We start from the raw sequence: 72,089 nt of genomic DNA, 5'->3' as shown, positions 1-72,089 counted from the left end.
GGCATTTTTTTTCGGGTCCTAAACTTCCAGAGTTGTTTTGATGCCCTAAACGACGTTTTTTTGGGAAAATTGGGGCAAACATGGGCCTTCAATCAATGTTTTCCACTCAAAAGTTGTATTCCTCAGATAGATCTTTAAACGAGGTATTTTGGGTGTCAAATGGAAATTGTATGCCAAAGTTATGACCCCGAGAAGTTGATGTACCAATTTACCTAAACGCGGCCCATAGTTTTGGCGCTTCATCACCTAAGATTAGGTTTTTGGATGTTTATGGTTTTCCATTATTTCTCAATAATAAATAGGCCTTCAAGCCTCATTTTAACACAGTTCAGAGGCATGTAGCTGCCACATCTCTTCTCAAAGATAAGCTACCATCACCCAAGCTAGTCTTATTTCCATTCTGTTTTTAAGCATATTTCAGTATTTGATATTAATGAAATGAAGTGTTATTTTTGTTGCATCTCTGTATTTATGGTTATATCTGTAATTTGTTGCGTTCTTGTTTAAGTTCGGATCAAAAGGTGCATGAACAATATTTTGCAGGTTTGAAGATCAAAGCATTGGAAACTGCTAGGAGCTTTGATTTGCATATCAAAATATTGGAGAATTGTCACAACTTCCGAAAGGTAAAAGAGTGGAGTTTCCATCTTCAACTATTTGCACTTCATACCAGGTGCTAGTGGTTGGAAAACAAGTTCCCAATTTCCACCTCCAAGATGCATTATTATGCTACCTGGGCCACCTTCGTGTTCCTTCAAGCGAGAGTGCCAAGATGATTTGGGAGGCGCACTTCATTCGAGTCACAGGACACTTCAGTGTGGAGAAAATTTTGATCATACTATAGAAGTACTTTTATTGGCCAAAACTCTAACAGGATGTTGGAAATTATATCAAATCTTGCACTGTTTGTGCCATCGCCAAGCCAACCATCGAGAAGTAAGGCATATACACTCCTCTACCTACTCCCAACCTGCCCTGGGAATCCATCTCTATGGACTATCTGTTTGGCCTCCCTTCTACCAAGCATGGTAATGATTGTGTATTTGTGGTCTCGGACAAATTTTCTAAGATGACTATATTTGCGGCATGCAATAAGAGTATCAAAACAAAGGACACTACCAAGCTCTTCTTTGAATGCGTGTGGGTACATTTTGGGATCCCGCAGACCATTATATCAGATCGGGATAACAGGTTCCTGAGCACATTTTGGTCGAGCCTCTGGACACTATTGGACACCAAGCTCACCAAGATGACTACATTCCATCCCTAGACTAATGGCCAAACACAGGTCATCAACAAGATGATAGTACACATGATCTGCATGTACAACTCCAAGCCACCACGAACCTAGGATGAGAGTTTTCCCTATATGTAACACAACTATAACAAAGCTCTCCATGTCTCAATTGGTCATAGTCCCTTTCAAGTGGGTCTGGGATTTCAACCATTGTGTTTTATTGATGTCTGCATGCCTCATGTGACTACACAGAAAAAATCCACACATGTATAGTTCGAGGCTGATAAAGAAACCATGTTTATTGAACTCATCCAACACATCCTCCAGTAAGTTCATGACATCTTGGATAAGTCTAATGCCAAGTACAAGTAGTGACATGATCAACATTAGGTGCCACACAAGTTTCAGGTGGGTGACAAAGTTTGGTTGCATTTGCAGAAAGAACCCCTTACCGGAGCCCATCGGAAGCTCAGGCCACTCTAATATGGGCCTTACACCATCACCAAGATTGTGGGAGACAATTATTTTGAGCTCAACATTCCCCCTCCTTGGCCTACACCTAATGTTCAATGTGGACCGCCTTCGACCATACTTTCCACCATTATTAGACACATTAGACATTGCAAAACAACTCACACCAACAAAGATAAACCCAGATTGTATAAAATAGGACACAAAATATTGGATCATGGACACGTAGGTCAAGAACACTCATCGACTAAAAATCCAACTGTATTGGGTTGTCAAAGTTGACCAACTCCTGCACCAATGCAAGTGGCTCATCAAGGACCAAGTTCAGCAAAAGTTTCCCCATCTCATGGAGACACTCAACGCAATGGGGACCATTGCTTCCTAAGGGGGCGGGGGGGACTGATCCAAGTGGATATTGGCGACCACCCATCTATTCCACTTGATTGTTTCTTTCAGTTTCCCTTATTGTAGCATAATTTACTATTTTTGGCAGTTTTTTGGGTCCTGAATTTCTGAAGTCGTTTTTTGGAAAACAGTCAAATTTCTTAACCTATAGCAAGGGTGTTTTAGTCAAAAGTTGTATTCCTTGGATATTTATTTCTAATGAGGTATCATATGCATCAAACGGAGATCGTATACCAAAGTTACGACCCCGGGAAGTTGATGCACCAATTTACCCCAACGAGGCCCACTAACTTTTGGTGCTTCATCTCCTAGGGTTAGGTTTTTGGATGTTTAGGGTTTTCCATTGATCCTCAATAATAAATTAAGTCTTTGAACCTCATTGTAACATAGTTCAGAAGGCATGTATCTGCCACATTTATTCTCAGAGATAAGCTACCATCGCCTAAGCTAGTTTATTTCCATTGAGCATGTAAACAATTTTCAGTACTTTGTTACTAATGAATTGAAGTTTTGTTTTTGCTGTATATTTGTGTTTTTGTTCATATCTGTATGTCATTTCGTTCCTTCATAAATATGGATCATCCATATCCATGCATTTAAAACAACAATGTTCATTCTACCAGGGATGTCTCATTCCTCGACATGAGAGTCATAGGCATACACTTATCTTTGATAGATTGGTCCAAACAACTAAGATTGGGTCTTCAAATCTCTACCCAACCTTAGACACACTATGACCAAGTCCTTCTTGTATTAGTCACCCCTTCTAGAGCTTGAGGATAAATGCTTAAGGGATTAAACAATTTCTTCTAGCTGGAACAAGGAATCCACAGAACTATCCACCTCCACCCACCAACTACATCATTTTTTCAATATCTCATAGGGAATCTATAGGTCCACCACCTCCACCCTGTATCTACTCCAATAAGAATTGCGGCTCTACCAGTACAGGCTAGAAGAGGGAATCTAGAGGCTCACCACCTCCACCCTAAACTGAATGAGGGACTTTAGAGGCTTAACACCTCCACCCTCAAAAAGTCCTTAACACAGTGGTTCCACTCGATCCTGGGAATATAGAATCCACTATAAAAGATAGAAAACAAGCAAAGGAAGTCTAAGGAATTCTCCTTGCTAGAATCCAAGGAGAAAGCCTCCACCCAAGATGTCAAGGGAATCCAAAGAATACCATCTCCACCCTCTAGTCTTACAGGGAATCAAAAGACTATTTTCCTCACCTGGAAGATATTCTTCTACCTCCCAATGGTAATTGAATGGTTGATATACTCCTTGCCTTCTGGTAGTGACACAAAGCTATGTGCTCTTTTCCTCTTGTCATATGCTTTATTTCCTCCTCTACAGCACAACGAATGCTTCTATGAACCTCTCCCTAAGGATTTCTTTCCTTTTTTCGTGTTTCCCTGAGCTTCTTTCTCTATTGTCTTACATTCTCTCTATTGTTCTCCCCTCACTACATACTAATGCTCTCTTCACAAATGCCTCCTCCCCTTGCAGTGCCATTCTCGATACCCCTTCCAGTTCCTTCCTCGCGGGTCCTTTCTATCACGTTGCAATAGTTTTGATTACGTGGGCAAGCACTCTTATCGCCTCTGGCTTCTCCTCTCTGTCACGGTGGTTCTTATGTCCGAGTAGTGGTGAGGATGTTGTTGTGTTATCTCCCTACCCCACTCTCCCATTGGTTGACTTCAACTGTCCCTGTTTCCAATGCAACCCATCCTTCTTAATTTTTTTTCCTCTCTTCCTTGTGGAATTATCCAACGCAGACATGACATCTGTTGTCCTTATTTCATGCTTAATTAATTTATAAAACCAATACATTTAAGGCGCACCTGCTAGCCCTTCAATGGTTGTCACGAAACCAATCCAGGTTCCATCAAATCCCAAGCAATCTCCTTCCTTAAACTCTAGAATCCATGTCCCAATTCTCGTCCTTTTTAATTTATAATCAAAATACATGAATGTTTACAATTGTTTGTAAGAGGGGAATTTTCCCAAAGGGGTTGTTGTAGTATTAGTTAGTGAAATTGGATTAGTTTTATGAGATGTCTAGTTGGTCAAGGTATCTTCCAAATTCCCAAGGTTAATGTACCTTTTAAGATCCCTAGGGATGAGTGCCATATGAGATGATGGGGCCAACCTTTGCAGATGGATGATAGTCAATGCACCTCTTAAAATGAGCCTTAGGGCCACATATCTCGATAGGTTTCGAAGGTCATCGAAATGGAGGTAGTTATATTTACATTTCCCTAGAGATGGTCTTTTCATAACTACTTTAGTCACATCATGATGGATGAATCATATGCTAGTTAATTGTAGTTACAAAGGGACTTATGCCATAGTTGAAGGTTTATGTGTCATAATGTCAAGAGTGTGAATGGTGTGATTGTAGAAAAGTGTGGAAAACGAAGGAGAGAAGAAAACCATTATGAGCGACATGATTTGATACATGAATGTGTGTCCATGTTGCAAATTATGCATTTAAAAAAAATATAGTCAAGAGCACATGGAATGGTAGTGCCCTCTTATACATATTATTATGAATATAAAAATAACTACATATTGTGTAAATGTTAAACTTATTAAAATTGAATTTGTATATTGCATTAGAAAATCTTATAAAATAAGTTATTTATAAATATAAAATATTAATATTAGGTACACAATTCAATGAAAGATTAGTTAATCTAATAATGAGAATTAGTCACATGGGCATGCATACATGAGGGATGACATGGTAGAGGCTTTCATGTGAATTTTATATATATATATATATATTTGAAGTGTGTGCATGGAGTCAAGATCTTAGGGAGAACGTGAAGAACATTTAAGGTTCCATTCTATTGGTTTTCTCCATTTTCTTTGGCGTAGATCTCCTGTTGATTTAAGGCGAGAGGAGAGTGTTTTATTAACTTGGAGTTGTGATGGAAAACTTTGGTAGAGCGGGTATTGAGAAACATGGTTGGGTGAAGAATTGTCGTCAGTATTTTTTTTTGCCAGTGGTTATTGATTTATAATTAAATTAATTTTTTTTATAAGTTTTTCTTAATAAAATTAAGACTATAAATATAAATAAATTTACTATATGAAAGGTTAATAATTAAAAAAAATAAAATTACATGTGATAGAATATATTTTTTTTAAATTCTAAATTTTTAATTTATAAGTTAGTTTTGTAATAATAAATTGTTTTTTTGGTAGGTAAATACTCACGGGGGATTTGAATCAATGACCTATCGCAAAGAGTGCCTTAATAGTGCACCCATTCACCATCAATCCAAAGCCCTATGGGCTTTATAATAATAAATTGTTAATCATATTACTAAATTTAAATTTTATTTTTATTAGATAAATAACTAAGTTAATTAATTATTACAGTTTATATAAACAATTATTATTTTTGATATGTTGTATTTATTTTATTATTATTTATTAGTTAATAGTATTGTTGAATATTACATTTCTACATGGTATGAATAGAGATTTTACTTAAATTTAAAATTAAGATAATATTTTTATGGTATAGTCTAATTTATAGACGAAATATCTTTTTCAAGGGAATTCACTAAAATCTGACAATACAATTTCAATATTTTGTGTCCTTTAAAATATGTTTTTGAATGTATAAATGGATTCAACACCCTGAAAAATTCAATATTTTGTGTTGTTTAAAATATGTTTTTGAATGTATAAATGTATTCAACACCATGAAAAACCCTTGGGGTAGAGGAATTATGGAGATTAGACAATTTAAACTCAATTTTTTAAAAATCTCCATAAGATTTTGATTAAAATTAACCAGAAAAAATGTAGTGAAAAAAGTCATTTCCTCTATAAATTAGACTACGGACTATTTTTATTATCTTATTATTATTATTATTATTTATTTTGTATTTATTACTTTTCATATTTTGTATTTATGTTATTACAAATTATCCATTAATAATATTATTATTTATCTTATTATTATTATTATTTTCCCTAAATTTAAAATTAAAATAATATTTTGTTATATTATTATTGTTAATTTTGTACTTATTACTTTTTCTATTTTCTATTTATCTTATTATTATTTATCAAATAATAATATTGTTGAATATTACATTTCTACTTACTATGAATAGTGATGTTGCCTAAATTTCTTTTGTTTTAATTTCTCTTTATTCATCCCTTTTAGTCTTTTTCTCTATATTTATGATATTAGTAGAAGCAACTTATTTTCCCTCTTGGAGGTTGTGTTTATTTATCATTAAAGTGTTGAAATATTAAATGTGTGTTGGTTTTTTAAATAGAAAGTGCCATGTAATTTTATTCATCAAATAAGAATGAAATTACATTTTATATATGTGAAATCATATTCCACAGCTACATAATGTAAAAAAGAACTAATACTATTAAAAAATGAAACCCAAAAAGACCAGCCTGAAGACAACACCAAGAAACATTCTTGGAGGAAATATGCTACACATTTTAGACAATCATTTTTAAAACCCTAGGGTCCACATAAGAATGACAAACCTTAGGGCATAGAAAGGAAAACATTGCAAAAACAAAGGTAAGGAAAAGACCCCCACGAAACAAAAGGATTGTGAATACTCCCACATATTATGAACAAGGTTCAATGACCCATAGGAAAAATCCCAGGAAAAAATATAGTTGGGCACAAGTTGCCCTGAAAGCCAAAACAAGCAGCGCAAAACTAGACATCGAATGTATACCAGATAGGGAAACAAACCCAAGAAATAAACATGCGACATCATCCATGCAAACAAACACAAGCGCCAACCGAAGAGGGCACCAACAACGACAGAGAGAAGTTGAGCGACAACACTACAAAGCAGAACCCCGAGCATTTCCCAACTCGAACCAGAATATTCACAGTAATAGGAGAAAGACCCCGAAGAAAGTAGAGGGCTGCAACGAAACACCCATGCACGCAATAAAGAGTCCAATACATAAAACGACAATGACAACACATAAAGAAGATGAAGACTTGACAACTAGACAGACAAAGGCACAAAACAGAGGGATGGGGCGGTTAGGGATCAACCCCCCAAACTTCCGTTCCCTCAACTCCTTGAATAACAACTCATGTACATTATTTGTTTAAATGTTAAACTAGTTGTGTGTATAATTCTTTATTTCCTTGTATTGAGAGGTGCTTTACAATTTAGAATAGGGACAGAGGCACTTTACAGTCTAGAATAAGAAGCACAAAGGTGTTTTGCAATTTAGAATCAGTCTAGAATAAGAAGCACAAAGGTGTTTTGCAATTTAGAATAGGGAATTGAGCGACATTTTACAATTTAGTAAGGAGAGCATTTCAATACAAGAGAGATGTTGTAATGTCTATAAATACATATAAACATTTAAATATTAGCTCAATAATAAATAAATAAAACATAATAAAAAATATACTCAATCAATTAAAATTAAAAAATCAAAATATATAAAAAACATAAATTAGTTTAAAACATAAATTTTAAACAATTAGAAGTGAGCAAATTAGCCATTGCTGAAGAAATTAAGAAAATAAAGATCCCAAGTAACAAAAATTCTGAGGAACCCAACATATTTAAGGTTTTGATACACATATTATAAACAATATTTTATGTTTTTGCAATTATAATACTATTTCTTAAATAATATTCTTTTAGCCTTTTAGCCGTAGTCTAAAGAGATTGCTTTTTTGGCTTGAAAATTATGGAAATTCTGGCCATATTTTGATAAAATTCGGATGGAATCTTTCTAAATCCTATTTATAGTGGTTAATCTTCAATTTTTGGTGCCTTAGAAGTTTTTGATGGTGCCCAATCCATTTTCACCATCAAAATTATGATTAAAAACTGCTATTGCATGATTTTTTGAAATTTTTTTGCCCAGATTCAAGCCACTTTTAGCCGTCCACACAATTCCTCCACCTCCATAAACTCCATTACTTTATACCATCTACTCATTTTATTACAAATAATAACAAACCAAAAATTAACAAAATATTTTAATATAAAATATATGTAACATTTAAAATTTTTACATTTCTTGATTGCATACAACCACTAAAGTATTATTTTCACCTCGAAAATAAAAAAATATCTCAACAATTCATCATTGTATTCTTGTTAATGAAAAGTTATCTTACCTAGTTTGTGTGAGAGATTTCTCCGCGAAAATCACATGGAATATCATTTGTCGACGCGTTTCAAACTAACTAGTGTAGTTATCTTACCTAATCATTATTATATTCTTATTAAGTGACATTCTTGAAAAAACATATAAAAACAAATATTCAATTTTACGATTTTATGAAATATATTTAAAATAATAATTTAAAATTTTAATAAAATCTTAAAAAACAGTAATCAAATAACTTTAACTCTCAACCAAATTTCCAATTTCTGCCCTCGTCACCCATTTTTGGATTATATTTAATTATTACATAAATAAATAAAAATCGTCACCCATTTTTGGATTATATTTAATTATTACATAAATAAATAAAAATAAAATTGTTACTAATAATGGTTTAATAACTGTATATCGATTGAAATGGAAAAATAAACTATAATTATAATATATTATTTTGTTAAAATTTTAATTTCAGTCATATATAAAAGGTTTTAAAATTGATAAAATCCAAAGTTTTTAATAATCAAATATACTTGACGACATTATTCAGTTGATTGGTCGGCTATAAAGGGAAAAGATAATGAAGATCAACTAAGGAAGTGAACTTTGTGGATAGTATTGGACGGATACGTCTCACGCGTTAATCAACGGGAAATTAATAGTATGTGAGACGCATTTGGAAAGGTAGTTGTGTATTAAATTTTATTTTCAAAATATACAGCTAAATAATTTATTTCACTTCGTTAACAAATTGAAAAAACAAATATTTATTTTAAATAGTAAATAATTTATTCCACTTCGTTAACTAATTAAAAAAATAAATATTAATTTCACATTGAGTAGAAATAGAATTACATATTGACTTTTATAGTAGGTTGTAGAATAATAAGCTAAAGAAACAACTTAAGAACATTCTATCCATATTCCTATGATAGAGGAGAATCATGAAAACTCTTGAGTCTCACTACTAAGATGTAGCAAAATTAAAAATGCTACCATGATATAACATTATGTAGAAACTTTTGTAGCACATATAATGATTACATGAATCAAAACACACATAGAGAGGTAAGCATCTAAAGGCATCCAAATCAAAAGATTAATGAATAGCAATTATCTGGTTTTCTTCCATAATCTTGTTTAGATCACTTTTAGAGTCTTGCGTCAAGCATAAGGCATCCAAATCAAAAGATTAATGAATAGCAATTATCTGGTTTTCTTCCATAATCTTGTTTAGATTACCCTCATAGTCTAAACATTGTTAGGCATTTTTTCCATAATTTTGTTTAGATCATCCTCATAGTCTAAACACTGTTAGGCATTGGATAAACCAGTGCTCCCTGTGTGTTTCACGACATGTGCTTAACCGCCTCTCGTGGATCCATCAACTGTGCAGATGTGTTCGTTTACTAACACCTACGGGTTTTGGTGGAACGATAATCGTGATTCCAACAAGTGGTATTAGAGCCAAAGGTCTTGAGTTCGAATCACACCTGACTCGTTCTCGAGGAGATTGTTGGACATTGGGTAAACCACTTTATCTCAAAGCAATACATGCTACACCAAGTTGTGTCGTGTAGTCATACATTTTATATATCTCAAATATATATATATATATATATATATATATATATATATATATTTTATTTATTTATTTATTTTTTTCCCAAATAATCTTTATATCATATTTATTCTAAGAGAAATACAAGTTTTTAAATTTAGTGATTTAGATTTTCATGATTATATTTCCAAATCTTCCTTCGGTGTGTTTTTGTACCTTTAAGAACAATTTCTTAATTATATTCTTATTAAGTGACATTCTTGAAAAACAAATAATTTTATTTCCTTAAACACACTTTTTTTGAAATTAAATAAATTATAAATAATTTTATTTCTTTAAATACACTTTCTATAAAATTAAATAAAATATAACTTAAATAAAATTGGAAACAAATATTAAATTTCAGAATTTTGTAAACTATATATATTTAAAATAATAATTTAAAATTTTAATAAACCCTTACAAAAGAACTTAATATTTGATAAAAATAAAAAGGACCTCTTTCTAAATGAATTAAAAACTAATTTGCCTCCTTTATCTAGTATAGATAACATAGAAGACCTATATCATAATTTTACTACAACCCTCTCATATTTTATTAAAGAGTTCTCAATTGAAGTCTCCAATAATAAAGGAAATAGCAAAACCAATCCTTGGTATGACAAAGATTGTAAAAATGCGAGGAGAGCAATTAAGGAAGCTGTTGATGATTCTCTTAAAATGGACAAGATAAGAATATACAAAACCCTAATTAAAAGGAAAAAGAGGCAGTACATTCGTCAAAGACAAGAGAATCTCTTACACCTCTCTAAGGTAGCTCCTAAGAAATTTTGGAGGCAGATTCTGACTAGGAAGACTAAGGATAATAATAAAATCGCTCTTCACGATTGGAATTCTTATCTTAAAAAACTTTATGAATCTCCTAATGTCACGAATAATTTGGAAACCCTACTCACAACGAAAGAAGTCTTCTCTTTAGAAGACATTAAGTTTGGGGTTAATCGCCTCGCGAATGGGAAAGCTAAGGACATTGAAGGTTACCAGGCAGAAATCTTAAAAATTGGAGGCCCTATCCTCATCCCCCACATCCACAAGCTTTTCAATCAAGCTGTTAAGCAAGGGTTCCCTAAACCTTGGACTGAGAGCCTCATTATCCCTATTTTTAAAAGTGGAGATACAAATAACCCCTCTAATTATCGAACAATTATGATCAGCCCTCTCTTAGCCAAATTATATGGTAGTATTCTGGAAAAAAAGTTAAGCATATGGCTTGAAAGTGAAGGTAAGCGGGCTAATGGCCAAGCAGGTTTTAGAAGGCATCACTCAACAACAGACCACCTTGTTACGCTAAGGATCATTGCGGAGGAATGTCGTAATGATAAATCCAATTTATTCTGCTGCTTTGTAGACTTTAGAAAGGCTTTCGATACGGTTCCTAGATACAACCTTTGGAATAGGTTAGAAGAGCTAAAGGTTCCTCTTGAGTTAAGAGCTGCTGCTATAAGGCTATACGAGAATGTAATTGCCAAGCTAAAGAACAATGAGGGGTGGTCAAAAGATATTAAGTGTAACATCGGAGTTAAACAAGGTTGCCCCCTCTCCCCTACCCTATTTGGCATTTACATAGATAAGCTCGAAGGTTATTTAGAAGAAGCAGGATGTGGTGGCACAATCTTAGCTGGGATAGTCATTATCCTTCTTCTCTATGCTGACGATATTGTTCTTCTGGCAAGGTGCCCTTATGATCTTGATAAGCAACTCAAGCTTCTTAAGGATTTCTGCTCTACCATGGGTATGACTGTTAATACAGACAAAACAAAAGTTATGATTATCAAATCTAAGAAGGACACTTGCGCTAATTTTACGTATGACAATAATAACTTGGAGGAAGTGTATTCTTACAAGTACCTAGGAATTGATATCCATCCCAAGCTCAACTGGAACCATAGCATTGAGAAAAGGATCAATGGGGGATGGAAAGCTTATTTTGGTCTTGAAAATAACTGTAAAACAGCAAACCTCGTAATGTGGGATAAAAAGAAGTTCCTCTTTGAAACTTTAGTCACTCCTGTTATCTTATATGGCTGTGAAGTTTGGGGCTGCAGCATCTCCAGAGAATCATGGAGGAAGATTGAGCAAATCCAGAAGCGTTTTATAACTTACAACCTGAAAATTAAAAGTAACACACCCTATCCTATTCTCCTTATAGAAGCAGGTCTTTCTTCTATTGAGAGCCTAGCTATGCTCAGGTTTCTGATGTACAAGCACAAGCTCAATAACATAGACAATCATAGACTTCCTAAGCTAGCTTTAAATTCCAGCCAAAATCACCTAAGGCTTAACCGAGGATGGCATAAGGACACAAGGGCCTGGTTAAACTATTGGGAGATCAATGAGAATGATGCTTTGCAAAACATAAATAACATTAAAGATATTGTTACTTCTAAGTTCAAAGAAAAATTGTGGTGTGAGAAAGATTTAGTGTCTAAAAGAAAATTAAGTTATTATAAGAAGGTCATCAACCCCACCCTTGAAGATCAAAAGTATCTCTCTATTCTAACTAGCTCAAAAAAGAAAATTAATACAGCAAATATTAGAACGAATTCTCATGAGCTCCATAGCGAAACTGGCCGCTGGGTAGTTCCTAAAATGCCATGGATGGAAAGGATCTGCCATATTTGTAAGAATGGGAGCATCGAGGATGAAAACCACTCCCTCTTAGAGTGCCCTGCATACAACGACATTAGATCTCAATTTCACAACCTTTGTTACAATACTGACCTTCCTAGCCTTTTGCAATGCCAAAATTATAGTGAGCTCGAGAGGTTTCTCTCCAAGCTTTTTGAGCATAGGAATAAAATCTTAAATCAAAATAAATAATTTGTCTTTTTATGTCCGATAGATCATTATTTGGTCTCAGCGGACGTTAACCACCACCATCATCATCATCATCAAAAAAAAAAATCAAATAAATTTAACTCTCACGTCACGATAACATGCGTGATAAGAGTAGTTATAATCTTTCTTCGCGATAAGAAATGACTCCTGTCCTGCCAGCCCTCCAAGAGCTCCTGCCAGCCGACGCGAGTGGCCTGGCCCATGGCCATTCTGGGTCCACCTGAGCGAAACTAACAAAGAATATAACGTGAATAGATAGTTACGCTTTGATGGTGAGGGGAATTCCCAATTTCTACCCTTGTCACCCATTTTTAGATTATATTTAATTATTACATCCATAAATAAATATAAAAAACTTTGTTACTAATAATTGTTTCATAAATAGATATTCATTGAAAAAGAAACTTTAATTATGATATATTGTTTTGTTAAAATATTAATCCTAATCATATATAAATGGTTTTAAAATTTATGAAATCCTTATGTTCAAATCAATGTTTTTACTAATCAAATATACTGGTCGAGATTATTAAGTTGATTGGTCGGCCGTAAAAGAAAAAGATAATGAATGTCAACTAAGTGAGTTTCGTGGATATTATTAGATGGATACTTCTCACCCGTCAATCAATGGGAAATTAGTAGTAGGTGAGACCCATTAGTTGATAGATCTTAAAATTTCCATAATCCTGTGTCAATGGCAAACCTAACTATGGGCTCCCTCGACTGTGACCATGCTTCTGCTGCTGCTTCTTCTTCCTGCACGGCCTCCACTTCTTGTCCCAATTACCAAATCTTTATCAATCATCGCGGGCCTGACGTAAAAAAGGGCTTTGCCAGCCATATTTTCAGAGGCCTTCGTGATCAAGGATTGAGCGTGTTTTTGGACAGGGAGGAATTGGAAGAGGGCCACAATATTTCTTGTCAGATAGAAAACGCTATCCGTGGTGCCTCTGTCACGTTGCAATTTTATCTCCAACGTATGCGCAATCTAAGTGGTGTTTGGATGAACTTTTTCTCATGAAGAATTTGGGGGCTTTTATTATTCCAATGTTGTACAAGGTCGATCCTTCTATGGTCCGCTAGACGGTCAAAGACGGAGCCTTCGCTGAAGCCCTGAGGCAACATGAACAGAAAACAACACATGACCCCGAAACTGGTAAACAGAAGCCACGCTACAGCTCTGATACCATTCAGAATTGGAGAAATGCACTTGTCATATATAATTGCGGACTAGAATACTTACCAAAAGAAATTTTCAACATGAATAATCTGAGAAGTTTATTCGCATCGTATTGTCCGTTGAGGGAACATCCATTTTGAAAGGAGGTTGAAGGAGCAAGAGAAACACACTTATTATTGGAAGTGAAAAGTGCATTGAATAATTTGAACTCCTCCAATAACAGATGCATGTTTGGGCTCAAGCAGTTAAGCCTGTCAGGCACAGAAATAAGGGAGATATTTTTTGATCAGGGTGTTTGTCCCAGCCTTCAAGAACTAGATGTTCAATGTTGCCCTGAGATACGTAAGCTGCCAGTGGAACATTTAACTTCTCTGGAGAAGTTGCATGTTACGGAGTGCAAGAAGCTCCAGAGCATACCGGGGTTGGGGCAGCTCACACAGCTCACAGGACTATATGTTAGTGGATGCTGCGAGATACAAGAGCTGCCAGGTGTGGAACAATTGGTTTCTTTGCAGATGTTGGATGTTTGGGGATGCATGAAGCTCCAGTGCATACGAGGGTTGGGGCAGCTAGCAAAGCTCACAAAACTAAATATTCATGGATGCCATGAGATACTAGAACTGCCAGGTGTGGAACAATTGGTTTCTTTGGAGACGTTGAAAATTTTGGAATGCCAGAAGCTCCAGAGCATACCAGTGTTGGAGCAGCTCGCAAAGCTCACAGAACTACATGTTGATGGATGCCGTGAGATACGAGAGCTGCCAGGTGTGGAACATTTGGTTTCTTTGCAGATGCTGCATCTTTGGGAATGCAAGAAGGTCCAGAGAATACCAAGGTTGGGGCAACTCACAAAGCTTACAGAACTAAACGTTTTTAGATGCCCTGAGATACGAGAGCTGCAGAGTATACCAGGGAATTGTTTGAAGATATTGCGTGTCGCGTATTGCAAGGAGCTCCAGAGCATACCAGGGGTGGGGCAACTAACACAGCTGACAGAACTACAAGTTCGTGACTGCCCTGAGATACAAGATCTGCAAGGTTTAGGGCATTTGACTTCTCTGAAGAGGTTGTATGTCTGGGGATGCGGGAAGCTCCATAGCATACCAGGGTTGGGGCAACTAACACAGCTGACAGAACTACATGTTCGTGACTGCCGTGAGATACGAGAGCTGCAAGGTGTAGGACAGTTGACTTCTCTGAAGAAGTTGGATGTTTGGGGATGCGAGAAGCTCCAGAGCATACCAGGGTTGGGGCAGCTCACACATTAAATGTTCGTGGATTGGGTGAGATACGAGAGCTGCCAGGCGTGGAACATTTGACTTCTCTGGAGAAGTTGGATGTTGGGGGATGTGAGAAGCTCCAGAGCATAACATGGTTGGGGCAGCTGACACGGCTCACTGAAATAATTGTTAAAGGGCACCCAGAGATACGAGAACTGCCACGTGTGAGACATTTGACTTCTCTGAAGAAGTTGGATGTTGGGGGATGCGAGAAGCTCCAGAGCATACCAGGGTTGGGGCAGCTCACACAACTTACAGAACTACATGTTTGTGGATGCAGTGAGATACGAGAGTTGCCAGGCGTGGAACATTTGGCTTCTCTGGAGACTTTGGATGTTGAGGGGTGTGAGAAGCTCCAGAGCATACCAGGGTTGGGGCAGCTCAGACAGCTCACTTCATTAAACGTTCGTGGATGCCGTGAGATAGTTGAGTTGGCAGGTGTGGAACATTTGACTTCTCTGAAGAAGTTGGTTGTTGGGGGACACGAGAAACTCCAGACAGTCCCAGAGTTGAGGCAGCTCACACAGCTCACAGAACTACACGTTCATGGATATCAGTGTTTTGTTCTAAATTAATAGAAATGTCTTTGTGACTGTGAAATGCTATCTTATGAGTTATTTTGGTTTTAAAAGCTTCCCTGTGTAAAGATCCTGGAACAAATGAAACAGAGCATTGGCTCTGTGGTATTTATTTGTTTGGTTTTGGTATTTTCTCCATTCAAAAAATACCCAATAGTGGTATCAGAGCTAGTCCAGGCTCTTTGAAGGCTCAAAGATGCTGAAGGAAGGACTCTTGTTGCAGCAGTGAAGGCTCTCCAGCAGTGTGAAGCCACAGCCAAAAGAGTTAAGGTTTTTTGGAAAACCGGCTCGGTCTCCCCGCACCACCATTCGCAGAAGGCGGTATCCGTGAAGGGGGACCCGACACAATCAGGACGCGCCACGCGTCCCTTGTACAGCAGCCAAATCCGCTGTTCCCCGGAGGTTAAAGTTTGTTTTGTTTGGGCGAGAGTGGTGTGCGAATTCCGTCAGATCGAGTTTGGAGGCTCGGATCGGCGCGAAGCTGCGCGGAAGTTAACGACCAGGTCTGATGCGCTGTGGTGGCGACACGTGGCACCGGCCTACGTCAAATCAGATTTTGCGTGGTGTGGAAGTTTTTTTTGTTGACCGCCGAGAATGGAAGAATTAATGGTTTTTAATGGTTGGTCGTAGTTTTTTGGTGGATGCCTTTAAATGCTTATGGGCACATTATCATATATTGTTTTATATATGTTTTTACGTAGTGTTTTGTTGGAGGTCCTTTTAATATGGGTATGGGCGTATCAGTTTTATGCATTGTGCATACGCGCAGTAGTTTTGGTGGAGTTTTGTAATGGTGCCTGCGCACTATGTTTGTTGAAAATGTATTGTGGTAGTGTGATGTATGTGCGCAGTGTATTGTGGTAATGTAATGGTGTGGTGGCTGCGCAGAGTTCCAGCAAAGTTTTTTTTTATGTAATGTGTATTGTGGCTGCGGCAGCGCACAGTAGTGCGATTTTTCCTTTGTAAACGCACAGCAGTGCGAGACATCAGGAACAGGGGCTGTAATGTTGCTTTGGCCCCTCAATGTAAAACTGATTATGTAATTTCCACAGCAGTGGAAAATCTGTAAGAGCACAGAACGTTGTTTAGTGAATCCCTCTTTGGACAGAGGAAGAAATATGTATCAGTGTTTTGTTCTAAATTAATAGAAATGTCTTTGTGACTGTGAAATGCTGTCTTATGAGTTATTTTGGTTTTAAAAGCTTCCCTGTGTAAAGATCCTGGAACAAATGAAACAGAGCATTGGCTCTGTGGTATTTATTTGTTTGGTTTTGGTATTTTCTCCATTAAAAAAATACCCAACAGTGGTATCAGAGCTAGTCCAGGCTCTTTGAAGGCTCAAAGATGCTGAAGGAAGGACTCTTGTTGCAGCAGTGAAGGCTCTCCAGCAGTGTGAAGCCACAGCCAAAAGAGTTAAGGTATTTTTCAAAGCTTTCCTTTCTGTTACTGTTAAGAGAACAGTCAGTGATTTAAAAGAAAACACAGTCAAGTATTTAAAGCCTAGATAAGAATGGCAAGGTCAAAGAAGAAAGCCTCCAGGCCTGTTAAAAATGTGTCTCCCTCCTCTATTAAAATAGAAGACAATTTATTTGAATACATTTTATTTGAAACCCCAAAGTTTGATGGAAACTTTGATGTATGGGAAATAAAGATGAGGGCTTTCCTAATGTCTGAGGGGATTGAAGTCTGGGAGTCAGTGATTGATGATAGCAAGATGGATAAAGAATCCATGGAGTATGATGCACAAGCAGCAAAGACTATCTTGAATGGACTCCCTGATTCTGTGAAGAAGAATCTAGGAAAATACACATCAGCAAAGGATATATGGGACAGACTGCATGACCTTCATGCAAAGGGAGCACTGACCATGACAATGAGTCAAGAAGAACCCATCATAGAAGCTGAGAATGAGAAGGTTGACTTCATCAAACTTCAAGTAAGAGAAAGGGATGAAGAGCTTGCCAAGCTTAAGAAGGAACTTGAAGAATGCAAGAGGAAACATCATAAAGAAGTCATATCCATGACAAATAAGCTGAATGAAGCAAAGAAGCAGGCAGATGTCTTGACAAGTCAACTTGAACAAAGGCACATGAGAGTGAACAAACTTGTAGAAGAGATTGGACAATACAAGGTAGATGTCTCCTCCCTTAAGTCTGAACTACAAGAAGCCAGGAAGCAGGCACAAGGAGCTAAAAATAAAATGAAGAGCAGTCAAGCAGAAGATGAAGAAATCTCCAAAATGAAGACAGAGATTATCTCCAAAATAGTAGCAGCTGAAGTTACTCGTAGCAAGGAAGAAACTGAGGAACAACTAGCAAAGAAAAGTAATGAATGTGAAAAGTTGGAAGAAGAGATTGTCCTCCTCAGGAAGAAGGTTGAAGGGATGAACAAGATCATGAAAAGCTCTCAAGCTTTGGATGACATGCTCAGCTATCACAGATCTCCATCTGATAAATCAGGACTTGGGTATGTAGGTGAACCCTCAAACAAGGATGAAGATGCTTTAAGCAAAGGAGATGTGAAGAAGCCAGAAAGAGATGGTGATGCTCCTAGTTCCATCAAAGGCAAGGAGAAAAATGAAGGCTGCAATAGAAGAAATCCTGCTCCAAGAAGAAAACAAGCTCCAAGAAGAAATGTAGCTGATGTCAAAGAGGCAAGATGCAATGGTCATCAACAAAGGATCTCAAGGCAGCAAGGGTTCAGAAGTACATCAAGGAAACCTCCATCTCCCAGGTACCAAAGTTCATTTTATGGTTATTGTTATGCTTGCTCAAACTTTGGTCATATGGCAAAAGACTGTAGAGCATTTCATAAAGATAAATGTTGTGGTCTTCGACAACCTCCAAGAAACAATTTTAGAAGAAATCATGAAATGTCATTCATGAAAAATGTTGAATGTTTCAAGTGTCATAACATTGGGCATATGGCACGAGACTGTAACTTAACATGGGCTCTTATGCAAGCTAGACCCATGCAAAAGAAGAAAGTTACACAAGTATGGAGAAGGAAGGAAATGCAATGTGAAAGAAGACAAGCATACATTAAAGGGGAGCTTGTAATTTTTGTTTGCTGAACTGTATTAACAATCACCTTTTGATGAAGACCTTTTTATAAAGGAAAAATATGAAGTTAAATCTGCCATAAGAGCAGAGAAGAAAAGGAGGCAGCACTCAAATGTGAAGAGCAGCGGTGCAAGAAGAAAAGTATGCATGGCAAGGAAACCCTCACAGCAGTGGGAAGACAAAATATAAAACAACAATTTGAAATTTTTGTTGTGGAACACATGCATTGAAATGCATAGCAATGGAAGGTAGTTTCCTTTTATGTAGTATGAGAGGATACACTCACAGCAGAGTGAGTATAATACACATCAGATTGAAATGTTTTCTATTGGGAATGAAAATGCAAAGCAGTGAGAAGAAAATGAGAAGAAGGCAAAACGCAACAGAACGTAAATGCCCAGTGGCTGAGAATGCAATGAAATTCTTTCACATAGCAGTAAAAAAAATGTAATGTTTTTTTTTATGCAATGCAGCATGCAAAGAAATGCATAAAGAAAAACAAGGACAACAGATTTTTAATGCACACTGGATGTATAAGAATGTGTGTGGCAGCAGAAAGCCAAAGGAATTGCACAGTAGTGCATTGTGTAAAAAAAATGAAGACTAAGATTGTGTGAAGCAAGGGTGCATAAGAAAAGGCAGCAGCCCGTGTTAATTTTTTGTGGAGAATGAAGTGCCAAGTGTATGTGCACACAACAGTGCAAATTGCAGCAGCAACACAACAGCAAGTGTATGGACAGCAGCAGCTTGAAGAAAAGTTTTCCCATCGTGAAGAAGGAGAAGCACACAGCAATGCAAACAAGAAAGATGCAGCAGCATTAAAGTTTTGTTGAAGAAATGAGATGTAATGGACAGCAGCACATGCAAAAGAAATTTTTCTTACAGCAGTAAAGGTAAATGTAATGAATTTGTTGTTCATTGAATTGAAATGCAACATATGCAACAGCAGTGAGTGTAAGAAATGTTTACACACAGCAGTGTAAACTTGTAAATTGGGACAGTGTAATTGTCCCAGAAAAGATAGAGTATTTTGTCTTTGAAAAGTGCAGAAGCAGTGCAAGTGTAGACACAGCAGTGTGGGATAGACACAGTAAAGAAGATGGCACAACAATGCAGTAGAGAATATGCATCAGCATAAAAGAACATTGTAATGAGTTTGCACACACAACAGTGCAATGATTGTTTGTTTTGGAACTGCATTTGAAGCAGTCATTTGGTGAATCCCTCTGTTGAGAGGAAGATGCTTTTTAGCATTGTTTGGTAAATCCCTCTGTTAAGAGGAAGATGTTTTTATAACAGGTGAATCGCTCTATCATGAAGAAGGTGCTTTCAGCACATTGTGATGGTGAACCCCTCTGTCATGAGGAAGGTGCTCTTAAGCATAGCCACATGGTGAATCCCTCTGTCATGAGGAAGGTGCTCTTCAGCACATTGTAATGGTGAATCCCTCTGTCATGAGGAAGGTGCTCTTAAGCACAGTTTCAGGTTAATCCCTCTATTAAGAAGAAGACAACTTTGTTTGTTTGTGAACTGCATCAGAAGCAGTTGGTGAATCCCTCTATGTGAGGATGATATCCTTGTAACAGCAGTACTAAGGAATCCCTCTACGAGAGGAAGTGTTTGGGTATGTCCTAATGCCCAGCAGTTGAAATTAAAGGGGAGTGTTAAATTGTAATTTCAACAGCGTGGAGGTTTTTTGGAAAACCGGCCCGGTCTCCCCGCACCACCATTCGCAGAAGGCGGTATCCGTGAAGGGGGACCCGACACAATCAGGACGCGCCACGCGTCCCTTGTACAGCAGCCAAATCCGCTGTTCCCTGGAGGTTAAAGTTCGTTTTGTTTGGGCGAGAGTGGTGTGCGAATTCCGTCAGATCGAGTTTGGAGGCTCGGATCGGCGCGAAGCTGCGCGGAAGTTAACGACCAGGTCCGATGCGCTGTGGTGGCGACACGTGGCACCGGCCTACGTCAAATCAGATTTTGCGTGGTGTGGAAGTTTTTTTTGTTGACCGCCGAGAATGGAAGAATTAATGGTTTTTAATGGTTGGTCGTAGTTTTTTGGTGGATGCCTTTAAATGGTTATGGGCACATTATCATATATTGTTTTATATATGTTTTTACGCAGTGTTTTGTTGGAGGTCCTTTTAATATGGGTATGGGCGTATCAGTTTTATGCATTGTGCATACGCGCAGTAGTTTTGGTGGAGTTTTGTAATGGTGCCTGCGCACTATGTTTGTTGAAAATGTATTGTGGTAGTGTGATGTATGTGCGCAGTGTATTGTGGTAATGTAATGGTGTGGTGGCTGCGCAGAGTTCCAACAAAGTTTTTTTTTTATGTAATGTGTATTGTGGCTGCGGCAGCGCACAGTAGTGCGATTTTTTTTTCTTTGTAAACGCACAGCAGTGCGAGACATCAGGAACAGGGGCTGTAATGTTGCTTTGGCCCCTCAATGTAAAACTGATTATGTAATTTCCACAGCAGTGGAAAATCTGTAAGAGCACAGAACGTTGTTTAGTGAATCCCTCTTTGGACAGAGGAAGAAAAATGTATCAGTGTTTTGTTCTAAATTAATAGAAATGTCTTTGTGACTGTGAAATGCTGTCTTATGAGTTATTTTGGTTTTAAAAGCTTCCTTGTGTAAAGATCTTGGAACAAATGAAACAAAGCATTGGCTCTGTGGTATTTATTTGTTTGGTTTTGGTATTTTCTCCATTCAAAAAATACCCAACAGATCCTAGAGCTGCCAGGTGTAGTACATTTGACTTCTCTGAAGAAGTTGGGTGTTGGAGAATGTGAAAATTTTTGGAGCGTACCAGAGATGGGGCAGTTCACACGGCTCATAGAACTACACGTTCGTGGATGCTGTGAGATACTAGAGCTGCCTGGTGTGGAACATTGTACTTCTTTGAAAAAGTTGGATGTTGGGGGATGCGAGAAGCTCCATAGCATAGCAGGGTTAGGGCAGCTCACGCAACTCACAGAACTACACGTTAGTGGATGCCGTGACATACGAGAGCTGCCGGGCGTGGAACATTTGGATTATCTGGAGAAGTTGGATGTTGGGGGATGCGAGAAGCTCCAGAGCATAACAGGGTTGGGGCAGCTCACACGGCTCAAAGAACTACATGTTAGTGGATGCCGTGAGATACAAGAGCTGCCAGGCCTGGAACATTTGACTTCTCTGGAGAAGTTGGATGTTGGGGGATGCGAGAAGCTCCATAGCATACCAGGGTTGGGGCACCTCACACAACTCGCCGAATTAAATGTTCGTGGATGCCGCGAGATACGAGTGCTGATAGCTGTGGAGTACTTGACTTCTTTGAAGAAGTTAGATGTTTGTGGTTGCCAGAAGCTCCAGAGCATACTGGATGTTGATGGATGCCTCGAGATACTAGAGCTGCCAGATGTGGAACATTTGATGTCATTAAAGATTCTTTACGTTCAGGAGTGCCCCAAACTTCAGTGGAGTGACGTTGTACTTGAGCAGTTGAGCGAAAGGTTGAAGGATGGATTCAAATATGAAAAGCAACTAAACAGGAGCGGTTGTCTCCAGTTTCTGCAATCTGTGTGTGAGATGTTTAGAATTGGTTATAATTCTGGTCAGGCTGAGTAAACTAGCCCATCGTAACAGCGCTTTCCTGTAAATTTGAATCAGGGCAAGATATTTATTAGATTTAAACATCATTTACAGACTAATAAGAATAAGTGAAACAAATGCAAAAATGTTTTTATCATTACAAATATGATTTGTGGAATTTTGGCAATTTACTTCTGATGGCACAGTTTAATGAAAAGCGTTCATTCCCTTGTCATCGGTTTTAGATCAAATCAGTTTGGTATTTTTTTCAGTTCCAGTTCAATGTCAGGGTTATATTTATCAATTTGATGGAAACCGTTTTTTTATTGCAAAAGTGTCTCTTACGAATTTTGCAATCTTAGGAATTTCCCACTCATAAAAATTTATGTGTCCATTTGAATTACAATTTTTTTTATGAATTGATATGTTTTGGGTCACTGACTTCCTTCTGGCCAGCTCAAGACAGGGCCTGCGCAGAGCTTATAAGTGGCCTTCGGGACAGATTGAATTTCACAAGAATAATTTTGTGACGAAAATTTTATAGTTGAAAATTTAAAATAAAGTGTTTAAATTGTTATAAAGTGATGCTGATGGACATAGGCAATCCCGAGTCTTGTTTTTGGCCAATATTTAGTGGTCTATGGTTTTAACTGTAGTTCTTTTTGGGTCGCTTATTAGTTTAGACTGCTGGGACTTGCCAGTTTCTGTGTATTTCCCGGGACAGTTTCAATGGGCTTGTAATGTGTATTATTGTTTATATTGTTATTGAGTGGATAGTTATATATAACTTATAGGTTTATAGAGCTAAATTAATATGTATGTGTTTTATTTGATTATGTGAATAACAATAATGTATGTTTTTTATTTTTTTATTTGATTATGTGAATATCAATGAAGCAAAGTTTTATTTTGGAAAGGAAAATATTGAGAATAAAAGAATATTATTATTATAAAAACATTATTAGCACATTAATTTTCAACTTTGGATTTATTAAGGTTGAGAGGGATCAAATTTTTCAAGATGCAAAACTCTTTTTGAGTGTAAAATTTGAGGAAAGGTTTGCACCTCGTCTTGACACTTGATAAGTCTGATTAATACAAATCTGGACAAATTTTATTTATTTTGACACTTGATAGATCTGAAATTAAAATAAATCTAAGCTAATTTTAGTTCATAATATTTCCATCTCAATATTCTTTCGAAAATGTATTAAAAATATATAAATGTGTTGTATATATTGTTTTTAATTATAAATTAATTTTTTTCATTTATTTTTATGCGTTCATAATGTATTGAGGGGACTTAATAGCTTTAGTGAAGTTCACCCAAGTTCAACATTATTTCACTATATGTAAGATGTGAAAATTCATCAAAGTTCAACATTATTGGGTTGTTTGTAAGATGTGAAAATTCATTTCTAAATAAATAATTTGGCAAAAAAAGTTATAATAAGTCACACTTCCTTTTAAAATGTTCTGTTGCATTTTTTATTAGTATTTCAAGGTGATAACATTGAACAATGGTGAAGTGGAGGTTGGTGTAGTTGAGGCTGGGGATAATTTCATTGTACACATTGTGGGGAATAGCTCCACTGTACACAATGTGGTGAATGTTAATTGACGTACATACCTTCATTGCCTTCCAATAGATGCCTAGCTCTGCATTCGATGCTTTCACCACCTCGCCACTATCTTGCTCTGCATTTGATGCTTTCACCACCTCGCCACTATTAGATTGTTGTTCCTGACAATGTTCATACAGAGTCATGCAACAAATCCTCATTGATAGAGTTGTATTGTTTTTGTTTTTACATTCTTGTATGCCCTCTATGCAAAATCCTAGCTACATAATCAAATTAACATGTGATGCAGGAGTATTAGAGCTTCGAAACCATTAAGTCTTCATGTGAATAAACTTCAAAATGGGGACTTGATTTTTGAGAATAATTTATATTCTTTTATGTAAATAAATTGTGTTTTCCAAATTGGTATATTTTATGAGTTTTATAACTGATGAGTAATAGTTTTAGAAAAGTTATGGATAGACGAGATTTTGTCCATAAGGGAAAAACTAATTTACCTTGAAAATCATGAGAGATTTAGGGAATAAATCATGAGAGCTTTATGGAATAAATCAAGGAGTGATTTATGAAGTAGGAAAATCTACTTTTCTTCTAATTTTGTATTTAATCATTGTAAGCCTACAAGCAAGGCTAATGGCCAAATGAAAGTGAAATCAGATCCTCATAGAGAGAAACAAATGTTTTGAGTATTTTTGTATGTACAAGTTTTGTTAATGAAATGAAGTTTCATATTTTATGTGTATGAAGTGTCTATGTGCAAGATTATTGAAGAATTCTTAAAATCTGGAATTGGTAGAATTAAGTGCCTATGTGTGTGAATTGGGCAAATAAATCTTATTGAAGATTTAGTGAAATTAAATTTACTGCATGTATTAAATGCTGGAGACCAAGAATCATTGGTCAAACTGTTGATGAGAGATTTGCAGTTAAATTTTTTGTGAATTTTGTATTGAATTTAGTTATGGGTTATGTTGAGATCGTATGGAGATCTAAGTATAGACCATTGGATGAGTTGTGATTGGAAAATTTGATTTTCCTGCTATCAAGTGGTATTAGAGCTGGTTAGCTCTTTAGAGAAGAGAGTCAGAGATGATTATGCTCTTTGAGATTGGAAGAAATGTGTAATATTCCCTTTCTTGATCTGGTCAAAATGGACAGAATCTGTCCATGGTATTTACCGTGGTATTTTCTCATGGTGCCAGCCCATGGTATTTGCCTTCGGTTTTCGAGGGAAAATAATAAAATAAAGTCTTTAGAGAGTCCATCAAGCCTATAAAAGGGGATAGAAGTTAAGCATTTGGATCATTCGGTTTATCTATCTTGCTATGTTTTTCTTGAGAACTTGGCGTGGCCAATTCCAGTTTGATCCCAAGGACGAAAACCTGTGGGTGTTATTTTGTTTGGTGGATCCATCCATGGTCCACGATTGTGTGGGTGTTATTTTGTTTGGTGGATCCATCCATGGTCCACGATTGTGCTTCAGTGCATTTGTCTTCTCTTTGATAAGCAGTCATACGTGCCATTGCAGGGGCTTGAAATTTATTGTATGACATGTACTATTTCTTCAGTTATTAATATAAATAAACGCTGCATTTTTAGATTTGTTTTATGTTTTTTTGTTATCACAAAATTTTTTAGAACATCTAAAGCGTATCAGATCTGTTAGATATTTTGGTGTTTGGGATATTACAGTGGTATAAAAGTTGTGCATCTTGCCAGTGTAAGGATTATAGTTGATTGATACATCAATTTTTTCATGCAGTGACTTTAGTGAGATTTCTCTGCACCCTAACCGACATTTACCCAACTTTGGTGGTACCAAATACCACCCTCGCTGGTCGATCGATTATCTCATTTGGTTTGTGGAAATGATTATGGATTGGTTCTAAGACTATTGTACTAGCATTTGCACCAGATGTTGCAAAGGAGACGCCGTAAGGCATAAATTGAAAAATACAAATACAACAAAAGAATACTTTGATAAAGAATAAAAATATATTGAATGCTCAAATCAATGCCCCATTAACTGGAAGCATTTAGTAGACATATCTATCAACATTAGGATTATGCACAATGATCAAGAAAGTTTCCATATACAAACAACAACTTCCACAACAACCTTCTGTCACATCCACATTTTAAGAAATGCATTGGAACGTGATCGGAATCTTCCATATTGCCTTTTTCATCCTGCAGATAAATCTTCCATATTGCTATTTTCATCATGAATATTGTTAGTTCATTGTTGTAAAGTGTTAGTGTGTTAAATTCAATACTATAAGTTCGACAAGCGAAAAACATTCCTTAATTAGCATAATATACATTTTTCTCTCTCCGTGTATTTTTCAGTCAAAGAGCACAAGTAACATATTAACATGTATTTTCCCTTCATTATTTTCATCATAGAGCCAAGAAATCTACGCCTTATCTATAAAGTAACAAAAACATTTTGAAATAAGTTTAATATTTCAAGCCAGTGTCTAACCTATAAGGTAACAAAAACTTTTTGAAATAAATTTAATGTTTTAAGCAATTGACTAACCTACTTTAATAATTGAAAAATTCTCAAAGATGAATTATACTCCATAATAAGAGAGCCAACATTGGAACCCATACTTTCACTAAAACCAAAAGAAACACAACCACTTGTTAAGAAGAAATTCAAGTAATAATAATAAAACAAAAATAATAAACATTAAAGTATAAAATGGTATTTCCAACACACAAGTATATACATGCTCTATGTCCATTGTTATATTAAATGGGTGTGGAGAAAATTAGTAGAGAACCCAAAATTGTATTTCTAATTAGGAGGGGTGGAGAAATGCTTTAAATGCGAGTTGTTGTCATTCTAATGAAACCCTTTGCAAAGGGGATGTTGAGATTCTGAGAGAGAAGCTAGGCTTGGTAGAGAACACCTTCCTTGTTAAACATTCCCCTACTGTAACCAAAAGGAAAGGGCAAGAGAAACAATAATGAGGTTTTTGTTCACAAGTTGTACAAAATATATAGGTGCTATTGATGTTTGAGTGAATAATGGGAGAGATTATTTATGAAATTGTGATAAGGCGCACCTAGTTTTGTAAGAAAGAGGCATATTAATGGCAAGTACATCACATTTAGGTAGCATTTGCAAAATAACACCCATGGGTAAGTACAGCCAAAAGGATAATGAATCAATCTAGTCACAGTAAATATCAATATGATAATCCAGGTAAGATGTATTGTCACTTTTCCTGATTTCAGCCCTCTTGGCACCAGTAGGTTACCTATATCCTTGGGAGAGAGATAAGGTGGTTCCTGTAGAAAGGAGACAGCGGACAACAAAATATTCAATTTAATCAATTGGATTATGGTTCGAGCCCCATTTGAGAGTAGTGGGGCTTGGCAATAAGAGATCCAATGATATCTAACCAAGCCATGGAAACCAAACTGATGTTGAAATATTTGTCCGACAAAGCGGCCTGGTGGAAAGATGGACTTCGCCATAACTATTTCAAACAAAGTCGGTGATAAAAGCATTCCCTGTCTCACCATTCTGCGAGTCCTTGGCCCGTTTCCTTTGGAAACACCTATCATGTATCCCACGCAATGGCAAGTGCGTTAAGCTTGGGAAGACAGTATGGACCATCCACCTATTTCTCAAGATGTGTCTCTCTAAGACGTGAAACCCTGGATGCTGGATCAAGGTATAACAACCCTTTTCCTTGATGGCACCTTTAAAAGAAACCTGGAATGGCAGGGGCAGGGAGCCTTCATTGACTTCAGATGAAATCAAGAGAGTCGATATTACGGCAGGTTGGTATTTTCATGAACAAACAAGTGAAGGCTCAAGCCCTCTTCAAAGGCCTCCAGCTTCCTGAAGCTCAAGGGGCCTGCTAGGCAACAATGGTGGGTGATTCAATGATTATTCTAAGAGCTACTGTGCACGTCTCTTCCAAACAGTGATACACATCCCATTGGCACAAAAGAATTGTTAAAAAATGCGGAGCTTCAACAAGATCAAATTCCTTCATGTCTCAAGGCATCAAAACGATCAAATTTCTTGAATCTTCACGTCTCAAGGCATCGAAACGGGAAAAAAAATTTGGGCTCTACGTTAATCTTGGGTTATTGTCTATTAAATGAGAGCACCTTTCACCTCTCCAATAGTGCAACTTACTCTGGATCCGTCTGGAGCTGGTTTACCCCTAATGGGTGGAAGGTGCCATACTCTGGATCAGTCTGGAGCTGGTTTACCCCTAATGGGTGGAAGGTGCCATACTCTGGATCTGTCTAGAGCTGGTTTACCCCTAATGGGTGGAAGGTGCCATACTCTGGATCTGCAAAGTATCTGTCTGGAGCTGGTCCATAACTCGCTCTGATTATGTATGGCCTAGTCTAATAGGTGGAAGGTGTCATACTCTGGATCAGTCTGGAGCTGATTTACCCCTAATGGGTGGAAGGCGCCATACTCTTGATCTGTCTGGAGCTGGTCCATAACTCGGTCTGATTATGTATAATATGTAACCTAATTGGCACAACCCCGAACAGGCATCAAAGATGTTGATTGACCACCAAGGCAGAAGGTTGAGGTGAGATCCCATCTAAAGTTGGAAGGAAAGAAACTATGGATAAAATCCTGGCTACTCCTCTGAATCCGGGGTAGAATAACAGTTAGGAAGTACCTTGCTCTGGTTTCCTCTTGAGCTAGTCCACATGTCACTCAGATCATGTGTGGTTTGTAACATGATTTGGTTGGAACCTATGAACAGACCTCAAAGATGTCGGTAGACTACCAAGGGTAAGATTACGGGGAAACCCGAGAGACCTCAACTCTATCGTGTAGTAAAAACTACATGAGAACATTAAAATATGAGTAGTTCAACTATATTATTATATTTAGTCATACATCAACCGACACAAAAGACAGTTAAAACAAAAAAGAGAACATATAAATTATCTTGGTACTCTGAGAAGTGTGGCAGGGGATTGTAAACTGAACCGTATAAAGCTGCCAAAAGAATTGCGAACTTGTTTTCAAAGAAAATTGTTGCTTGAGAGAGTGAGACTGAAATATAGCAGAAATTTCAAGCAAATCAAATACTTCCTAGACCTTCAGAGTCGATACAACTGAGATAGGTACAATTTTTAGGAGACACCATTATACCAAATACAACGCAACGTAGGTTACCACGGTTAAAGAGAGGACATCATAACGAAACAACGAACTAAACATGGAACCGTCATTTCTAAAGGAAACAATGGTACCTAAAGCTGTTCGAAACGTTCAAAGGAAGGAGCAAAATGTCATCTATAAGAAAATAGTAAACTTCGTCCACAACAACGCTACTTATGGTGGAAATTGTTGCGAAAACCACCACAATAAAGGAATAAAAAATGGGAAGGCTAGAAATGCAATTATCTTTGCCCTTGAAATGTTTGCTAAAAGGAGAAGAGAGTTCGAAGGAAATTAAAGAACTCAAAAGGTAGTCCCGGGAGTCATCATTGCCCGATTTGAGAGAGCTTCCATTTTTTGAAAGAGTTGTTTTAATTGCACCTCCCCTCTCCATTTTGTTAAAGAGTTGTTTCACTTGTTATGCTAGAGTTGTTCGGTTGTTATGGAGGAAAGGCATTCAACAATTTTCAAATTTGAACCTCTTTAGCATTATAGTGTTCCGCCCCTGATTCAAGCACCTGAAACTCTCTGTTTTATTTACAGGAAAATAAAGAGAGTGTTAGTCTATATGTGTTTCTCGAGATATAATGCCTCATATCCAAAATACGAAAGCTACAGGAAAACAGTTATTACACAGTACAATCTCACCATTACAAAGGAGTCGATAAAAGACCAAATGCATTAAATCTTTCCAAGAAATTGCAAAAACATACAATAACACAAGTGAAGATCAAGGTAAATCTGCAGTACATGTTGGATTGGGGATAAAGCCAATATCATAGCATGAGATTGACAATTAAATGAGTTGTAAATAATAATGGAATGATGTGGAATTGAATAGCCTACAGGCTGAATATAAACAAGAGAGTTATTATTTCATTGTTATTAATTTATTATAAAATCACATTTTTTAAAACAATAACTATTTTTATTTCAATACCAACCATTAACTAATTTCTAAGAATAATTCTAATTATTGTTGTCCACTTCATCTTCTTTCCATTTCTGTACCATGAGGGAAAAACCCAATACCATTCCTATATCTAAAAATTAACATTAAATATGTCAAAATAGCTCAAGCATATTTTTGCAAACTGAATGGAGCAAAAAATCATATCCTTTTCTAGCATGGAAAACAATCATTACAGACGGATTAAACAAAGTAGAGCGCTTTGAGATCTTCCGCAAATCTTTCAGGAATGTAATAAGAGCAAAATAACACCCATGGGTAAGTACAGCCAAAAGGATAATGAATCAATCTAGTCACAGAAAATATCAATATGATAATCCAGGTAAGATGTATTGTCACTTTTCCTGATTTCAACCCTCTTGGCACCGGTAGGTTACCTATATCCTTGGGAGAGAGATAAGGTGGTTCCTGTAGAAAGGAGACAACGGACAACAAAATATTCAATTTAATCAATTGGATTATGGTTCGAGCCCCATTTGAGAGTAGTGGGGCTTGGCAATAAGAGATCCAATGATATCTAACCAAGCCATGGAAGCCAAACTGTTGTTGAAATATTTGTCCGACAAAGCGTCCTGGTGGAAAGATGGACTTCGCCATAACTATTTCAAACAAAGTCGGTGATAAAAGGATCCCCTGTCTCGCCATTTTGCGAGTCCTTGGCCCGTTTCCTTTGGAAACACCTATCAAGTATCCCACGCAATGGCAAGTGCATTAAGCTTGGGAAGACAATATGGACCATCCACCTATTTCTCAAGATGTGTCTCTCTAAGACGTGAAACCCTGGATGCTGGATCAAGGTATAACAACCCTTTTCCTTGATGGCACCTTTAAAAGAAACCTGGAATGGCAGGGGCAGGGAGCCTTCATTGACTTCAGATGAAATCAAGAGAGTCGATATTACGGCAGGTTGGTATTTTCATGAACAAACAAGTGAAGGCTCAAGCCCTCTTCAAAGGCCTCCAGCTTCCTGAAGCTCAAGGGGCCTGCAAAGCAACAGTGGTGGGTGATTCAATGATTATTCTAAGAGCTACTGTGCACGTCTCTTCCAAACAGTGATACACATCCCATTGGCACAAAAGAATTATTAAAAAATGCAGAGCTTCAACAAGATCAAATTCCTTATCAGCTGCCAGCATGAATGCCCTTGCTCATTCCCCCGCTCCACCGAGTAATGCGTCAGTGTTGCAGTGGAATGCCAGACGATTGCAGAAGAATGCGCAAGTGTAGTAGAGCTCCCGGTTTATTAATCGCCATCGCACAGTTAGCCAGGAGACAAATTATGGAAGACAAGACCAGCATTAATGCCCTCGTTGATATTCCAGCATGCGAACCGCTCTTACATCCCGCGAAGTACTGCGTGTCACACATGGGCCGACCCCTGCCCATGTGACTCCCCATCTGTCCGCCGCTCACCTTAAGCACCCACATCCGAGAGAAATATCTTATTATATGTATATTTAAAATATTTTTTACTTATAAATATTTGAGAGTTAAAATTGTTGATGATTAGTTTATAAATATAATTAATAACTTTATACTAATTAAAGGTCACTAGCTTTAATAAGCAATACTATATTGTGAAAGACTCAATATTATTAAAGAGTATTTTTCTAATAATATCTAGTTTCGTGACAATGATATAGTTACTATTCCAATGACATTTTAATCGATGATTCAAATTATTTATTAATTATTATTATGCTATGCATTTGATACTTTACATATATATATATATATATATATATATATATATATATATATATATATATATATATATATATATATATATATATATATATATATATATATATATATATATATATATAGTTGTGGTTTTAGTGATTTATTTTTTTTAAATGATTTCATTACTTTTACATTTTAGTGCTTTGATCATTTTATTGCAATTTATAGTAATGTTTTGTACCATGTTTATTTTATTTATTCATTCAATTCAATATATTTTAAAGTGAGACAATTAGACCAATCTCCTACACATAAAAAATTAATGTGTAAAAAAATTAACAAATATATTTTAATTTAAAAAGAACAATGAAGCTCACGCCCCATGAATATGGAATACTATATTTTCCTTTTTTAATTGCTACTAATACCTTCCATGAATTTTAAATCCCAAATCTATATTATTGCTTACCAACCCTTAGCGTTATTGATTTGCCCTAGCATATATTCCATACATTTCAAAAGATCTTTACTATTGCTTACCAAACCCTAAAGCTTACTAAACCTTAAAAGAGCTTTACTATTGCTTACCAAACCCTAGTGTTATTGGTTTGCCATAACATATATTCCATACATTTCAATAGAGTATTACTAGCATTTGCAACACATGTTGCAAAAGAAACGCCGTAAGGCAATGATATGAAAAACAATAGCATAGAAGAGAGAAGTCAAAATTTTATGCAAATGACATAAGAAACAACAGCATAGAAGAAAGAAGTCAAAATTTTATGCAATTTTGTTTCTTTACCGGTGTTTATTTTTTATCATCAACAAATGGCCAATTCGAGGCAATGCTAATCTACATTTTTGACAAAGAAAAATCAATAAAAGTCAAAAACAATTATGGATCTAGAATTGAATCTCAACACAGAGGTGTGCCTTACTGTCTAGCATGTATGAGTGGATATCACAATGAGACTTTTCAGAACATTATATACCTTAGTGTCAGACAAGGGATGAACAAAGAGGAATCCCAGATAAAATGGAGACTTCTGGCTTATTTTAAGTTTGATACATTATAAGTGCTACATGCTTTTTCCAACACTAGCGTTGCTTCTGATCCTAAAAGAATTCCACAATGTTCTGATTTTTATTGAGAGCTGAGAAAGTGTTAAAACATGTGTACAAACTCATAACGTTAAAGAGGAGTATACTATAAATATAAGATTTATCCCACGTGTCTATCTAGTCCTGTCAACAAATCTAAAATAACTGATCTTACCATTGGTTTAGGAGCCTATAATACAATTGGATGGATATAAACTCAATTACATCTTAGAAATCATGGGAAGACAATCATATGGATGGAAATGATAAACATACATAAAGTTGAAAAAAGTAAATGCATCATTGCTTGTGTGCAGCATAAGGACACCCACAGGGAGATATATTTTGAATAACATCACTCCTTGGAAAAATCAAAGAGAGTGTATGCAAATTTTCACACAGAATAAGCCATGACGTTGTCGAGAATAACATGCTGTTAAAAATTAAGTACCTTATTCTTCAAATGATCAAAGTATTATCCAAACTTATATTGTTCTAGAATCTATTAGTTCCAACGATGTTTAAATTATTCTTCATTGTGGTTGTCTTTTTATTTCTGGTGTTAATAATAGTTTGAGCAAAGTCCTCTACCCACGGCATCCATCCCTCAGGGCTAATGGCCTCTCCCAAATATGAATTTATGCAGATTTCTCTGGAGTACATCTTCCATGGCCGACCCAAATAGCCTTTGTAAATTTTTGGGTTGGCATAGTAAGCCCTCATATATTCTTCAGTTCCATTGATAGTGCAGTTATGGAAAACAAATCCTGTGGGCTCGGCTGGATCTGTTCGACCCTGTGCAGTGACAGGATCTGATGATCCTTTGTCTGAGTTTATTTGACGAGGACGCAGCAGAATGAGACAATTTTCAAAGATGGCTGCCGAGTCTCCAAATATGAAGTCAACAATGCCTTCTATTCTGCAGTTTCTATAGAACTGACGAAGAATATGAGTGTACAATGTATCCTGGTGGCCAAGAAAGGCACAGTTGTAGAAGGCAGAGTGATCAATATCTACTCTTAGGGCTACCGCTTGTTGACTACCTGGCCCTGCTGCATTTTCGAATGTTATATCCCGTGCTAAGAAGCCATCAGCATTTACAACTGCAATTGTGAAAACAAATAAATTAGCAATCCTCAACATCTAAAACAAGATTTAGTGGGATCGAGGAATATGGATTGATTGAATTTTCCTTTGATAAGAGTTCAAAACCAAAGAACGATGGTAATTGTAAGTATTAAATTCCGTCTTTGTTTAGAAATAGCATACACATATTTATCTAGTTATCAGAATAAACAGAGGATCCGATTTTAGCATATGCCCATTGAAATTTCTCAAACTTACAAACCCCAATGCATGTTGAACGACATTACACCTATCATATGAAAGGGTTCCAAATATCTTATTCTTAAAATGTAAAACGATAATTAATTTTTTTGCTGCTTTAATAGGATGAAAGAAGTGCAGAATCTGCAAAAATAAATGTTATTGCTCTCTTCTTTTCAGCAACCTACAATCTGAAGAAAAGCATTATTGCTTCCCTTGCAAATGACGAATTGCATTCCAAGCACTGCTGGATTTTGATTGTTTCCTTCTCCTCTCATTTGTATTTTGTTGATGCTTTCTAGATCAGCATTCCTTTGCAAGGGAATTAATCTGGGTTGAACTCAAGTAGAAAATTTCTCTCTCATTAATTGGATGGTCATTTTCACAATTGATTGTCTCCAAAGAAGTCTTGTCATCCAAATCTCTACCTTTCCTCAGGCTTTTAAGTTTAACCAGCATGCAGGCCCTCAGTGTTGTGGTTTGGCATTTTTATCCAGTAGTTCTTAGCAACATGGCAGAAAGGGCACACTTTATGTCCATGCAGAAGGAATTGGAAGCAATGGTAGTGGATTCCTTGGCCACAGAATTGAACAAGCGTTTAAAGCCCTTTGGGTTCTGCAAGAAGACCCATAAAAATCTGCAAATGTATCAAAGAGAATTGCTTCCTAGATCATACTTGTACAATAAGTGATCATAGTAGAAGGTCATTTGATTGTGAAACCGTTGTGGGATTCAATCCAAGTGACCTGAATTTACTGTAGATAGACGTCCTCTTTGATATCCATGTTTATCTCCATTCAGGGGCTAGGATGTCACTAGGGCATCTAGAGAATAGCTAAAAGGAGGGAGGCACTCTTTGAAGAACTGAAGACGCCTTTAAAAAAACAGCACATTCGCTAGACAAAGGGGCCTGTGGAGGCAATCTAAAAAAGGCAAAGGGCCAGATAGGAGTTTCCCGTGAAGAAAGAAGACAAGTCCAAAAATGCTCTCAAGGAAAAAGGGATGAATGCCAAATTGTTTGTACAATGGGTTGTGGAACTGTTTGTTTATGCTAAATCATACACTGTAGCATGAGGAATTGGACTGTCTCAGCCTGCGCGCAGTCAAGTGGTAACGAGGTAGGCCCCAAGATTTCAACACCATATAGTACTATAGGTCTGTTAATTGTGTCAAAAAATGCATCTCAGAAGAGATGTCCTGAAAATGCATATGGAAGTATTGTCGGTCAAGCATGGAGAGAGACCTATAACCCTTTCTAAGTTTGGGTTGAAAGACATGCCTTAAGCTAAACCTAAGGGCTATGGATCAGATCCCATAGATGTATAAGCAATGGTAATCTCCACCTCGCTTCCTTTGAAGAAGAAGTGGAAGTTTGTTAGGGTGCTCTTGGATATTTAAATCACAACCTCAGTTTCACTAAGGTTCCCACCATCATTCTATGACCATCACATTGGCAGGGGCATCAAGCTATCTCTGAATGTCCCTAGGGGAGGAGGCTAAAAGGATCAGATCCTCTGCAAATAAGAATAAGGTAAACAAAACATGGTGTAAAACGTAAACATCTCCCTTGTGGAAGTACTCGCTCGGTTATGCTCTAACCCATTAATGTATATCCCATGGAATTTCATGAAAGCAACTATGAGACACTCAAAGATGCCAATTTCACGTAGTCTCCAGAACGATAATTCCCTTGGAACAGAGTCCAAAAGCCTTCTGAAAATCCACAAAGCAACAGGACTTTAGATGAGGGACGTCAGCTTCCTTGATAATAGCACACAGGCTAAAAATGTGGTCACTAGTTTCATAATCTCTTCTAAGACTTGGTTGCCCCATAGCTTTGAATTTGTTCCTCTATATGTTGAGAAAGCCACACGTTCACGCCCATAACATAGAGTTCGACAAAGGCACGCCCAATCATAATATTCCTGTAATTATTTCTATCAGAAATATCCTTCAATTGGAAGATGACCATGAAGAGGGAAAGCCAATGCAAATTCAACTTGCAGACCTTACTCATCTACTTCTTTGCTGGTGCTCAAGATCCTAACAGCTCTTTTAATGTCTCTTGGGGTGAATTAGTGACAAAAGGTGAGAGAGGAGAGAATATGGACTAAGGTTGACCCGAAAAATCACAGAGGGATGTGGTCCGCAAGAACCATGTGTAATGATCAAACATGTTGGAAGAGCAGATTTTCCAATTTCAATTCAAGGCATCTCAAATCTGCCAGGAACCACACCATGATCAAACACAATAACAAAACCAAACTCAGGCAAAGAAATAAATTCCAACTTAATATGAAGAGGAAGAGGAACAATGATGAGCATTACCAACAGTTGCAGAGCCATATGTACTTGGAACACCAGGCAGGGATGGCACACGCATAGACCCCGTGATCACAGTCTTCCCCATGCCATCACCCACAAACATAAGATTAGTTTTACTGGGAGGAACCCTAACAATCTCCTTATACACCCCAGCCTTTATATGTATCACGAATCTCCGCTCAGATTTATCCGGTGCACTGTTCACCGCCTGTTGAATACTCATAGAGGATTCATCCTTGGACACAGTCACATCGGGAACCAATTTATCAACCTCTAATACATCCCAAATTTGATTATAATGATGGTAATAATCTGCAGTACTAGAGGAATTGGATGATCTCTCTGTTTTTGGAGGCCTCCATAGGACCATATTCTGTCCGTATGTATCCAGAGCATCTACCATGCTAAGGGCATTGCTGGTCAAGCTCATGACTGTAAGAACAGGTTACGTTACACAGCGGCTGCTCAGCGAGATTTGAAGCAGCAAAAAAACCCATTGTTTGATTATATATAATAAATTAAATATAATCAAACAATGTAGTGACTTACAGTTCTGCCATCTTAACCTGGTTGGAGTGTTCAGAAGTTTTCTTCGCGCAAGAATAGTAATCGACAGATTTCAAGGGGCAGGCCTGCCTCCCCTGATTCAACCACTCTGTCAAATCGTTATCTGTCCTGGGGATCTCCATCTCTGTCCCTTCCCCAGCTCAGCAGCAATGCTTGTCTCCCCCGATGCAGCTAACGAATCTTCCAGTGGAGTAAATACGCAGAGGAAAAATACGAAGACCGCCGAGAACAACGAGCCTGAAACCAAATCCAGAGCGAGGGCAAGCGTTGATCTGCGAGGGCAAGCGTTTGATCTGAGGTACAAACCCTGCTGCCCGGATGAAACTATTCGATGAAACGCCCAAACCGTTTGGGCAACCCCGATCAACGGTTGAAATGGTTGCAATCGTCTAACATATAATCCTGTGGCTTACAAGATGACAGATAGGCAGAGAGGGGAGTTGATCTCAGAGGGAAACGCCTTATGGCGTAAAGAACTATTTCTGCTACATACTTTATTATTCAATGGCCTATTATGTTATTTAGGTTAATTACCATTTACAACCAAAAAAAAATCTAAAAATAAAGTATTAACCATCTTTTTTTTTTTTTTTCCGAAGGTGGTAAAACCTATCAACTCAGGTGTCAAACCAACTGTGAGGACAGCCATCTCTGGCTGCTATCCGCTAATGCTGGGTTTGACTCATCACTGTTAAATAGGAAAACCACGCCACCTGGCATAACCCTGCTGGTGGTCCGTAATCGGGAGCAGGCTCTCACCCCTGCCAGATGCCTCTGGGTCTTGGGCCGTTAACCTGTTTCCTTACGTCCGAGGAAGATGAGCTCTTAGCCAAGCAGAAGCAGTTTTAACCATCTTTATTATTCAATGGCCTATTATGCTATTTAGGTTAATTACCATTTACGAATATAAAAAAAAAATCTTAAAATAAGTATTAACCATGAATTATGATAGGACTGTATTGATGGGTACCAGTGAATAACAACTTACCTTTGACTAAACAGCCATTATGATCTGTTTGTCACCACCTTCATAAATTTTCTTTGAATGCAACCAAAAGTTAGTCAAAATTTGAATTCAGGGTTTCCACTCAGAAAGGGGAAAAATATGAATAATAACTCCTACCAGAATTTGTTCAGGCAGGGGAGGAACCTAATCTAGAGCCCAGTTTGGGGATTGTTGCCTCAATTGGAAGCATTCAATCGCTGAACAATCAACAGAAACGCACTGGATACAATTTTTACAGACAAGATGGAAGCTTTTTCCCTAGAATATATGCATATATATAGATAATTTACCTGCATGGAATTTCATCTCCATCTATTCGACTAAACAAAAATTCTCTGTATTTACAAAATAGTCCAGCTGGGGTGGCCTGAGCAGAATCCGAATCCATGTCCAAAAACAGGAAGTTGCTCTCATTTTCTGAGTCTTTTTCTCGCCCTTGAAGCTGCTTCTGGATCCCCTGTGGCCTTTGATGGTGGCTCATCCTCTGCTCCTGATGCTCTTTTGACATGCTTAGGTGGCCTTCCAACTCCTCTTTTCAAGGGAGAGGCCTGGTCCTGATCTGATGTTCGTTGCTTGTGGGTGGGCTCAGGAGGAGGAGTGCCCTTCTCTTCCTTCATTGCTGCAACTTTGCCTAAAAGCTGCTCTGTGCTGCGGCCATTGTTGTTGTGGTGGTGGCTGTGACTGTTGCTCTTGTGGGTATGAGAATTGTTCCGCGACTCAACCAGTGGGGTGTTGCCGACCGTGGTCTTTTTGGGCTCGGTGTTGGAGTTCTTCTTGGGATCGTTATGAAAACCAGAGCCTTTCTTAGGTTGAATGCTGATTCCAGAGGTTTTTCTTTCATCTCCAGCCTTGGGCATCTTTGATCTATTTGGTGCTTCAGCTTCAAATTTGTCTTCTGGTTCATTCTCAGGTTTTAGACCTGCAGAGGATGATACTTCAATTGCTTCCTTGGGTGGCTCCTGGGCGTTGTATTGTTCTTCCTTAGCGTTCAATCTGCTGGTGGTTTTGGATCTCGGTGCAGCTCTTGCCCCAACTAATAATGGCCTTGCGTTTCTCTTTCTGCTGCTGGGATTGAACTTGGTGGCATTGGCTGGGGGCCCCTGAATGGCCCTGGGGTCCCTTTTTCTTGTGGATGGGCCTTCCTGTTTTAGCAAAGCTTCTGTCTCGAATATCTTCGCCATCTCATTGTTTGCCAATTCTCTAAGCACCACCGCAGCTCTGTGCTCCTGAGAGGACTTGGGGTAGAATATAAGAGCATTGTTGAAAACCAGAAGCAAATCTCGGAAAAACTCCTGGCTGCCAGAGTAAGACCCTTCCTCCAATCTTGCCCTTATCATTCCCAAATCCATGTGTCGCCTGATAATGTTCCTGTATTGCTGCTTATTCTGCACAATCACAGAGCCCGCCTTAAGTATCGGTAACAACAGTTTCAAACCAATGAAAAAGCCATGAAATCAATCAAATAGTAAATAGAAAAGGGAGAACAAGAAAAGCAACCTGGCTCTCAAGTTTATGCTTGAAGAGGGATCCAAATTTGTGAGAAGTGATGGCCCTTAAGCATTCCAGAAGAGGCAGCAATTTGCCCGGAACTTTGGGTTCCCTTCTGCTTCGTCTGCTCATTGGGGAAGTTTCAATCTCATCTGTGCCTTCCATTCTATCCTCCATATGGCTATCTCCAGAAGACCTTGTATGATTCCAGGCATCCATGGATTCATCACATTCTTTGTAATGCCCCTGCCCCTGCAGAGCTTAGAACATCGCTATCCACTGTTAGCCCTTTCTGGCATTCGTCTCTAGTACCTTTCAATTCTTTGCCCTCGATATCCATGGATTCCGCACTCTCTTCTTCGATTCCGACTTCATTCTGTTTCTGCCTCCACGTTTCAGAATCTGTCGTAGTAGTAGCCGCCCCAAAAGCCGCCGGATTCTTCTTACCCTGTTTCCTTTTCCCTCGTGGAATAGGAGCCGAGCTTTTCTCAGAAGCATTGGTATCCACAGTACGCAATTCAGAGTTCTCTGTACAGCCAATAGAGGTCTGATCCCGATCCCCCTCAGCGTTCCGATCCGGCTCGGATTTGACGGGAGAATTTGCCGGGGGCGGGTAATTATCATTCAAATCAGGGTTCTGTTGGGGACTCGATCGCTGTGCAGTTTCTGCATCAAAATCCTCAGTTTTAGGCTTGTGGGGCATCAAAACACGATGGGAGCCATTTCCGGAAGGTCTTCTGCACGACCGCAAATCTGTCTTTTTCAGGGCCAAATCGGTTCTCAAGCGGCGACCCTTGATGTTGGAATCCTTCGACTCGACAAAATCGTGCCGAGATCTCCTGTTTTCCTTCTCGTCTGCCAAAGTTTCAGAACTGCCATAGAACGAATCCAGCGGAGATGAAAAATACGAAGACCGCCGAGAACAGCGAGCCTGAAACCAAATCCAGAGCGAGGGCAAGCGTTGATCTGCGAGGGCAAGCGTTTGATCTGAGGTACAAACCTTGCTGCCCGGATGAAACTATTCGATGAAACGCCTAAACCGTTTGGGCAACCCCAATCAACGGCGGAAATGGTTGCAATCGTCTAACAGATAATCCTGTGGATTACAAGATGACAGGTAGGAAGAGAGGGGAGTTGATCTCAGAGGGAAACGCCTTACGGCGTAAAAATTAGAATTTGAAATCAACAAAATTCTTAAAAATTTGAATGTTAATAGTCCCTCACACACCATCTAAAATAAATGAGAATTTTGTTTGCATAGACATGCACATGCATTTATTTAAAATAAATTTAATATATATATTTTAATAGTATGGAAGAGTTAGTTATGAAATGTTTTTGTTTTTTTGCCATAGTAGGGTACAATATTTATCAACGTTTTGAAAATAGGGTGATAAGTTAAAATGATTTTACTCGAGGGAAAATCACTATGATTAAACATGTTTGAATTAAGGTTGTATCAAGATAGTTGACTTTCACAAGAGGTCACACTTACTAAGTGTAAATGCTATAGGTGATAATTATTGCTATGTTGTTCATCTTGTTAATTTCAATCTCACTTATTTACCTTATAAACTTTATGTAAGATAATAAATATTAAATAAAAACTTAAAAAACACATTTAAGAGATTTTTTTTTAAATATTTTTACTATTATAAAATTAGACAAAATAATCCAAAAAACATTGGTAAGTATACTATATACTAAAAGTGATAAAAGTTATATAATACAGTGAAGTCTTGAGGAATTGAACAATCATATTTTTGGCTGGAATCTCCGAAAAAAATTTCAACAAATCTTGCAGTATTTAAATCATGTTTTTGAAAATGACAGTGAATTCAGTACCATCAAAAATTTCGGGTACACCCAAAATCTTGAAATTTAACAACTTTAACCTGAATTTAAATCATATTTTTGAAAATTACAATGAATTTAGTACTATCAAAAATAGGTGCACCAAAAATCTTGAAGTTTAACAACTTTACCCTGAATTTACAAAAAACATGACAAAAATTTATCAAAATTAAAATACTGCTGCTTGTCACATACCCCGATAACCTCGCAGGCAAAAGTAGGGAGTTAGAATTTTTCGTACAAATTACCACAAGTAATTAACCAATTCACAACTCCTCAATTCATTATTAACCATTAAATATAATATTCATTGGTGCAAGTAAATTGCCATCAAAGACAGTAAGTTTCATAAGCATTGCATAATCTTTAATCATCACTGAAATAACATAAACTGTCTCATGAATCCATGCATCCATTTCTTGATAACCTTAACATATTAGATAATCATACAATCTAATAAAGAACCATCAACATCAAGGATTCAACATCATCCATCTGACACAAAAGGCAATCACATCAATCACACCATTGAACACGGAAATACCCTGGAAACCCCGTAGGGTGAAAACCAGCAAACGTTTAATCTTCTTATTAAACGCTCGTGAGGGTTTTCACCCCTCACTCAATGGCTTATAAGGGATTCCATCCCTTAACCATTGTTATAAAATCATTACAATAAGTTATCATTTGGTTGTCACATAACTAGCTACAAGCTAATACAATTTACATGTAATCTTTTATTCACATACCGCCACATGCAAAGTTCCTTGTGGCATAATTGTTCTAGCAATGGGCAATACTGCAGCTTGACTTCATGTGCATGAACGAATAATCTTTTTCCTGTCATAATGTTAAACATCACCTTCCTTGGCACCATCTGCCATCGTTTCCTGTCAATGCAGTCATCAACAATCTTGGCAACAAGATTAGTCACAATATTATTCAAACAATGATCAACCTCTAAGAGATTCTTTAATATCTTTCACACATGCATGAGCACGCATAATATACTAGTTAACTAGTACATATATTCCAGTAAACTCTTGTTCTACTTTTCACAATACTTATTCATACTAATGCATATTTTCTCATAACCAAGTATTGTTTTTCAAGAGATATCACTACCCATGAGAATATATCACAAACTACCCTCTTTAATCTATATTCACTTCCAGGAAAGGAAAGAAAAGACTACGAAATACCTTTTTAAGAAAAGAGAATTCATCCTATCTTTTCTTACATAAACACATATGCATGTTATATAAAGACAATAAATGTTCCTTATCTTTTAATGTTGCAAATATATATAATAACCATCTTTTCCTATATATAGGAATAACAACCTTTAACTACATGTAGTAATATATTTTCTCTACCAAGAAAATATATATAAAATCAATATTTATCTACGTGCGGTAATATATTTTCTTTACAAGAGGAATATATAACCTTAATCTACATGTAGTAATATATTAGATTATTCATACTAAGGTTATTTAGGTAAAAACCTTCTTTAGGTTATTCAAGTAAAAACCCTATTCTCTTTACCAAGAGGAATATATAATCTTTATTTACATGTCCTAATACATTTTCTTTGCCAAGAAAATATAAAACAACAATCTCCTCAAGAACTTTATATGTCCTATACATCTCTTCTCAAGAGGATATTTTGGGTTCTTAGTAAGAACCTTGTGTAATTTATCCCAAGAAATAATAAAGCTACTTAGCTTTTAACACTCTCAAGAAAATCACAAAACTACTTAGTTTTTACTGTGCATAAACTAAGCAACCAATACTTTCAAGACTTATATCTCTGCAATATTTTAATGCCTAAGAACTTTAAAGTGAGATTCTAATATTATGCCTTCAGGATGCATAAACTTATATGTTCATAGACAACGCAGATTTTTCAAAAAGAAAGGCACCATAGACTTATCATTTGCATCGGCAAATTCTTTGCATAGCAATTTCCATTTCTTGCTCATATCACCGCCTCTTTAAAAAGAGTGTGCATAATTTTGGACTTACCTTGAGTGTGATTTCAAGCATGAAATCCGCAATACCTACCCCTCGTGACTGAAAGAAACAAATTTGTGTCTCTTGGTCTAGCTTCAAACTCTCATAACCGCAACTCTGTCCTCACCCTTGCAGCTTTCACAGTGAACAGATACATTAAATTACAATAGTTGCTTGGGTCGGAGAGCCGCTACCTGAACAAGATCTTCCTACAGCTTAACCTTTTGATGTATTTGAGTGTTTCGAGGTGAGGCCTCAGTTCTTCAATGGCTGCCTCCTCTTAGCATGAAGTTCTGTCCCAGCTCCCTCCAATCGCGCAGATAACACTCGGCTAATTGGATACGAATTTATGCAGCCTTTTCATACGCGGTTCAGCGATGGACACTAATATATAACAGGCATATCACCCAAGGAACCGTTCCTCATCAAGAAAACAGTTCCGGAGTTTGCTCGGGGATTGGGTTTTTTTCATAATCTCATTAAAGCCCCCTACATGAAGTGATGACTCGCTCGCAGTTAATCTGGCGGTTGTCTTTCTCGAAACCGTCTAGAAAAGCAGGTGGCTTCAGTTCCCATTTTTAAGCCGCCACACGCGCCCCCTGTCTGCCATTCTTAATTGACAGCGCTATGGATACAAGAATTAGTTGTTGAAACTAATTCGTAATTTCTTTAAAAAGAATTACTATTTCATTAATTAATATTTTACGCATAGGGATGTTACATACTCCCCCCCTTAACAGGAACACCGTCCTCGGTGTTTTTCTTTCATTGAGAACTTGCGATTTTACTCATCGTGTTACCATCTAAACCACACAAAATGTGATCCTTTCCTCTTGAAATCAGCGATTCCATTCCAAGAAAAGACGACAAACAAAAATAGTAATGATATAGTCATAAGAAATATCATTAGTTATAAGCATCAATAGTTGCAAAAATATGCAACTTCTAATCGCCACCACGTGGCCCTTATTCATTCATGATAACAATTCTCTGTATCTACTTACCATTACTTACCATCTGTTCTTGAAAATCATGAATACCTTCATGTAAACATTTAATAGTGGTTGGACAACTCTTCAACCTTCCCTGGTAAGTAACTCCTGTAATATATGACTAATAATTCAATCACATTAGTCACTATATTTTGAGTCAAATGAAATACTTTTGACTAGCAATCAATTGCAATGTTAGATGCTTTCTAAATCACAGTACTTTTATAAGTACTTAAAGAGCACTAATACTAATCATCAAATGATAAATCACCGTTCCACGTGCATACTGAACGAATTCTTACCAAAGACATCCGCAAAGTACCTCGAGAAGTACCAAAAGAGCACATAATTTTCTAATCATCAAAACAGTCAATCATTGCATCAAGCAAAAACTGTCTTAGCTCCCACTAAGATGTTCGCAACATCAATAATACAATAAAGGAGTTAAGTTTTTTTTTTTTATTCCAATTACTCCTTATTGAACATTAAACTCATTTCCTGTTAAAAGTGCATAACACATTTCGCACAACTATATGTAAAATTTATTTCTAACATAACATATAGCTGATTAGTTAATTCCTTTAGCCATGAAACCACAATGGACTAAAGAATTCCCAACCCATGGAAACTGGTTTCCATAACCAAACCGAGTCATTTTCACATCCAGACAGTTTCTTCGATAGAGACCTTACCAGGTCTAACATAGAATCCCACTGGCCAACCAGCTCAAGAATTCTAGGGAGAGGAGATCTGGGCAGACAAGTACCATCAACCCTTCCGGGCAGGTCGCTGCCATCAACCCAACTCCGGGCAGACAAGTACCATCAACCCCTCTGGGCAGGTATTGCCATCAACCCAAGCACTTGCAGGTCCTACTCGACCGCAATTACACTGGTCTCGCCAGTAAACGCTATCTGATCCTAACCAGACGTAGCGTACACAGGAAATTCTTTCCTCTTATGCCATCTGATCCCAACCAGACATAGCATGAATATTTCTCTTTTTCCATCTCTTTCTCAAAGTAATTTACACAATGAACCATATGAACATTATCATTAGCACAACAGACATGCATGTATACCATGCATTTACACTTAACCCCTCATCATGGGTCCACAACATCAAGATTGATGGGAAACATATCCATCATACACGTTGTATGCATGCAAATTTTCCAAATAACATAATTCATGCATATCATATAACATCATTCTTTCTCATTTATAATTGCATTTCATATTGCAGCAATTTATGTGATGAGTTTTCTTGTTGCCGTTAAGCTACCACTACTTAATTCCATCAACAACGTTAGTTATAAATATGCATGAGTTAACACCTATTCCATTTCCAAGAATGTTCATGCATACAATATTTTCATGTATAAAAGCATATGCAAATACTCATTAATGTATAAATGTCAACAACAGTTGAGTTAATACTCTCAGCATTCCCAATTTTGCCATAGTCTGTTGTTCCAATTCAAATCATCATTAATGGAGTATTATCTTACGTTTACTGTGGCTAGCTTTAGTCATGCATTGTTAGTGTAATTAAACATAATTCCTCTAACATACAAGAACATAACTCTTATGTCACAATGACTAATCTTTGTGCATACTATTGCTTATCATATAAGCCCTTCTTTAATGTATGCAACACTTATTCCCTTCACTAGAAGACCACCATCATTCATACGACAAACCACATACCTCTTTCTTAAAGGAAGTCATTTTAATCCTCATTTCTCTATCTTCCGATGTGAGGATTTCTCAAGATTCCCTTTCAAGAAATTATTAAAGATATCTATCTTTAGGCATACAAATCAAGATACAAAAACAAGGTTTTACTTATTCTTTATGTATCAAAATCAAGCAATCGACACAGTTCATCCAACAAGACAATCTCTCCAAGAGATTATTATTTTCAAGGAAGCTAGCATGACCACTTTCTCTAAGTACACACTGACTTACAATTTCAAAGTCACAATAGCTACCAATATGCAACATGTGTTCTCCTAACACAATTACCTTACTTCAATGCACATAGTTCGTTTCATGAAACAAGTAAGGATTTTGGTTCTTGTATGAACACTATTCTAATGTGTCTTTAAGGAAAGAACCTCTATTTTTATTTTCAAGAAAATTCTCATAAAATCCTGCATCTTCTACATGAAGTATGCATACTCTTAGGATGAGACTATATTTATGTATATATGTAGTATACTCTTTCCTCAAGAAATTAGGGATGAATATCTATGTGCCTAGAAGCACATCCTTAGTTATCTTTTATCATGCATGTAATGCATAATCATTTCACTAGGACTTAGAAACTAACTAGAATCATAATGCAATTAGCATATATATATATATATATATATATATATATATATATATATATTTTCCAAGAAGCTTTTATCAAATAAAGATACATATTTTAATTCAAGCAAACTTGGCCACCTTCCATGCTATGTCCTCAGGACATTTATATACCTCATCCTCTTTTCTCAAGAAGATACTTTAGCTATATTTAGCAAGGATTTTATAGACAAGAGACACGCATTTCACACACAAGACTCACGTGGAGTCTTTCTAATAGGAACTACCTGTTTTCTTTACCAAGAAAACATACAAAATAATCAATCCTTAACTGCATGCCTTAGCACATTTTCTTTACCAAGAAAATCTATAAAAGAACCATTCTTTTATTGCATGCATTCAAATACTTTCTATACTAAGAAATCATATAAAACATTCATACGTGTTCTTCAAGAAAGTTAACAAGACACTTATCTTATCCTTGGATCAACATGCATAACCAACAAGTTAAACCACCCTTACCGGAAGCAATGGCTCTACTTATGCAATTAGAAGCATAATCTCCTAAGTGTCACACACGCACCAGAGTTACCACTTGATGCTAGATGCAACAACTATCATACAGTACTATGTGTCCCTTTCAGAATAATGACTTCAAGGAGACATTATGAAAATAATTACATCAACACATTATAGTTATCATTTTCCAACTCCTTAATACTCACATGCACATCGAGTGTTACCTAGTCATCCCCAGACTTAGAGTCTCTGCAAGATTCTGACACTCAAAGCTTGCTCTACCTGGTCATTACCAGACGTAGCGATTTTCTTTTTCCCATCTCCGTCTGTCCCTACAGCACGGTCTTCTTCCTTCTCCTTGCTTCCTTTTCCTTTGGAAGCATCTATGGTTGGGGAAGGTAGTTAGAGTTCACTGACAACTGTATTAACACAGGTAGTCTATTAATGGATAATTATCACATGTAGTTATACCATGAATGGGTCCTAGAAATGTTACCCACTGAACATGCCTCTACAATTAAGTTCACACTGGAATGCAACATGCATAAGAAATTCATCATTCCCATAGTGGAGATAAATTCAACCATCATTAAATCGAGGCTCCAATGATTTTTACCTCTCAACAAGTAATGATAAACACATACCATGCTAATGGATTCCACTTAATTAGAGGGTAATCATCATTAAATCTATTAAGACATAAGCATATACTATTCATCATGCATTCTCATGGTGAATAAAATTAAGAACTCTTCTCATGCACAACTGGACTATAGCACAGAGAGAGTAAGAATCTTCACACACACATTCCATGCATGTGACATTAATCAACTTCACTTGTTTACGAATTGTAGAAATCTTAGTCCAATTCAATTAATGCATATACGTTCTATGGTTTAGTCATACAACACTAACCAATCTCAACTACCAATCACCTTCATGCATCCATGACAAGGCTAAATCAAAAGTTAGATATGACACTCAAGTCTCGCTACTTGACTCATTGCATGTTTTCAATATCTAAAGGGGTTCTTCTAATGTCCTTTTTAAAACAATTTTTCATCCTATTCAAGGATGTTCCCCCCTGATTTATATTCATGCATTGGCTCATTAAGTTTTGTTCATTGTAATTTCGATCTAGTTCAATAAATGCATTATTGTTATTGTCATTTGTGCAAATCAAAAGTTGGTAGTTGATTGTCACTTTCCTCAATGAGTGTTCAATATTGTTCTTACGTGTAATGAGTGTTCAATTTTGTTTGTAAGTGCGACAAAAGTTTCATTATCTTTTATCCTCATCAGGAATCCAACGTTATGAACGTAGTTATGCAACAACTTATTATTTACTTCTCAAAGAAGTTATAAACAGGAATCACACCTATCATGCCAAAAGTAGTGTACTACATAATGAATATGTGAATGATTAAACTCGTACCTGAGTTAATGCCTACTGATGGCGTACCTCAATATCCTTTCCGCTTACCAATTCCCAAAGGCGCCAGTACTGCAACCTTTAGCTCTGATACCACTTGTCACATACCCCGATAACCTCGCAGGCAAAAGTAGGGAGTTAGAATTTTTCGTACAAATTACCACAAGTAATTAACCAATTCACAACTCCTCAATTCATTATTAACCATTAAATATAATATTCATTGGTGCAAGTAAATTGCCATCAAAGACAGTAAGTTTCATAAGCATTGCATAATCTTTAATCATCACTGAAATAACATAAACTGTCTCATGAATCCATGCATCCATTTCTTGATAACCTTAACATATTAGATAATCATACAATCTAATAAAGAACCATCAACATCAAGGATTCAACATCATCCATCTGACACAAAAGGCAATCACATCAATCACACCATTGAACACGGAAATACCCTGGAAACCCCGTAGGGTGAAAACCAGCAAACGTTTAATCTTCTTATTAAACGCTCGTGAGGGTTTTCACCCCTCACTCAATGGCTTATAAGGGATTCCATCCCTTAACCATTGTTATAAAATCATTACAATAAGTTATCATTTGGTTGTCACATAACTAGCTACAAGCTAATACAATTTACATGTAATCTTTTATTTACATACCGCCACATGCAAAGTTCCTTGTGGCATAATTGTTCTAGCAATGGGCAATACTACAGCTTGACTTCATGTGCATGAACGAATAATCTTTTTCCTGTCATAATGTTAAACATCACCTTCCTTGGCACCATCTACCATCGTTTCCTGTCAATGCAGTCATCAACAATCTTGGCAACAAGATTAGTCACAATATTATTCAAACAAGGATCAACCTCTAAGAGATTCTTTAATATCTTTCACAAATGCATGAGCACGCATAATATACTAGTTAACTAGTACATATATTCCAGTAAACTCTTGTTCTACTTTTCACAATACTTATTCATACTAATGCATATTTTCTCATAACCAAGTATTGTTTTTCAAGAGATATCACTACCCATGAGAATATATCACAAACTACCCTCTTTAATCTATATTCACTTCCAGGAAAGGAAAGAAAAGACTACGAAATACCTTTTTAAGAAAAGAGAATTCATCCTATCTTTTCTTACATAAACACATATGCATGTTATATAAAGACAATAAATGTTCCTTATCTTTTAATGTTGCAAATATATATAATAACCATCTTTTCCTATATATAGGAATATCAACCTTTAACTACATGTAGTAATATATTTTCTCTACCAAGAAAATATATATAAAATCAATATTTATCTACATGCGGTAATATATTTTCTTTACAAGAGGAATATATAACCTTAATCTACATGTAGTAATATATTAGATTATTCATACTAAGGTTATTTAGGTAAAAACCTTCTTTAGGTTATTCAAGTAAAAACCCTATTCTCTTTACCAAGAGGAATATATAATCTTTATTTACATGTCCTAATACATTTTCTTTGCCAAGAAAATATAAAACAACAATCTCCTCAAGAACTTTATATGTCCTATACATCTCTTCTCAAGAGGATATTTTGGGTTCTTAGTAAGAACCTTGTGTAATTTATCCCAAGAAATAATAAAGCTACTTAGCTTTTAACACTCTCAAGGAAATCACAAAACTACTTAGTTTTTACTGTGCATAAACTAAGCAACCAATACTTTCAAGACTTATATCTCTGCAATATTTTAATGCCTAAGAACTTTAAAGTGAGATTCTAATATTATGCCTTCAGGATGCATAAACTTATATGTTCATAGACAACGCAGATTTTTCAAAAAGAAAGGCACCATAGACTTATCATTTGCATCGGCAAATTCTTTGCATAGCAATTTCCATTTCTTGCTCATATCACCGCCTCTTTAAAAAGAGTGTGCATAATTTTGGACTTACCTTGAGTGTGATTTCAAGCATGAAATCCGCAATACCTACCCCTCGTGACTGAAAGAAACAAATTTGTGTCTCTTGGTCTAGCTTCAAACTCTCATAACCGCAACTCTGTCCTCACCCTTGCAGCTTTCACAGTGAACAGATACATTAAATTACAATAGTTGCTTGGGTCGGAGAGCCGCTACCTGAACAAGATCTTCCTACAGCTTAACCTTTTGATGTATTTGAGTGTTTCGAGGTGAGGCCTCAGTTCTTCAATGGTTGCCTCCTCTTAGCATGAAGTTCTGTCCCAGCTCCCTCCAATCGCGCAGATAACACTCGGCTCATTGGATACGAATTTATGCAGCCTTTTTCATATGCGGTTCAGCGATGGACACTAATATATAACAGGCATATCACCCAAGGAACCGTTCCTCATCAAGAAAACAGTTCCGGAGTTTGCTCGGGGATTGGGTTTTTTTCATAATCTCATTAAAGCCCCCTACATGAAGTGATGACTCGCTCGCAGTTAATCTGGCGGTTGTCTTTCTCGAAACCGTCTAGAAAAGCAGGTGGCTTCAGTTCCCATTTTTAAGCCGCCACACGCGCCCCCTGTCTGCCATTCTTAATTGACAGCGCTATGGATACAAGAATTAGTTGTTGAAACTAATTCGTAATTTCTTTAAAAAGAATTACTATTTCATTAATTAATATTTTACGCATAGGGATGTTACACTGCTCATGTTTATGCTCATGTTTATACTCCTGCACAAATTAGCGAAGTAGTAATATGCACTAGTGCTTTAAGTCTATAGTAGTATTAGGCTCCATTTTACCATTAAAACTCAACCGTAGCAATTCAACCTGAAAAGTCTATAGTAGTATTAGGCTCCATTTTACACATTAAAACTCAACCCTAGCAATTCAACCTGAAATATACTTTGTAATAATTTTTATTACCATTTCCATTTTCCGAGGCTGTGCCCTGAATATGACACGCTAAAACCACCCGCAAAGGGATGTGATTGATTGCATGAGATTATAATTCTGCGGAGATCATTGCACATTTTGCAATCAGAGTTCACAATGATCTATGCAGATCACCTGGCTATAATAACTAAATGTCCCAATCATCCATTACGATCACCAGTACGCATTTGCTAAGGGCAAACTAGAAATGTCGAATTTATTGAAACCCAAGAAAAATAAATCAGCATTGTTTCCACAACCGATGCTGAAACTCCCCCTCGAAAGAAGAGAGACAACAGCCAATGCTGTTATAGTGGAAGGCAACAATTCCATTAGAATGACGTCCAGAGAAGGGCGCTTGACGGAGGCGCTTCGCATTCTAAACGCTATGAACGAATCTGTAGCCTTTTCAGAGTATGGTTATCTATTGCGGGGGTGCGTTAACCCAGAGGGGATTCGAGATCGATACCTTTTTGGGAACCGAAATCGTAACCATGTATCTCAAGTGCGGGAATCTGGTTGACGCGCGCAGGGTTTTTGATCAAACGCCTGAACGAAATGTTGTATCTTGGACCGCCATGATTGCAGGCTATGCTCGGCATGGGTTTGGTTGGGAGGCCCTGGCATTGTTTTATCAGATGCAGCAGATGGGTGTCCAGCCCAATCAGTTCACATTCGCTGGCGTACTCCCGGCATGTCGTACCTTGGGATCTCTGGAACAGGGTAAGGAGATCCATCAAGAGATAATTAGGAATGGGTTTGAGTCTCATGTCTTTGTAGGGACTGCACTTGTGGATATATATGCTAAATGTGGGAGTTTGGAGAATGCGCGGCATGTGTTCGATAAAATTCATCAACGAAATGTGGTTACCTGGACGACGATGGTTGCAGGATATGCGCACAATGGGCATGTTGATGAGGCGTTGGAATTGTTTGATTCAATGCCTGAACGGAATGTGGTCTCGTGGAATGCGATGATTGCAGGCTATGCACACAATGGGTATGGCGAGGAGGCACTGAGGCTCTTTCAGCAAATGCAGTTGCATGGTGTCAAGCCAAATTCGAAAACTTTTAGTTGTGTTCTGTCGGTATGTGCCAGTTTGGGATCTCTGCAACAGGGCAGGAAAATCCATGAAGAAATAATTGCAAGTGGATTGCAGTCTGGTGTCTTTGTGGGGAGTGCTCTCGTAGATATGTATGCAAAATGTGGGGATATAGACAATGCCCGCAATTTGTTTGATAAAATGCAGAGTCAAGATATGGTTTTGTGGAATTCGATGATCGCTGGATATGTGCAGAATGGACATGTTGATGAGGCTGTGGAGCTCTTTGAGAAAATGCCTGAACGAAATGTGACCTCCTGGAATATAGTAATTGCAGGCTATGCACAGAATAGGTATATTGCTGAGGCAGTGAAACTCTTCCTAAGCGCGATCCTAATCTTTCACGCATTTCTTGTGGATAATCTCCAAAAACAATTGGATCCAAAAACCTGCAAACCGTGTAGAAATTAATTTCAACAATTAATATGAAATCCCATTAGCCTTTTTGAGAGAGATCATTCGGATTTTCCACGGTAGAATATGAATTTTTGTGGACGTTTCCACAGTAAAATATAGAATATGAATTTGGTCCAGGTTGGTCCTGATGGTGGAATTTTTTTGGATTCTAAATCTCTACAAAATTCATATTCTACTTTGGGATTTGAAAAATAATTCATATTAGGATTCGAAAGCTCGACAAAATTCATATTCTACTGTGAAAATTCCTAATGATCTCTAAAAAAAACCACAATCTATTCCCATTAGCCTTTGCTATCACAAGGGATACATTAATTTTACACAGACGAGGGTATAACTCAAAGTCATGGCACTCACCATCGGAGATTGAAGGATAAAATTCTGTCAACAGCTGATCTCTCTTCTGGAGAATCTTCCAAGGGTTCGTACCACGGCGCGCTCATAACTAACCCTATAGATCCTCCTTGAATTTTCTGCACACAAATGCTCCGCTCTGATTCAAATTTGACAAACTATATTCACAATATTTGGCGTTATTGTAAGTGCGTGAAAAGATTCCTGACCTGATATTTCTCCCTATATTTCTCCACTGCAGCTGTGTGGGCGAGCAAAACGTGATGTGCAGCTAGATATGGCTCTGCTGACGAGCAATTCCCTGTTATGCACAAAGAATTGGCGTGAGGGGCAGCACACCTCGTCGGTGGAAATATTCCGACGGTGTATCCCAACGGCACAAACAGAATGATTATTCTAAGAGCTACTGTGCACGTCTCTTCCAAACAATGATACGAATTATTAAAAAATGCGGAGCCGAAGCTGGCGGTGCGTCCATCCCACTTCCGCTTTCTCATTAACCGTTTAGTTTCGCTTCCTCATTAACCTTTCACCGTTCAGTTGAACAGTTTTAGATCAACGATCACAGTTCATTCAATCGTCTAACACCATAAATCGACGGTCAACAATAGAACACAGTGGCTGCTAAGGCAATTCATTTCAAATGGGAACGCCTTACGGCGTAACAAGATCTGATCATCCAAGGCCATCGAACCCTTATCAGACGATTGCGATTGAGACGAGCAGGATCAAGTTCGTATACAACATTTTTCCATTGTTGAATATCTGCAAACCTGCATTGCCAAGATTTGTTGGTGGGGCAAACTACCATACCGCAGAAGTTACCAGTCGTTGGGCCACACGAGGACCATGTAGGGGTCACCAGGGCCGAATAGTCTCACGATCGATGTGGGCAATGTTTTCAAAGGCAATAAAGGGCGATGACCATGCATAAGCTTTTATAGGAAGAGCAACATATATATAGTCATCCGAGGAGCAGAAGTCTGGAAGGTTCCTTTAGGTACCCAACGCTTGAAGGGAGACATGCGATCTATTTGAAAGCGCCCTCAAGGACGATCCCAAAATCGCTGAGTTCCAGAATCAACATTCCCTCCTCACGTAGACAGAATAACGGGGTTCTCTATAATTTATGGGAGCACGCCAACGTAAAGGATAGATCCAGTTTGCAAAGGGACGTAGACTGCCAATTAAAGACGCTATAGGGGGAAACAACCTCATCCATAACAACGTTCTGGTCATTTAAGGAAAATCGAGCATCAGCTGATTGGTTAATCAACCCCGCTCACTTCACAGCATTCACGATCAACGAGGATTGAACACGGTCTCTGCAGTTCTTGTGGCACGGAAGAGGGTCGAACATTGTTCGAGGGCCACCGGTTGCAGCGAGTTGACCAACCGCTTGCCACAGAGTCATCTACCTGCATCATCGGCGGAGTCATCTCACTCTAACGTGAGCTGGATGTTGTGGGGTAAGTGAAGAAAGTTGAGGAGAAAGAAGGAAGGCTAAGTATGAGATCAAAGCCATAATGTCATCATTTTATTTTTGGAAATGCCTCAGGAATTAACATAGTAATCCTCTGGGTTGCAATACTTCGGTGGATAAAAAATGGTAACAACTTCCAGAGCAGAAGCAAGAGTAGAACAACAAGTCTTTCTCTCGGAAGATCCATGCTATCCTTCAACAGTCAAAGGATATCTGGAAGGAAGATGTAAGAAGAAATTGTCTCTTTGAACTTGGATCCAAATTGTAGAGAACAAAGTCAGACATAGATCTTCATAAGTTGGAGGAATTAGACACATGTCTGTCTAAGGTGGGGCAGCCAGAATGGAAGAAACTCAGTTGGGCTCTCAAGCCATCCATGCTTGCATTGATACAACCGAAACTTTGGGAACATCACTGTGAAGAGGTCAAGCTTATAGTTTCTTCTTGTCTCAGCAGAGTCATAGCTCTATCATCACCACTACTGCGCTACAACAATGATCTCATGAGAGATATACTGCAGCTGATAGTAGAAGCCCTTTAGGGATTGAATAACATCATGCTTCCTACCTTTCAGAAACAGTGCAGAATTTTAAAACTCATGGCAGAATTCAGCTTTGGCACATTCACGCTGAATCTGGAATGTAATGAGTTGATCTTTCAATTGCTCCAAATATTTTACACCAGTGTTACATCAGCTCATTCAGACCATGTCAAAACAAGCATGCAAAATATTGTGTCTCTATTCTTAGAAGGAAATGCTGACATTTGCAAGATACTAAGAACCAAATTGTTGACCATTTGGAGGAAGGAACCATAAGGATCACCAGTTGCCTATGATCTAGTCGAGAAGTTGGTTAGGCAAAACATAAAATTGCTCAGAAGGGTGTTGACTAGAAAGGAGTTGAGAAGGATTTATGGAGGAAGCAAGAACAAAATCTGTAGCAAGAATGAACTGAGGAGGAGAGGACTATGCTTTATCTGCAAGGGACCTTGGGCCCTTAACCATTCATGTCCAGGTGATAAGGAGGCAACAAGGGTAGATCATGGGGATTTACCCATAGTCAGAATCACCAGTTTTCAAAAGAGAACCTATGAAGGATCCAAGCAGTCAATTACAGATGGTGAACAACAACAACATGTTTTTTAGAGAAACTTGCAGGACAAGTCGATGATAATCAATCAGTTTGACAAAGTACATGAGGAAAGGAAGGAGGGAATTCCTCCTGGTGATAAGGTAGTTGAGTCTATAGATATCCAGGAGAACATCCATAAGGAGTATGGGAAATTAGGTATAGATAACAGTCCACTAATACATCCATGTTTGGCAATCAGAGAGGGTGGACAACTTATCCCCCCATGTGGAGAAGGTCAGGAAGAAGACATTTGAGAAAAATCAAATGAGGAGACAGTAATAATAAACCAACATGATGAGCATGATCATGCAAGGCAACATGACAAATATAGTATGCAGGATGAGCCATTTCTAGAGGGTTAGTCAAAGGTTCAAGTTGAAGTTGTGGTCATGGGGCATCCAGTGTAGACATATACAGAGACATTCAATAAGGCACGAGAATTTACAGTAGAGAATTTTCGGGAAAGGATCATGCATTTCAAGGCAGATCTTATGATGTTGAAGCGGAGAGTCTGGATAGTCCGAGACACTATCTTACAGGAGAATGGAAAAATTGAGGAGCTCATAGGGGTATGTGTCGAATCAATGACCCAATTGTCTAGTGTTGAGGAACAACTCAAGTCCCTCACACGACAGTAAGACGAGTACAGTTGGGGGTTCCAGAGTAGCCCTCTACCGGAGTACATAGATAAGGCTTGCAACACTACAAATGTTCTCCAAATGCATCATGTTAGGTGACCGAGTGGAGCAACATGAATCGAGCATCGAGCAACATCAGCATAGTAGATTTGCAGTTATTCAACCTTCCCAAGGCATGGATTGGTGAGAATTTATGAGTTGGTACTCTATTGATGGGTTGATTCCTAGGATGACACTCACAGCCAAGGGCATATTGCAGCTTTGGCCCTTTGGCACAGGCAATGATGGAGCGCTGAGATTGTTATTGTACCATAACCCACAGGTCCCAGGACTTAGGTGGCATTGGGATCCACGAGACATTAGGGCCAGGATTGGCCAAAGGATTGTTTGGGATCTAGATGAATCCATCGAGGGAAGGATTGGTTGGAGGATCATTTGGGATCCCGGTATCAAAGGATCCATTCAAGATCATGTAGCATGGAGGTATGGAATAGCACACTGGGTTGTATGGGATCCTGGTATCAATACTTTTGTTGAGGATAGCAGTGAATTGCTTGAGGGCAAGCAATCTTTGGGTAGGAGGATTTGTAATATTCCATTTCTTGATCTGGTCAAAATGGACAGAATCTGTTCATGGTCTTTACTGTATTATTTTCTCATGGTGTCAGCCCATGGTATTTGCCTTTGGTTTTCGAGGGAAAATAATAAAATAAGGTCTTTAGAGAGTCCATCAAGCCTATAAAATGGGATAGAAGTTAAGCATTTGGATCATTCAGGTTTATCTATCTTGCTATGTTTTTCTTGAGAACTTGGCATGGCCAGTTCCAGTTTGATCCCAGGGATGAAAACCCCGTGGGTGTTATTTTGTCTAGTGGATCCATCCAGGGTCCACGATTGTGCTTTAGTGCATTTGTCTTCTCTTTGATAAGCAGTCGTACGTGCCATTGCAAGGGCTTGAAATTTATTGTATGGCATGTACTATTTCTTCAGTTATTAATATAAATAAAGGCTACATTTTCAGATCTGTTTTGTTTTCGGTGTTTTTACTGCAAAATTTTTGAGAACATCTAGAGTGTATCAGATCTGTTAGAAATTTTTGTGTTTGAGATATTACAAAAGGATAGTTGATCAGATTCATGCAACACAAGGAGAATGGATAATTGCGGCAATGCAATAAGTAAAGTGGTCTTTACATTTCCAAGTTGATTTGTGCAGAGGAATTGATGTTTGTAGGTAACAGTTGAAGGAGATTGATAGTGGATCATAGCTTGGAAGTTGTGACAGAGACAAAAAGTGAAGTAAGAATTGTGGCAGAAGAACCTTGTAGTAGAGGAAGCAGGGAACAAGTAGAAGTTCTCAAAACAAGTAAATCAAGTAAGTGCAACAACCAAAGGAGTAGAGGAGTGCTCGAGAAGGTTCTAAGGAGAGAAAATACCGAAAGGTCAAGCTAGTGAAAAAAGATTGATGAGGTATTGAGTAGCAAGAAGAGGAAACTTTCTACAGAGGAGAGGCTTGGTTGCAGTTCACTGTTGAGCATGGAGAAGCTCACAAAGATAAAGAGAAGAATAACCATAGAGGGTCATTACAAAAGTTCAGGTGAAAGCCATAAGAGAATGAAAAAAGATGTCAATGCAAATGACATAAAGATAAAGTTGAGTGATGAGGAGTTTGAGAGGGAACTCGCTGAGATTAAAGAACAATTGAATGTACTTATGGAGTAGCTACAGAAACATGAGGAAGACCAAAAATGCGGATGGATTTTTAATTCTAAGAAAGTTAAATGGTTGGTTAAGGAATTGTTTGCAAGAAATTTGCGCAAGAAGATGAGGCACATGATAAGAACTTGGTTGAAAGAAAGGGAACTCAAAGCAGTTGAGTACCAGGAAAAAAAAGTGCACTTTTGTGAACCAGAGAAAGGGCCATTGCTTGGAGAGAATGAGGATGAAGTAGTGGATGAGATCCAAGATTCTCATATTTTTAAAACTAATGAATTTTCTCTGGATGCATGTATGGAAGATGGTGGAAAATTACCTACAACTGCCACAAAATTAGAGGAAGAGTGGAATGCAAATTATGTTACAAGTGATGAAGGTGAAGGAGGACATAACTCTTACTTTCTTCTAAACCATGATGAAGAGAAACACTTAAATGCAACACTTGTGAAAGGAGGTACAAAGCGAAATGATGAACATGAATGAATACTCAAGGAGATTCCAAGCAATGGAATTGAGCATGGAAGTCTCTTACGAAAGGAAGTAGATTTGGACTTCGAAGAACATGTAAAGCTCTTGGAAGATTGGTTGGTGAAGGACAAAGGTAATGAATGCTGCAAAGAGTTTATAAAACAATTCAAGTTTGGTTTGTTGAATTGGAAGAATTAGCTTATTTGGAAGGGAAACTATTAGATCCAAAGGTGCATATCCATCATGCACAACTGGAAGTGGAGGAGGAATTTGCCTTGAAGGATACTAAGGTGAATGATACTATAAGGTATGGTCAGCATAAATTTTTTGAACTAGAGGTAATAAGAATTATGCGATTCTTATACAAATGGAAATGCAACAAGAAGTGAGCGATGCAAGCAAGTTACAACAATCAAAGCCAATGTTAGATGAGGAAATAGACATGTTGTGGATGGTGATGAATAAGATGACCGAGAGAAGGTATAACAAGAGGACAATGACAACCAACAGAAAAGAAAAGCTGACTATAAGACTTTTCATTAGCAAAGCAAGTGGACACCAACAACATAAGGTTTGGAAACTAGGAATATTGAAGGTGACAAAAGAAGAAGCATATGAACAACAACAGTGCAAAGTTTGGGATCCTAGAGGATTCAGAAATTAATGAAACATGATCAGGAGATCATGAACTTTTTTCTACCTTGGGAGTCTGATGCATGAGCATTAGAGCTTCCAACCCATTAAGTCTTCGATGTGAAAAGACTTCAAAACGAGGTCTTGATTTTTGAGAAGAATTTATATTCTTCTATGTAAATAATTTTTTTTCCAAGTTGGTATATTTTATGAGTTTTATAATTAATGTCATAGTTTTAGAAAAGTTATGGATAGGCAAGATTTTTTCTGTAAGGCAAAAGGTAATTTACCTTGAAAACCATGAGAGATTTAGGGAATAAATCATGAAAACTTAGGGAATAAATCATGAGAACTTTATGGAATAAATCAAGGAGTGATTTATGGAGTAGGAAAATCTGCATTTCTTCTAATTTTGTATTTAATCATCGTAAACCTATGGGCAAGGCTAATGGCCAAATGAATGTGAAATCAGGCTCATAGAGAGAAACAAGTGTTTTTGAGTATTTTTGTATTTATAGGTTTTGTTAATGAAATGAAGTTTCATATCTTCTGTGTATGAAGTGTCTATATGCACGATCATTGAAGAATTCTTAAAATCTAGAATTGGTAGAATTAAGTTCCTACGTTGTGAATTGGGCAGAGAAATCTTATTGAAAATTTAGTGAAATTACATTTAATGCATGTGTTAAATGGTGGAGACCAAGAATCATTGGTCAAACTGCTGATGAGAAATTTACAGTTAAATTCTTAGTGAATTTTGTATTGAATTTAGTTATGGGTTATGTTGAGATCGTATGGAGATCTAAGTATATACCAGTGGATGAGTTGTGGCAAGAAAAATTGATTTTCCTGCTTGAATGGGTCAAATGGTACTCACCTCCATGTAGAATTTCTTTTGTCCTTGGTTGACACCCTTAAACTTCACTAAATAAGTTACACTCTTGAATTTTCAAACTTTTGTCGTGATTTGTGATGTGTTTGTATCTAGAGTTTTGAAGGAATATATAACTGAAATATTATACTTTTGAAGGAATGTATCATTGAAATTTAAGTATAATAGGGAATATTTAGTACAACAAAGGTAGTAAATAAATTTTAAAAATCAATTTATAAATAAGTGCTCGGAATTGTGATATTAAATTATGCATGCCCTTAGGAAAAACAGATAAAATGCAAACCTTTTTCACTGAAAGATCTCAAAATTAGTCGTTGTATATTAAAAAGAAATTATCCAATAAAGATTTAATAATCATGACTTGAAATCTCATGGTAGCTTTTCAACTTAGCGATCATAGACAATATTTCCAATGGAAACCTGGTATCTTTGTGAATGTTAAAATTAGGATGAAATCAATGATGTTTTTATTTTATTTTTTTTTCAGAGGAAAAAAACTCTCGCCAAATGTTCATGATTCTTGACTCTGCGGCTGCATATCTTCTGACATCGATGGTCTTGTCGAGGGCTGTCTTCTTCCAGTTTTGATATCTGTGGCAATATTGGACAAGCGGGCTAAAAAGATGTGTTTCATGGGTTTTTTTCCCGGTTCAGTTCTTCCAGTTTTGTTATTTTGTGCCAATTTTGGACAAGCGGGCTACATAGTTGTGTTTCATGGCTTTTTCCTGGTTCGGTCACTCGTTGATTGGACTATCTGTCTTTTGTTATCAAGCAAATAGTGGGGGGCTTTATCATATAGCTCATTCATCAGTCTTATGTTTTCTATGTTTCAGTCACAGGTTGTTGTGGACTATCTGTCTATTGTTACTTAGCAATTTGCGGGGGGCTTTTCATATAGCTCTTTCATCTGTTTTATGTACTGAAGGCCTTTTATATTTCAATGATGTTTTTATAGGTTATAATCAACTCAGAATAGTGATATTTGAGTCTTTTTTTTTTAACATATAACCTTTCTCATTGCTTCCACAATGGTCGAGGCATACCTTTGCATGTGTTTTTCACAATTATTTGGTCATAATTCTCCATGTATTTAGAAGCCTACCATCAAATTAAAATTGGGTCAATATGAAACGATTCAAATCAACACGACTCTCTATATAGTGACATTGACTAATACATGAAAATTCAAATTAAATAAAGATATACTAGCAATTGCTTCAAAAGGTGCAAGAGACTCCGATATGGTTTTTAAATTGAAAAAAATTGTACTATAAATTAATTATCTATACATTAATATATATATATATACACATTAAAATATATATATATATATATGAATATAAAAATTGTTCAAAATTATCATTACAATTATAAATATTTTTTTTTTTTTTTTTCGTTTTTAAATTAATTACATTTGATATCTTTATACATTTGATAAATGCATTAAACAAACAATTGCTTTGCAATTTTGGAGTTTTCATAATCTATTATTTCTAGTTCTAATTTAGCTATAAATAATTTCCTACAAACATTTAAAATATAAAACTAAAATAAAAAAATATGAACACAAATTTATGATATCAAAGGTGCACATGAACACTCAAGCCTTAATGTCACAACAATATTATGTTAGGTATTTGAAAAGATGACAAATTGAATATAAGAAGACTAGAGTTCACAACACAATGATTGCATCTTGGGCAATTATTAGGACAATTTGTTCAACAATGAATTATTCAATACAAAGGTGATCTAATGTGTACATTCCATCAACGAAGCAATAGGGCACTCTACATACCCCAATCTCAACACAAATTTCTCTACAACTTTGTTGCTTTCACCTCAAGGTTGAAAGGATTGCACACCATTATGCTCATAGCATGCCCAACATTTTTTATGAACTGTAAAGCCCTCATAAAACACAATTTACAACTAGGAAGGTAATCTAGGTATGCAACAACTACTAAGAAACAAGTAAAATCTAAGACTGCCTCCACTCTTGTATCAGATAAAAGTAAAATTGTTGTCGAAGTGATAAATTTTCACTTTGTATATTCAACAAGCCAAAAAAGATAATTGTAACGTTCTTTCAGCTAAAAAAATTAAAATAAAAATGAATATTTTTAATGCCTACTTTGCATTTTTGAGGAATCTAGTTGTGTTCCTCATTTAATGATTACACTAACAATATTGTTGACACTTTTCATTTTATTTTATTTTGTTTACTTGTATATATTTTTTTTGATCAAGTAAGAGTGGATCCTTCAATTAACCGAACAAAGATTACATATGGTACATGTTTTTACAAGTGTAAATACCAACAAAAGACAGACCGGTATAAGATCAACAAACAACCGGGACATTTGAACCCAAAACCTTACATTCAAACCCACCAAAACCCCCTGGGAAAACCTAAATTAATAGACTGCTGATCTCTCCACAATTCTTCTCCTTCAAATCCTACCGCTCAATCTCCCGAAAACTTAACCCTCAAACCCCACCATCGATATAACTTTCTATCGGACGGTTGAAAAATTCTCCAATCTACCGAGATCCACCATCTATCTTACCTTCAATCGGACAGTAGATAATCGCTCTGATCAACCGAGTTGCACAGTGATCCTGCACTATTGATTAAAACCCATTTGGTTTGACGGTCCACAAGTCATCGCTGTTGAAACTTATGCGGTATTTACCCACTTTACGGACCCGATATAGATTATAACCTTGGTGTAAAAAGATATCGGGTCCGCTCAACCCCTTAACTTTTGATCAATTTGAAACCCGATATCCATTCGATATCTAAGGCCAACAGAGTTTATGGTCTGCGGCCCTTCAATAAGCACGTTGTTTATCCCATCCTCCACTCCCTCCAAGCACGTTGTTTATGCTATGGCGTAAGCATTGACTGTGGGATCTACGGTTAGGATTTGCTCTGGCACTTCAACCAGGCTCCAAGACTTCTGCTCTTTCCCACTCCCGCTAGTCTTCCTCCTGCTGATTATTCATGATCTGGAAGTACTCTATATCTTTGGCCGCCTGTCTATGATAATATTCCCTCAGTTTACTAGAGGGTATAGAATCCCAGTCATACCAAATATAACTCTCCTTGCATATCACGCCTTCATTCACCAGACGATTAGCGAACATATTGGATTTCTTTCGCACATGAATTTTTTTTACTGTTCTCAAGGTTTGCAAGTGGGAGTGAATGCGCTGAAAGACCTGCTAGAGCCTCCAATGTTTCGACACTTTCCCAGGTGCCATTCCATTGCACATTTTCTTGGTTGCATTAATGACCAATTCTGAGTCAGCTTCAATGATGGTGTTGTGTAAATTTAACTCAATCAAGATTTCTAGACACTGTTCTAAGGCCATGAGCTCTGCCATGTTATTAGTGGTAGTCCCCAAGTGACCGTGGAAGATATCCTTTATGCTCCCCTGCTCATTTCTTATCACACCTCCAAATCCATCCATCCCTGGGTTTCGCTTAGAGGCCCCGTCTATATTGATTTTCAAAAAACCATGAGGAGGAGGCTGCCAGATATCTTTACCAGTAGTTGTTTTTCTCACACCCTTAACAGCGCCAAGGGGAACCAAAGAATGGAGACCCAACTGCCTCAGAATGCGAGCCTCCTGGGCCGAAGGGGGGTCCTCAGGAATTTTCCACATAAGGGCTCCTACTATATCTTTGATCTATCGTAGAATTTGGCCAATGATATATTGGGTCTAGCTTGTTTTGTTCTTGAAAATCCTGCCATTGCGTTCTTTCCAGACATCTCAGATAATAAAGCCTGTAACCAGAGTCCAAGCCTTGTTAATGATTTTGTTACTTGAGAAGTCTTTCCTCCTATTCTTCAATGTGTTGGTGATGCTGAGTATGTCTCTGTCAGCTTTCCTGGAGACTGAGGCCGCCCAATCCCACAAGGTAGAGGTGAAGGGGCAGTGGTTTAGTAAATGCTCCATCATTTCTTCCTTTAATCCACATAGATGGCATTTGGATGGGCCAACAAATCCCCTTTTCAGAAGATTCTCCCAAGTGAGAATCTTCTTTTGGTGAACTAATCACATAAATAACTTGACTTTCATCCATTGTGGGTTCCTCCAAAGGTTATTCCAAACCTTGTCAGGATTTGGATAATCAAAACCTAGGTCCATGCATTTAGATTCTCTAAGGTTAAAGGTGCCTTCGGTGTTTTGACCCCATCTTAGTTGGTCAGATGAGGAAGACACTAAAATCTTCCTCTTTTCCAAGTCTAGAGCCAGGGAATCCGCTTGTGCTTTCAAAGGACTCTCTTCACTGTAACCAAGATTCTTCCACATTCGCCATTTGCCATTGTCCCTTACCTGATCCCAGAAGTCACTTACCATGAGTAGACCTTTGTTATCAGTGTCATTTTTGAGAGCGGTTAGTTCTTCTCTAAACAAATTTGGTTCCTGCTGCCAGTTATCCTCCCAAAACCATGCAAGGTTCCCAACTTTGATCTCCCAGAAACTATGTTGCTGGACAATGCCTCTATTCTCCCAAGCAAGGTTCCAAATGTGGGAGCCCTTGATGAGCCCTGACATTCTGATATGATCCCTCTCCTGCCAATTATTTTCATATTTCTGCTTCCAAAGCTTTGCTTAAGGGGCTTCTGATTCCTTGAGCCACCTCCACCAAAGTTTTTCTCCCAAAACTCTTCTAAGGATTTCATGGTCATGAAGCCCCAAACCTCCATGGGCCTTAGGTTTGCAAAGCTTGTCCTAAGCTACCAACACCCACTTCTTTTTCTCTTCCCTTTTGCCCCAAAGAAAATTTCGTTGAATACTCTTGATTTGTTGTATAACATCTTTGGGAGCAGGGAGAGCTGAAAAAATGAAAATGGGTATATCCTGTAGGACAACCTTTGTAAGCACAAGACGCCCGCCAAGTTCAAAGACCCACAGGTCCATTTCTTGACTTTATTCTGAAGTTTATTGGTGACTGGTTCCCACACTCCCTTACTCAGAGGTTTGTCAGTAAGAGGCATTCCAAGGTAATTGGAAGGTAACTGAGCCCTTTGAAACCCAAGAATTTTGGTGAGGTTTCTCTGAATAGCAATGTCAGTATTGAAAAAAAAAACCTTTGATTTTTCAAGACTTACCTCTGTACCAGCCACCAAAGCAAATTCGTTTAGGATTTGTTTGAAAGCTCTGGCTTCCTTGACCGTAGGAATGCCCTGCAACATTGTATCATCCACAAATTGTTGATGAGTAGAGGCATCCCCATCCAAGGTAAGTTTCAGACCTTGGATTCTTCCTTCACCATTTTCCATTTTGATCGCTCTACCTAGTCCTTCCATCATGAGAACAAAGAGGAAGGGGAAGAGTGAATCCCCTTGTCTGAGAACCCTATAAAGTATAAAGGTTCTATCGGGAGTTCCATTAAGCAAAATTGAGAAACTAATCGAGGATACAAGTGCCATAACCCATCTTATCCAGTTGTGGTCGAATCCATAAGCTCTTAGCACTTCCTTGATGTACACCCAACTTAGCTCATCATAAGATTTTGCTAAGTCCAATTGCATGATCATACCAGCTTGCTTCTTGCTCTTAAGAGAGTGTACCACCTCGTGAGCTTGTATGATGTTGTTGAGAATCTGTCTTCCTTCCACAAAACCAGTTTGCTCCTCTGAAACAAGAGCAGGAAGAAGAGGGTTTAGTCTGTTAGCAATCACTTTGGAGATAATTTTGTACACCACATTACATAAGGCTATGGGTCTAAATCTATCCGGTGTCATAGCTTTTTCCTGCTTTGGAATCAAAGCTATGAAAGAGGCATTAAGAGCTTTCAAAACAATTTTAGATCTTCTAGAGTCTTCCACAACCTCAAGGATATCTTGTTTGACTGTTTTCCAACAAGCTTTGAAGAAATCCACATTGAAACCATCAGGGCCAAGAGCTTTCCCATTTTGCATATCATTGATAACTTCACTAACCTCCTCTTCAGACACTGGCTTGTTAAGATTGTGGTTGTCTTCCCTGGTTACAAGCTTAGGAATGAACTTTGTGAATTTTTTAATGAACCAAGATCTGTCAACGAGAGGCTCCTCTGCTATGCTAAGGAAGTGTTGAACTAGGACAGATTCTATTTCTATGTGTGAGACAAGCTCTTTCCCTTGGGAATCTTTAAGTTTGGAAATTTTGTTATGAGATCTGTGATCCAAGGTTGATCTATGAAAAAACTTCGTGTTTCTTTCTCCTTCTCTAATCCACTGCACCCTCGATTTTTGTCTCCATAAAATCTCCTCTTGCATGCACTGCTCTTCCCAATCGTTCTGAAGAGAATCAGCCTGAATTTTCCTTTCCTCGGTAAAACCCTCTAAGATGTTGATCTAATTAATCTCCTAGATTTTCTTCTCAACTTCTTTTTTGGCTTTAAAAATATTGCCAAACTCTTGTTTATTCCAATCTTTAAGCCTAGATTTGATGTGCTTGAGTCTCTGCTGCAGTATGAACATTTTAGTGCCTTGAAAGGGCCTATCTTCCGTCCACCATTTATCAATATTACTGGTGAAGTCAGGGTGAGAGAGACAGATATTTTCAAACCTAAAGGGTTTGTTTCTTGGTGTACCCATAAAAGTAGCTTCCATTTGGATAGGCTAGTGGTTCGAACCTCTAAAGGGAAGGATTAAAGTTGACATATCAAGGCTCGTGAGAAGGAGTTTCTATGAGATTATGAATTTGTCTAATTTAGAGGCCACTTGAGAAGCTCCTCCCCTCTTGTTATTCCAAGTAAAAATGCCATTTGTTGTTTCTGTGTCCACTAGCACCATGTTATTCATGAAGTTCTGGATGGCAATGGAGTCCCTGCCTAGTTTTCTTTTACCTCCTTTTTTCTTTGTAAGAGATCTGATCATATTGAAATCTCCTGCCAGAATCCAAGGCATATCAGGATGTCTCTCCCTCAGTTCCTCTAGGGATGTGAGAAGCTTTAGTTTGTCTTCTAGTTTTTGAGGACCATAGATATTAGTGATCATGTAAATCTCCTTATCCCCCAAAGGTTGAATCACCATCGATAGATAATTCCTAGAAGCTTCAGCATCCAGGATTCCAAGTTTTTGAGGATCCCATAGGGTGAGAATCCCCCCGCCGAGTTATCTGCTTTTACCTCTAGATATTTACTTGTATATGTTCAAAACTATGTGTATAAAGGAATCCTTGGTAAACTTATGGAAATTCGCCACACCTGCTCTCACACTTAACTTGCATGCACATCCATATTTGATAAGCATGTTGACTTCAACAATAATGAAATCAAGCTGACAAATGTGATGTGGGACATTGCAATATAGTAGTTGATACTAAATTTCCAGAAATACACATTTGACATATTTCACATCGGTCTTACATGTACGTTGCCCAACCTTATACTAAAAAGATAAATGAATTCCTACTCACTCCAACAACAAAAAGGAAATTATTAGACTTAATTTTTTCATGAAAAATAAGCACATACTTTGTTTAAGAGCAATAAAAATAAATATTGTCCATGAACTATTGCTATTATAGCTAAATATACTCTAGTGTTTTTCTCTCATGCTCCATAGTCTCTTTAGGTCATCTCCCTAAATAGAATGAATTGTCTACAATTGCACATGTCATTATTTTTCCACTGACTTAAAAAAAAAAAAAAAAAAAAAAAAATTGGAATCTTGATTATTGCAGAAATGGATGGCAGCCATAATTTTTTGAATGATGATTGCTAGGAACATTTTGGAGACTCCCTAGATGCATTTATGACATCCGCATTTTGTAGGAGTGATGATGAGGATGATGAGTATGGTAAGATTCCCGAAGATCCTGGGTGGAAGCTTTGAGACAAACAAAAGAATACTTTTAGGGAAACCTTACGTTAGTTCAAGATCCTAGATACAATTTCAATGGGATTCATCCTGTTGGTTATAACTCCCAAAATTCCATGCACTGAGGAATCCTGGAAACATGGTTGAGTAGTAAAACCAGAAACTTTGATGAGCATGTTGAGGCAATGAATATCCATTCACAAACATGTAACCAAGAAGAAATCCAACATTACTCAAGGGTGCCAGAAAGGTCTTTAGAAGAATCAGAGGGAAAAAAATCACCTATTGGCCTAACAAAGAATTTGTCCTTTTGTAGGAAAGGAATAGAGCTCCGAGAATTTGGTTTTTGTAGACAGTCGATTGAAATAATGAAGCCCGATTTCTTGATTCTTTAAGAAAGGCCATTGTCTACAACACATTACAAATATAACCCAACCATCAATCAAACAAAGAATAAGATATTTACCTTGATAAGCCAGTTATGGAGTTAAAAGTTGGCTTGTTAATACCAATTATATTTACCATGATAACCCAATTATGGAGGTAAAAAATCACTTGTTAATACTACTAAGTTAACTGGTTTCATGAAATCCATGCGCAAATTAAAGCTTGACTTTGCCCTTGGACTAGAGACTCGACTCCCTTGCAGCCAACAAAGCCAACAAATTTGAAAAAGGAAAGGCAGTGGAGAAGAAGACTATTCAACAAAGGCAAATGTTGTATGAGAGAGAATGCATGCCCCCTTCTTTTGTCGTAATTTATGTACCAAAGTTCTTTTTGTTGACGTATTACCTTTTAATATTGTGGTAAGTGCTTAATGTTCTCCCTGATTTCATAACGACTTCATAACATGTCGAATATTTCTAGTACCATGCATCCACTGATACTGACCCATACCGACCCATCACTTCATTTTATCTCCCTTATATGTCGTATCACCACCCCTACCAGTAAGCTCCTCTTACTCACACTCTTCACTTATCAGCTCCGCTTCACAGTATTGAACATACATCTACTCTTTGCCAGGCATTTGAAATACAAAGAAATATGAGGCTGAGGGCCTAGGATCTAAGTGTGCATAGGATTTATTATAAAGCTTATGAAAGATGGGAGGTTAATCATTGAGTCGAGAGGATCATTCTACAACCCAATATGAGGGGATGTGTAAGTTTGTCTGTTTGTTCGTACCCCTTTAAAATAAAAATTATGTTCTAAATCGAAAAATAATGTGGGCTATAATTAAAAAAATATATAATGTAAAGTAATTAGAAATAAAAAAATGTGTGAATCAGATGTTTAAATCTTATATTTTTCAAAAATATTTCAACAAGAGATTTAAATAAACTATTTGAAGATCTATGTTAACTAATTTATGTCGATATCAATTTCATATATATTTATATATAGAAAAAAAAATAAGTTTTTATGGTTAATTTTTTTATTTGCTCCTATATATACTCTATTTAGCGTTCAAAAATACAATGTAAATAATGAAAAATAACACATTGTATTTTGCACATGAATAAATTTAATCTCTCTCGACTCATATTAGATTAGTACTTAAGATGAATCTATCCTATTTGATAATCTCTCTCGACTCATGTTAGATTAGTACTTAAGATGAGACTCATATTAGATTAGTACTTAAGATGAATCAACCGACATTCCAAAAATAATGGTAAGCCTAGGGTCTCCAACTCAATAAAATAAGCACGTGTTTTAATTAAGAACAGAAAAAAAGCACCTTATTGTTGTAAGTCAAGGATGCACATTAAGTTTTCAAAAGTTATCATGCATTATTTCAAACTATAGTTTATCTATATGACATTAAAAACCATATCTTAATAAAAATAAATCTTTCATAATTTATAAGTTTAAAGCTATTCTAAAAATATATATCTTTTTCCAAAAGTTTGTTTTTTTTAATTTTTAATTTTTATATTTTTAAAGGAAGTGAATTTGGTTTATCTATATAATATTAAAGTCCATGTCTTAATGAAAATAGATCGTTCATAATTTATAAGTCTAAAGCTATTCTAAAAAAATATATCTTTTCCTAAAACTTTTCTTTTTCAATTTATCATTTTTATATTTTTAAATGAAATAAATTTTAATATTACCTCTCACAAAGAAGTGATTTATTATTTATTAAAAAAAATCCATTGAGGATTAGTTAGTATATGCAAAGGGGAATTTGTTAAAACACGAATAATATTTATATGCAACGAGAAATTGTTAAAAAAATGTAATAATGTTTATCGTTCACTATATGGGAATTGATATAAATGTAATGATGTTTATTGTGAAGTATATGTGAATTTAATAATATCTATTATATAGTATTAAATATAATTAGCAATTGTCTTAAAAGGTGCAAAGAGAGGTCAATAGGATTGTTAGTTTGGAAGTGTTGAATTGTAAAAATTATATTTTGGTTTGAAATAATAATTATTGTATTAAATTTAGTTGTTTACATTTACGTATACTCTTGGTATGGATATCATTTGGAAATCATTTATCTAGGTCTTATCTTTTCATCGTTATTTAATAGTAAACCAAAAAACATAGTCCATGACCCAAAAACAAAAAGACCAAATTAAATATTTTTAATATTCAACTAAAAAAATCTAGCCCATAACCCATTTTTTTAATCCAAATTAAATACTTTTGGAAGATCTTTGCCACAAATCAAAGAGTGCTTTTTGGTGGAGTTAGGATAGTTGGGATTTGAAAAACATTTAATTCATTAGAAATATAATTAATATTATAATAATAATTTTTACAATTTAATTAAAATCAAATGTAAAAACAAAGTATCTCATTACAAACATGTTTTTTTCCAATTTTTACGTAATATAATAAAATATTAAACCATAGGAAAAAATGATAATTTGTCCTAAAAACATGTCAGTAAAGTGTACCTTGATGGCTTGTCCACTCTCACATATTAAACCATAGAAAAAAATGATATTCTGTCATAAAAACATGCCAGTCCCAATAAGATATTTTTATTTACCTCTTAATCTTGTCTTTAGAGATTTTAATTTTTAATGATTTAAAAATAATAATAAAAAAATAGCTACACCTATTTAAAAATCATGCATGAATATAGCAACAATATCTAGCAATAATAACATAAAATATACCAAGCAGTAATTTATATTTAACATTTTTTTATTAACATTTAATGAAATGAATAATTTTATCAATAATGTTTGTGTGAGTTTGTTGTGTTGTTGGTATATACAACAACAACCATTGAACATTTAATGAAATGATTGATTTTATAAATAATGCAGATGTGTGAGTTTGCTATGTTGTTGGTAGATACAACAACAACCATTGAACTTTTTAAATGTGATACTTATTCATGTGCCTAGTAGCCCTCGAGTAAATCTTATTCATGTGTCTGGTAGCCCTTGAGAAAATCTGAGCATTTTCAGCTTTTGGAAATAAAAAAAAAGAATTGTTGAAGGTCCCACCATAGATTGAAAATATTAAATGAAAAATATTATTTATATTTTCAAATTTTAATTTATGATGTAATCATGGTTGTTATCTAAAGTTTAATATCGCTTTGATGACTAGACAAGAAAACCATATAATAAATCGAATCGTTACTTTGTAAATCAAATCAAGTAAATTAATTATTGGAAATAAATCATTAAATAAACTCAAAATTATTAATAATAATATTAATATTGTTTATAAAAGTGCTTTAATTATAAAAAATATTAAATGGGTCAAGTTCACAAGTAGAATTACACTTCTATAATTTATATTTTAAAATCAGATGTCTTATAAATCACCT

At 36.9% G+C, this 72,089-nt stretch overlaps 3 protein-coding genes across 3 annotated transcripts; 1 reads left to right on the top strand and 2 right to left on the bottom strand.

Annotated features, from left to right (window-relative positions):
• Window positions 1-22,426: 22,426 nt before the first annotated feature.
• LOC149189897 (putative pectinesterase/pectinesterase inhibitor 51) lies at window positions 22,427-37,227 on the bottom strand. Its single transcript, XM_089410375.1, has 5 exons — window positions 37,088-37,227; window positions 36,542-36,954; window positions 33,479-33,990; window positions 24,020-24,133; window positions 22,427-22,450 (listed from the first exon to the last, which is right to left on the bottom strand). Exons 1-5 carry the CDS (start codon window positions 37,225-37,227, stop codon window positions 22,427-22,429), a joined length of 1,203 nt encoding a protein of 400 aa, XP_089266501.1.
• Window positions 37,228-38,158: 931 nt separating this feature from the next.
• Window positions 38,159-39,818, bottom strand: LOC149189896 (uncharacterized). Its single transcript, XM_089411971.1, has 2 exons — window positions 39,609-39,818; window positions 38,159-39,496 (listed from the first exon to the last, which is right to left on the bottom strand). The coding sequence occupies exons 1-2, from the start codon at window positions 39,816-39,818 to the stop codon at window positions 38,522-38,524; spliced, it is 1,185 nt and encodes a 394-aa protein (XP_089268097.1). The 3' UTR covers window positions 38,159-38,521.
• Window positions 39,819-52,107: 12,289 nt separating this feature from the next.
• LOC149189895 (pentatricopeptide repeat-containing protein At2g13600-like) lies at window positions 52,108-53,127 on the top strand. The gene has a single exon (XM_089410374.1). It carries the CDS (start codon window positions 52,108-52,110, stop codon window positions 53,125-53,127), a length of 1,020 nt encoding a protein of 339 aa, XP_089266500.1.
• Window positions 53,128-72,089: the final 18,962 nt, after the last annotated feature.

This window comes from Pinus tabuliformis, chromosome 3_1, assembly GCF_031772625.1.
Source record: "Pinus tabuliformis cultivar Carrire ecotype Pingquan chromosome 3_1, CPIR1, whole genome shotgun sequence".
NCBI lineage: Eukaryota > Viridiplantae > Streptophyta > Pinopsida > Pinales > Pinaceae > Pinus > Pinus tabuliformis.
This window is presented reverse-complemented; position numbering and strand designations above follow the sequence as displayed.

Bases quoted from the DNA above. Each gene is read 5' to 3' on its own strand.
- LOC149189895 (XM_089410374.1), top strand. From the start codon at position 52,108: ATGTATCTCAAGTGCGGGAATCTGGTTGACGCGCGCAGGGTTTTTGAT.
- LOC149189897 (XM_089410375.1), bottom strand. From the start codon at position 37,227: ATGGAGATCCCCAGGACAGATAACGATTTGACAGAGTGGTTGAATCAG. The intron at 33,991-36,541 runs GTAATGCTCATC...TCACAATTGCAG, and splicing joins ATATGGCTCTGCAACTGTTG to TTGTAAATGCTGATGGCTTC. The intron at 22,451-24,019 runs GTATGTACGTCA...TCAAATTTACAG, and splicing joins TCTATTGGAAGGCAATGAAG to GAAAGCGCTGTTACGATGGG.
- LOC149189896 (XM_089411971.1), bottom strand. From the start codon at position 39,818: ATGGATGCCTGGAATCATACAAGGTCTTCTGGAGATAGCCATATGGAG. The intron at 39,497-39,608 runs GTTGCTTTTCTT...GTGATTGTGCAG, and splicing joins AGCATAAACTTGAGAGCCAG to AATAAGCAGCAATACAGGAA.